Source organism: Triticum urartu, chromosome 5, assembly GCF_003073215.2.
Source record: "Triticum urartu cultivar G1812 chromosome 5, Tu2.1, whole genome shotgun sequence".
NCBI lineage: Eukaryota > Viridiplantae > Streptophyta > Magnoliopsida > Poales > Poaceae > Triticum > Triticum urartu.
In genome coordinates, this window is record NC_053026.1 from 3,863,819 (window position 1) to 3,935,907 (window position 72,089).

Sequence of the window (72,089 nt, forward strand, 5' to 3'; positions counted from 1 at the left end):
AAAAGGCCTCGTGTGTGTTGCAGCCCAACACCCCTCCTTTTTGGCCCAAAACCCACCTAACTCTGCTCCATATTCTAGAGCGTTCGATCACGATCGCGTGGCCGAAAACCGCACCTCATTTGGACTCTCCTAGCTCCCTCTATGCCTATTTAAAGCCCCCCCCCCGATTTTCGGATCTCCTCCTACCTCCGAAACCCTAAAAGTCATCTCCGCGCGGCCGGACGTGTCCGCCCGCCGCCGGACAAAAAATCCCGCCGCCACCGCCGCCACGTGGCAGCCTCCCATTCGCCCGCGCCCGGTCCCCAGATCCCCGCGCCGCCCGGGCCCGGGAAGCCCGCAGCCGGCCCCCGTGGCCCATCTCCTGGGCGCCCGCGCGCTGCCGCCTCTCCCAAAGCCGGCCGCCGCCCTTGCCTCCCTGCACCGCCACCGAGCCGCCGCCGCCTCCCCGCCGGCACACGCGCCGCCCGCCGCCCGCGCCGCCCGCGGCCGCCCCGACCCACCGCCTCGCCGCCGCCGTCGCCCCTCTCCGGCCTCGCCTCGCCCTCGCCGGCCGTCGGCGACCTCGGATCTGCCGGCCGTGAACAGTGCCCGCCGCCGCCTCGGATTGCGCGCCGGTCAAACCCTAGATCTGAGGGTTGTTTTTTTCGAAGTCCTTGATATTTTTAGTCCATATGCTCATGTTCGTAGCTCCGTAACTTTGTATCTGTAGCTCCGATTCATGCATATAGCATATCAAAATGTTCATCTCAGAGAGTACATCATTTCATTCCATTGCTTTTTTTTCATTTGAGTTTATCTTGATGCCCGAAATGCTGTTAGAAGAGGGCTACTTGAGTTAATTGTCAGATCTGCTACTCCGTTTAGGTTTTTGTCATTTTTGCCATGATTAATGTGTGCATGCTATGCCCTGATGCTCTACATGTGTTTTGTTAAGGGTTTTGTCATCTTTACAGAGGTGCAACCCATGTATTTTTGTGATGTGTGTGGTGACTTGTGCAAGCTTGCAAAGTGGTGCACTTGCTAATTCTGTTTTCAGGGACTTAGCAAATCCACAGTCCTTGATCTTTTTATCTCATGTTGTCATATGTTCTTGTTGTTTCCTAGTGATCCATGCCTCTTTTGAGGATGATCAGTAAGGATGTTTTGTTAATATTGTAGTGCTCTATCCATCCATGTCTTTGTTTGCAATTATGGAGCACCCTAGCTTGAGTCAATCGAGCTCTACTTTTGCTACTTTGTGAATCTGGGCAGATTGTCAACTTGTTTGCAATTTTGCCGATGTTGTTGTAGTTGATACGTGCATGCTATGCTATTGTTCTTGCCATGTCTAGCTCGCATTTTGTGCCTTCTTGATGGATGTATGCTTGTCTTGCCATGACTTGCACCGTAGTGAGTGCATCGAGCTCGTAAACATGCCTACTTGAGTTATCTTTCAGCATGTGTCAGTTTTCACTAAGTATGAAAACTGATTATGTTTTTGCTATGTTCACATGCTTGCAATTGTATTTTCTGATCCCTTTTGGCTCATGGTCACTAAGGGACTTTTGTTAAGCTCTTTGAGTAGCTCCATGCCATGCTTTACTTTGCCATGATCAGATCCTGTAGCATGTAGTTTTGTTGCTCCGAAGTGCTGACAGAAGGGTCACTATGCCAACAAGTGCTCCAAGTGATTCAAGAGTATAATCCGAGTATTGAGTATACTCCAGGCAAGGCCAATGTGATTGCTGACGCATTGAGCAGGAAAGCTTACTGCAACAGTCTGGTTCTTAAGCCTTATCAACCCGAGCTTTGTGAAGCCTTCCGCAAACTTAACCTGCAAGTTGTTCCTCAAGGTTTCCTCGCCAACCTTCAAGTCTCTCCTACCTTGGAAGACCAGATTCGCCAAGCCCAGCTTCTTGATGCTATGGTAAAAAAGGTGAAGATTGGGATCGCCAAGAGCCAGTCCAAGTACAAGTGCTACTACCTTGATGACAAGGACACTCTCTTCTTCGAGGATCGTATTATTGTACCCAAAGGTGAACTTCGTAAAGTGATCATGAATGAGGCTCACAATTCTCTCCTCTCCATCCACCCTGGGAGCACGAAGATGTATCAGGACCTCAAGCAAGCTTATTGGTGGACTTGAATGAAGCGTGAGATTGCTCAATTCGTGAATGAATATGATGTCTGCAGAAGAGTGAAGGCAGAACACCAAAGGCCAGCTGGTCTCCTCCAACCTCTTGCCATTCTAGAATGGAAGTTTGACCACATTGAAATGGACTTCGTAACTGGGTTTCCAAAGTCCAAGCGTGGCAATGATGCTATATTCGTTGTCATCGATAAACTCTCCAAAATGGCTCACTTTCTGCCTATCAAAGAGTCAATCACTGCAGCTCAATTGGCGGAACTCTATACCTCTCGTATTGTCTCTCTGCACGGTATTCCACAAGTGATCTCTTCAGACCGTGGCAGCATCTTTACCTCGAAGTTTTGGGATTCTTTTCAGAAGGCCATGGGCACGAACATCCGCTTCAGCACAGCTTTCCATCCTCAAACTAGCGGTCAAGTCGAGCGTGTCAACCAAATTCTTGAAGATATGCTCAGGGCTTGTGTGATCTCCTTCGGCATGAAGTGGGAGGATTGTCTTCCTTATGCTGAATTCTCCTACAACAACAGTTTTCAAACAAGTTCGTGCAAGGCCCCATTTGAAATTCTGTATGGCAGGAAGTGCCGTACCCCTCTCAACTGGTCTGAAACCGGTGAATGCCAGCTTTTGGGTAATGACTTAATCACAGAGGCAGAGGAAATGTGCAAAGTCATTCGTGATAACCTCAAAGCAGCCCAATCCCGTCAGAAGAGTTACTATGATAGTAAGCACCGTGATTTGGCTTTCGAGATCGGAGATCATGTTTACCTCCGCGTCTCTCCTATGAAAGGTACTCGTCGCTTCGGTATCAAAGGGAAGCTTGCCCCCAGATACGTGGGACCTTTCAAGATTGTCAGCAAGAGAGGCGACCTCGCCTATCAACTCGAGCTTCCTTCAAACTTTGCAAATGTTCATGACGTGTTCCATGTCTCTCAGCTTCGAAAGTGCTTCAAGACTCCTGACCGCACCGTCAACTTCGAGGACATTGAGCTCCAAGAAGATCTCTCCTATAGTGAGCACCCAGTTGCTATTCTTGAAGAGACCGAACGAAAGACTCGCAACAAGTCAATCAAATTTCTCAAAGTCAAGTGGTCACACCATTCCGATCGTTAAACTACCTGGGAACGCGAGGATCACCTCCGTTCTGAGTACCCGGCGTTCTTTCAGTCCTAGATCTCGGGACGAGATCCTTTCGTAGTGGTGGAGTGTTGTAACACCCCGGATGTAACTTTCCCAATTTGTACTCCAACTCTTGCCGTCTCCGGCGTTAAGTTATATTTATTTCCTCGGGTTCGGGTTTTGTCTCCGTGTGTTGTTGTCGTTGTCATGCATCTTATATCATGTCATCATGTGCATTGCATTTGCATACGTGTTCGTCTCATGCATTCGAGCTTTTTCCCCGTTGTCCGTTTTGCATTCCGGCGCTTCGTTCTCCTCCGGTGGCCATTTCTAGCTTTCTTTCGTGTGTGGGGATTAAACATTTCCGGAATGGACCGAGACTTGCCAAGCGGCCTTGGTTTACTACCGGTAGACCGCCTGTCAAGTTTCGTACCATTTGGACTTCGTTTGATACTCCAACGGTTAACCGAGGGACCGAAAAGGCCTCGTGTGTGTTGCAGCCCAACACCCCTCCTTTTTGGCCCAAAACCCACCTAACTCTGCTCCATGTTCTAGAGTGTTCGATCACGATCACGTGGCCGAAAACCGCACCTCATTTGGACTTTCCTAGCTCCCTCTATGCCAATTTAAAGGCCCCCCCCCCGATTTTCGGATCTCCTCCTACCTCCGAAACCCTAAAAATCATCTCCGCGCGGCCGGACGTGTCCGCCCGCCGCCGGACGAAAAATCCCGCCGCCACCGCCGCCACGTGGCAGCCTCCCATTCGCCCGCCCCGGGCCCGGGAAGCCCACAACCGGCCCCCGTGGCCCATCTCCCGGGCGCCCGCGCGCCGCCGCCTCTCCTGAAGCCGGCCGCCGCCCTTCCCTCCCTGCGCCGCCACCGAGCCCCTGCCGCCTCCCCGCCGGCACGCGCGCGCCGCCCGCCGCCGGCCGCCCGCGCCGCCCGCGGCCGCCCCGACCCGCCGCCTCACCGCCGCCGCAGGAGCTCGCCGCCGTCGCCCCTCTCCGGCCTCGCCTCGCCCTTGCCGGCCGCCGGCGACCTCGGATCCGCCGACCGTGAACAGTGCCCGCTGCCGCCTCGGATTGCGCGCCGGTTAAACCCTAGATCTAAGGGTTGTTTTTTTCTAAGTCCCTGATATTTTCAGTCCATATGCTCATGTTCGTAGCTCCGTAACTTTGCATCCGTAGCTCCGATTCATGTATATAGCATATCAAAATGTTCATCTTAGAGAGTACATCATTTCGTTCCATTGCATTTTTTTCATTTGAGTTCATCTTGATGCCCGAAATGCTGTTAGAAGAGGGCTACTTGAGTTAATTGTCAGATCTGCTACTCCGTTTAGGTTTTTGTCATTTTTTCCATGATTAATGTGTGCATGCTATGCCCTGATGCTCTACATGTGTTTTGTTAAGGGTTTTGTCATCTTTCCAGAGGTGCAACCCATGTATTTTTTTTGATGTGTGTGGTGACTTGTGCAAGCTTGCAAAATGGTGCACTTGCTAATTCTGTTTTCAAGGACTTAGCAAAACCACCAAGTCCTTGATCTGTTTATCTCATGTTGTCATATGTTCTTGTTGTTTCCTAGTGATCCGTGCCTCTTTTGAGGATGATCAGTAAGGATGTTTTGTTAATATTATAGTGTTCTATCCATCCATGTTTTTGTTTGCAATTATGGAGCACCCTAGCTTGAGTCAATCGAGCTCTACTTTTGCTACTTTGTGAATCTGGGCAGATTGTCAACTTGTTTGCAATTTTGCCGATGTTGTTGTAGTTGATCCGTGCATGCTATGCTATTGTTCTTGCCATGTATATCTTGCATTTTGTGCCTTCTTGATGGATGTATGCTTGTCTTGCCATGACTTGTGCCGTAGTGAGTGCATCGAGCTCGTAAACATGCCTACTTGAGTTATATTTCAGCATGTGTCAGTTTTCACTAAGTATGAAAACTGATTATGTTTTTGCTATGTTCACATGCTTGCAATTGTATTTTCTGATCCCTTTTGGCTCAAGGTCACTAAGGGATTTTTGTTAAGCTCTTTGAGTAGCTCCATGTCATGCTTTACTTTTCCATGATCATATCCTGTAGCATGTAGTTTTGTTGCTCCGAAGAGGGCTACCTGATCTGAAATTCCAGACAAGTGTTGATTTCACTAAGTCTGAGATCTGTTTGCCATATGCATTTTTGCCATGCTTGTTTGAACCTGTTAGTGGATGATTTGGCCGTAGCTCAGTGCTAGACTTTTGTTAAGCATCTTGTGTGCATCCCTGCCATGTATTTTGTTGTCATGTTTGGGTGCTGTACCATGTTCATTCCATTGCATTTAGATGGCTACTTGCTGTAAATCGCAGACTGGTGTCATATTTGAATCGCTTGCCATTTCCAAACCGTAACTTCGATTCCGGTGTTCTTTATATCGTTTTCAAGCGTTTTCATCTCATCTTTCCAGTGGCACACTTAGAATTCCAAGTTGAGGCCAGGTTTATGCATTTCCTGTCATATCTTGCATTTTGCATCCCGCATAGCATACCATCTTTGCATTGTGTTGTTTGAGTTTGCACGTGGTTGATTGTATCCTTTTTGCTTGTTTGTCTTGTTTGAGTAGAGCCGGGAGACGAGTTCGCTAACGAGGAGCCCGTTGAGTTTTCTTTCGAGGATCCAGTCAACTCTGACAACTGTGCAGGCAAGATGACCATACCCTCGAAATCCCTACTATCTCTGCTATGCTAGTTTGCTCGCTCTTTTGCTATGCCATTGCTACGATGTCTACCACTTGCTTGCAAGCCTCCCAAATTGCCATGTCAAACCTCTAACCCACCATGTCCTAGCAAACCTTTGATTGTCTATGTTACCGCTTTTGCTCAGCCCCTCTTATAGCGTTGCTAGTTGCAAGTGAAGATTGGAGGCCGTTCCTTGTTGGGACATTTATTTACTTGTTGGGATAACATTATATTATCTTTCTATCTTAATGCATCTATATACTTGGTAAAGGGTGGAAGGCTCGGCCTCTCGCCTAGTGTTTTGTTCCACTCTTGCCGCCCTAGTTTCCGTCATATCGGTGTTATGTTTCTGGATTTTGCGTTCCTTACGTGGTTGGGTTATAATGGGAACCCCTTGATAGTTCGCCTTGATTAAAGCTTTTCCAGCAATGCCCAACATTGGTTTTACCATTTGCCACCTAGCCTTTTCTTTCCCTTGGGTTCTGCAGACTCAAGGGTCATCTTATTTTAGCCCCCCCCCCCCCGGGCCAGTGCTCCTCTGAGTGTTGGTCCAACTGAGCGATGTCCGGGGCTACCAGGGGCAACCCTGGGCTGGCCTACCCAACGTCTTGCTCATCTGAGTGTGCCCTGAGAACGAGTATGTGCAGCTCCTATCGGGATTTGTCGGCACATTCGGGCGGTGTTGCTGGTCTTGTTTTAACCTGTCGAAGTGTCTTGAGTAACCGAGATACCGAGTCTGATCGGAACGTCTCGGGAGGAGGTCTATTCCTTCGTTGACCGTGAGAGCTTGTCATGGGCTAAGTTGGGACTCCCCTGCAGGGATTTGAACTTTCGAAAGCCGTGCCCGTGGTTATGGGCAGATGGGAATTTGTTAATGTCCGGTTGTAGATAACTTGAACCTTAACTTAATTAAAATGAATCAACTGAGTGTGTTACCGTGATGGCCCCTTCTCGGCGGAGTCCGGGAAGTGGACACGGTGTTGGAGTAATGTTCACGCAGGTTGTTCTCTAATTTCTCGCTCGCGCTTTGCCTCCTCTTCTCGCTCTCTTTTGCGAATAAGTTAGCCACCATACTTGCTAGTCGCTTGCTGCAGCTCCTCATATATTTACCTTGCCTTTACCTATAAGCTTAAATAGTCTTGATCGCGAGGGTGCGAGATTGCTGAGTCCCTGTGGCTCACAGATTACTATTACACCAGATGCAAGGCCTGATGATTCCGCTCCAGGAGACGCGTATGAGCTCAAGTGGGAGTTCGACGAAGACTCACAACGTTACTATGTTTCCTTTCCCGATGATCAGTAGTGGTGCCCAGTTGAGGGTGATTGGGACCGTGTCGCATGTTGGGTTCTCTTTTATTTTGGCGCCGTAGTCGGGCCATGAGTGTTTGGATGATGTAATGTTATTTATGTACTTGATTGACGTGGCGAGTGTAAGCCAACTATGTTATCTCCCTTTTTATTATCATATTATATGGGATGTTGTGAAGATTGCCTAACTTGCGACATATGCCTTCAATGCGATTATGTCTCTAAGTCGTGCCTCGACACGTGGGAGCTATAGTCGCATCGAGGGTGTTACATTATATTCTGGAGACAACTAAATCATTTCATTTAAATATCTAAAAAATAACTATAAAAATCAACAGTTTCAACTAGGTTACTAGATGAAATTAAATTGCTTAGGGCATACAAATGGAATTACCGGAAACTTTTGTAGACTAGCCCGTGCGAACACACGAGTTGACGACTAGTGTTTTTTAATGGCAACTTTAGTTACGAGAGGATGATAACTTTAGTTGTGAAGCATGGCAACTTTCTGTTTTGATGACAAGCTTTATTTTTTTAAATTTGTTTTTTTCGAATGGCGACTTTAGTGTAAAAAATGTGTGGGTGGCATGCCACACGTGTGACAGTTATCGACGTCCTAAAAAAATTGCATGCACCAAGCTTCAGTGGTTTCCACCTCAAAAAACTTGGGACCTCATCGCTCGGTGCCATATTACATTTTTTTTACGGTTCATACCATATTAAACTGTATGAACCAACCAATTCACTTAACACAAGTTATTGTGAAAGATGTGCAGCATATTTGAACAAGCACTAATTCATAGAAAAATGTGCAAGTGAGATGAATGAATGTGTACCCCGTAAAAGAAGAGATGAATGAATGCGTACCAGAGCTTTTTTATTCCTTGTGTATTTTTTACAACGAACCAGGGAAAAAAGAACACGCCTAGCATCCAGATCCAAGGAATAAAGGGACCAAAGGAAAAGCGGAAAAGATAAAAAAAAGGAAAAGACATGTATTAATGATCTCTTGCATGGTAAGGCTGCAGGGGTACGCTGCATTTGCAAATATGCTAGTAGACTGCTAGTAGTAATGCTTAACACACGTTTCCATGACGTCGTAGCAGGCATGCTTGCAAACCGGCGCTCAATCAAACAATATTCTGGGACTCCAGCAGTCCGAATTGACGTCTCAAGCTGTCCGATTACCAACCTTGTGTAAGGTAATTTCCTTTATTTACTCCTAAATCTAATTCTGGTAAAGTAGTACAACAATCCATGACCTAGTTTGCTCTTAACGTTCTTCTATCAGTGAATCAATGAATACTTATGATTGCAGCATAGCATCATTGCTTGAAGCCTTGAATGGTACTATGGTAGTGTTCTTCTTGCATGTTTGTCAACATCTTCAACTTGCATCCGAGAGCTGCACCCCCGCTCTCTCCCTCACTGTAAAAATGTGACACTTGGCATTTTTGGCCCCTTTTTGAATGATAAGATTCAGCTGGGGGAGCCCTCCCCCCGGTGAAATTTCAAAAAAAAAAAACATCTTCAACTTGTACCTGATGTTTAAATTTGGCATGCGTGTTAAACATATCATGGGTGCCGGAAACTGCTCCGACCAAGCAATCAGTGACTTCTCTAAGCACATAGACGGGCAGTTGATGTGAGTGAACGCTCTGCTGGTGGCAAGCACCATCGTGATAGGAGTTATGGTTGGGATCGGTGCCTATGGTCAGCGCTACCGTCACCACCCACTGACCAGCTTCCTCTTCCTTGGTGCCACCACCTTGTTCCTGCCCATCCTCTCCTATGTTGTTTCTACCATCGGTAGTAATCAAGGTGCGGTCGCTGTTTTATCTGATGCACACATAATATCAGGGTGGTGTCAAACAAAAGGTCACATCTCATTTACCTTCATATGGGCTAGTCTTGTTCAGATTGCTAGCGTCAACACCACTGCAACAGTTGCTTGCGATGACAACAAGAAAAGCCGAAACATTGCTCCTCCTGCCGTTAACATCCTAGGAAGGGGAGGATATTATACAACGGAACAATGGTCCCTAAAAAATTTGGACCTTCCATTTGTATTACTGCTTCTTCCATTGTTTGCTCTTCTCGTTGCCAAGCTACTTGTCAAATATTATGCCTGGTACGGGGCAAGAGGGTCATTAGCATTTGGGCACAATCCTCATCTCATTGTTGCATACATGGAGCAAGTAAAAGCCGAGCTAGCAAGCGAGCATTCCCTCCCTCCACTCATAGTTACAGGAGAGGACACAACATTGGTATAGAAGGAGCCTCATGGTTATAGTCTCAAATTTTTGTCCAACCAAGCTGATGGGACAAGGATGGATAACAACAACTTAGTGATCATTGATAAAGTTTGGAGGTTGGAGGATGACATATTTCCGAGGTATTCAACCAAGCACCTAAAAGATGTATGTGTTGAGAATAGCAACTTGTATTATTTAGGAGGCCAAAGCCAACCATATATATACATACATGAGGATGCCAAAAGGCTACAGGAGAATGCCAAGAGACTGAATACAAAAGGCCAAAATACATCACTAACACCCCCCTCAAACTCATGGTGGATCCACAACACTGAGTTTGAAAAGATGAAACCCATGTTGCGCTCTAGTCTGGGCCTTCGTGAAGAAGTCTGCTAGCTGTAACTCAGAAGGCACATACTGAAGAGCAACAACATGATCCTGCACAGCAGCGCGCACATAAGAAGTATCAACGCCAATATGCTTGGTAAGCTCATACTTCACGGGATCCCGTGCAATACTGATAGCACCAGTACTATCTGACAAGATGGTGGTAGGTGTAGTAACAGAAACACCAAAATCCTCCAGTAACCATCTTAACCAAGTCACCTCTGCCGTCAGAAGAGACATAGCTCGCAACTCAGCCTCTGCACTCGAACGGGAAACTGTAGTCTATTTCTTTGTCTTCCAGGCAATGAGAGAACCACCACAAAAAACACAGTAAGCAGAAAGTGAACGGCGATCCGTAGGATCACTAGCCCACGTAGCATCCGAATAGGCCTGGAGCTGTAACGAGCTGGAGCGGGGAAAGAAGAGACGGTGAGAGATCGTGCCACGAAGATATCGTAGAACACGAAGAAGGTGACTATAGTGTACCGAAGTGGGAGAAGAAACAAACTGACTCAAGATATGAACAGGATAGGAGATATCTGGACGAGTGACGGCGAGATAGACAAGACTCCCAACAAGATGACGATAACGTGTCGGATCAGACAAGGGCTCACCATCAGAAGCGCGAAGGTGAACATTGAGCTCCATAGGAGTCTCAACAATGCGCTCATCACTAAGAGCCGCATGAGTAAGAAGATCCTGAATATACTTTTCTTAGGAAATAAAAAAGCCATCAGAGGTGGAGGAAAGCTCAATCCCAAGAAAGTAACGAAGAGGACCAAGATCGGACATAAGAAACTGCTCACTGAGACGGGCCTTGACAAAGGCAATGTACTCAGGGTCATCGCCAGTGATGATCATGTCATCAACATATAGAAGAAGAAGAGTCCGACCACGAGCTGAAAGGTGAACAAACAACGCTGGATCATGAGCACTCGCTGAAAAACTAGCGGCGGTCACCACAGAGGCAAAACACTCAAACCAGGCATGAGGGGCTTGCTTAAGGCCATAGAGAGAGCGTCGAAGACGGCATACCATGCCATTAGGAACAGAATACCCGGGTGGTGGCTGCATATAAACCTCCTCACGCAACTCACCATTAAGAAAGGCATTCTTAACATCAAGCTGAGAGACAGACCAATGGCGAATAGAAGCCACAACAGGAAGTGTGCGGATAGTGGTCATATGGGCTACAGGAGCAAAAGTCTCATCGTAATCACGACCATGCTCCTGCTGAAAGCCACGACCCACAAGACGAGCTTTGTAACGCTCAAGAGAACCATCGGAGCGAGTCTTAACTTTGTAGACCCACTTACAAGTGATGGGACGAACACCGGAAGGAAGAGAAACAAGATCCCACGTGCCGGTGCGCTCAAGAGCAGCAAGCTCCTCTGCCATCGCAAACTGCCATTCAGGATGAACAATAGCATCGCGATAAGAGGTAGGCTCAAGTACAGCTAAAAGACCATATCCACTAGGAGAATAGCGGTCAGGGGGAGGGCAAGGCCGAGCCCGAAGACCATAAGTCGGCTGGGATGAGGAGGACGACGCACCAGAAGTAGATGGCGCGTCAATAGATTTATCCACAACACGTGGACGACGAGTATAATGGAAAGGAAAGGAGGGAAGAGGTGGAATCACTGGAGGTTGGGACGAGGAATGTATCAATGATGAAGGTGGAGAAGGGGAAGGTATCAGTGATGAAGGTGGAGAAGGAGAAGATATCGGTGATGAAGGTGGAGAGTCATGCGATGAGGGAGGAGAGGAAACTGTAGGAGAGGATGGCGTAGGATCTGCAACAGCATGAATATGAATAGGAATACTAGGCACAGAGGGAGGTTTTTCAGGAAACATGAGAAAATAGATATCCTCTTCTGAAAAAGTCGAGGAGGATGGTCACGGGTAGAATGAACGAGACTCATCAAAAGTCACGTCCCGAGAAATACGCATCCGATGACCAACTGGATCCCCAATAGTGATAACCCTTATGCTCATCACTGTAGTCTAGAAAAACACACTCGACTGACTGAGCGGTCAGTTTGGTGCATTCTCATGGGGCCAGGAGAACATAGCAAACACAACCAAACAACCTAAGTGCCGAATAATCGGGAGAATGATCAAAAAGATGCTCAAAAGGAATACCACCCTGCAGAGCAGATGAAGGTTGAATGTTTATGAGATATGTGGCAGTAGAGACAGCCTCAGCCCAAAAATGAGGCGGAAGAGAGGCGGCAATCATCATCGCACGAGCTGTCTCAAGAAGGTGACGATGTTTGCGCTCAGCCACGCCATTTTGAGCATGAGCACCAGGACAAGAGAACTGAGCAATAGTACCCTGCTCGGCAAGAAAACCACGCAACATTTTAGAGATATACTCGCCAGCAGAATCAGCACGGAACACATGGATATGTGTAGAGAACTGAGTGTGAACCATGGCAGCAAAACGCTTATAAATAGTGAGAACCTCACTACGAGAAGACATAAAGTAAAGCTAAGTGTAGCGGGAGAAATCATCTATAAAAATAATATAGTATTGATGACCCCCTTTGAAAGCGAAGGGAGCCGGGCCCCATACATCTGAATGTACTAAATCAAAAGGGCGCTGAGACACTGACTCACTAGTAGGATAAGGTAACTGAATCTGTTTACCCAACCTACAACCCTGACAGTGTAAGGAGACATCTCCTGAGACAGGCCCCAGAAGACCACGACGAACTAAAGATGATAGTCGAGAACCACAAAGGTGACCAAGTCGATGATACCACTGCTGGAAGGAGCTGACAGCTGAAACGGCGAAGGCAGATGTACTGGCGGGTGTGGTGGCAGTGGAAGGAACATGAAGCCAGTCTAACTCCCAAAGTCCCTGAGAATCACGGCGGCGAGGGCCAGCTCCAACCATAGCCTTCGTGTGACGATCTTGGATTGTGCAAGAATCAACATCAAGAATGACACGACAACCAGAATCAGTAAGCTGACTCGCGGAAAATAGATTCATGGTAAGGCGAGGAACATGAGAAACATCTGGAACATAAAAGGAAGAAGTGGAAAGAGTCCCTCGACTAGCCACAGGAAGAGAAGTACCATCTGCTGTAAGAACATTAATAGGAAGATCAAGAGATCTAAGAGAGGACAAGATAGAAGAATCGGAAGACATATAAAATGAAGCTCCAGAATCCAGAACCCATTGGGATGTACCTGACTGTGTAGATGGTGTCCGCTCAGCACTGGAAGCACCAATCATAGAGCCTACAGTACCCGTCGAAGAACCTGAAGCGGCAAGTAGACGCTTAAGCTTCACAATATCCTGCTCAGTCAAGGAGACAGTAGATGACGTCAATGAAGAAGCACGAGTCCCAGAAGAAGAATTGCGCTCCCTGTTACACATATCACGCTTCTTCTTGAAGCAATCAGACTCGGGGTGACCATCCCTGTTGCAGTAGCCGCGATGAGTACAAGGACGAGAGCGACCCTCATGAGAGCGACCCTCACTACTAGGAGTGGGCAGTAGCGATGGGGCATTGGTGCGAGAAATCACTGATGGAGCAGCAGTTCGAGCAGCAAACACAGAGGGAACCTGAAGCAAACCAGCACCACGGAGCCGAGTCTCCTCAGCATGAAGCTCAGCAAGTACCTCAGAAATAGGAACACGACCGCGAGCAAACAACTGAGCACGTCGAGGCTCAAACTCTCCACGGAGCCGTGACAGAAACTCATAGACACGCTGAAACTTCAAGTCGGACCTCACAGTCTGGCAACACGCATAAGTGCCACAAACAGCAGTGCGAAGGTTGTCAAGCTGGCGCCAGATAGCAGAACTTTGAGTGTAGAACTCATCAATAGTGGAGTCTCCCTGCTGAAGAGCATGCTCCTGACGTACCACAGACAAGTAGAGAGCATCACCAGAGGGCTGTTACCGCTGACGAAGACGAGTCCACATCTCAAACACAGTACTGAGGCCCATAAACTCAGATGCAAACTGTGGTAAAACACTGGAAGTAAGGACAGCCGCAACACAAGCATCATCATCACACCACTGAGTATAAGCAGTAAGATCATCACGATAAATGGAAAGAGCATCCGAATAAACCGCGACCTGCTAGTCATAAGCAGCGACCGCATCATCAGCAGCAACCCGGGCTGCAGCCCTATCATCATCAGAAGCATCTGCGCCAAGATCCGGTGGAGGTGGCGGTGGAATAGGAGCCACAGAAGGAACTGGACGCTGAGGACAAGGAACCTCGCCGGAAAGAACTCCCCATAAACGAAGGCCATGCATGTGAATGCGCATAAAGGTAGCAAAATCAGCATAGTTAGCACCATCAAAGATCGGGAGCGGCTACAGGTCAATCGACTGAGCGTACAATGTGGTCAGTCGATTAGTTCCAAAGAAGAAAACAAAAGAACAAAGCAGAAAATTGACTGACCCAAAACTAGGGTCAGTCGATCAGCCCAGGAAACCGAGAAACAAATCCATCAGTGGAAAAACTTCTGTTAGAGCCATCTGCCTTTTTTCCAGCCCGAAACTAAAACGGGCCTGAACCCTCTAAGAAACCAAACCCACAACACTCAAAACAACTGGTCTTCTTCCTTCCTCCTCCTTTCCCGATCAGCAACACAGCCACCGCCATGAATGGAACAAGAAAGATCAGATGCGCTCATGTACTTGTGATGTCTCCATAGATCTTCTTCCTTCCTGCCTCTTTCTCCTCCGATCCCCCAAAATTCTACAACACCAGAACACAAATGGATGAAGTTTCAGATCCAATCCAAAGCTCAGAAATATCTAAAGGAAAAGCAAAAGGAAAAAAGGAAGGAAACTGCAGCATTAGTGACGTCCTACCATTTTATCATCTTTGTGTCATGATGTGTGATGTACAACTTGAATATCATAGTATATTTTTCATGTCAATAATTTTCATGTCTGAATTTGTACTACAGGTAATGGAAGAACACCTACCTAAAGGCAGAGTCCAGAAAAAAACTACTGCATGAATGAAAAAATGTCCATATTACAAAGGTCTAAGCTTGTACTACATCTTGGCTTGTAATAGTTGTACTATGATTTGTTCAACTATAGTCAATGGCAGAACACCGCCCTAAAAGAAGATTAAAAAAATAACATAGAAACTTAATTTGCATATTCATACAACTGGACTTGCACTTGTAGCCAAATAGCAACATGCTAGAACTGTAGTACTGTGGAATTAGCATTCATGCATACTTGCAGAGAGATAACCACACCATTTAAAGCTGGTTCTACTAAAATTGCTAAAGTAGAATTACAAGCATAACACCTCCCTGGAAGCAGAATTTTAGAGATCAATATAGGAACTAAATTTGCAAAGTCAGAGAAATATACTAGCATTCCTTGTTCAAAAGCAAGTACTACTAGCATGGAAACGTAGGGACAGACAAAAAATAATTTAGGATGTACTAGTAGAAGTTTTTTATTCTAAATGCCATGAGTGCAATTTTGTTCAGGATGTAATTTAAATACTGCAAAAATTGTCGCAAAATTATTCTTGTCATGTCATGAACATTTAGTTGTTTACATGATGTTTCATGATGTGACATGTACAACTTGAATTTGTACTACAGCTAAAGGCAGAACACCTCCCTAAAGGCGGAATTCATAAATAGACCTACTGCATGAATGAAATAAATTTGCATAAATCAATGGGCTAAGCGTGTACTTGCTCTGTCGAATAGCAACATCAAAAAGAACTATAGAACAAGCATGCATGCATATTTACAAAAAAACATAAGCATAACATGCATGTTCGCCCTGCTGGTACTATAATTTGTTAAACTACTGTCAATGGCAGAACACCACCATAAATGCAGATTTCAAAAAAACAAAAACATAGAAACTAAACTTGCACATCCATAGAACTAGACTTGCACTTGTTGCAAAATAGCAAAATGCTACAATAAGTATAAAAAATTGCATGTTGAAAATACTAAACTTGCACACATTTTTCAAATGCAACTTTTATTATAACCATAGTGATACATACATGAATTTTTTGTGTTCTTATGGGAAGTAGATACATTTATATCTACAAAAGAAATCAAGCTATATGGAATACAAAGAACCTCATTACATTCATCAATATAACTCAAAAAATGCATGAATTGATCTATATCAACTATTTTAGATCATGCAAGAAAGTCAACCTATAAAAAATTGATTAATACAACTAGAAACAAAAGACAAACTAGACATGAGATTGGGACCAAGCCCTAAAATACACAAAGCTTCATAATAGCCTTGATTACACAAAAGAAATGCAGTGGCTAAGTAAGCACATACAGATAGATTGATATCTACAAGAAAATAAAGGTATAAAGAAATGATTAATAGAACTTACCATCCACCTGAAGCAATCCTCATCAAGCACAACATTAAACACTTCGGGGACTACTTCAGGGACCACAAATGGGGGGCACGGAGCACCCGGAGAACGCCATACGGGGCAAACCATAGCTACACAGGAAAAAAAATAAAAAGCTAAAATAAAAAGGGAAATTTATCTAATTAGCCAACAGGGGATAAGAAAAATTGAACAACCTAGAGTAACTATAAAACATAAAAAAACATTTTAATTATAGTACAGACTATAATGGACATGAAAAAGAAAAATCAAGAATTAATTCCTACTACATCCATATATCTTCAAAAAAGTCAAGAAACTTCCTATAATTCATGATCATGAAACTAAACTTGCATAATCATGAAACTAAACTTCCTATAGAAATTGCATAATTATGAAACTAAACTTGCAAACATTACTCAATAGTAAAAGTGGAATTATACCATACAGATAAACAAAAAATTCATATCTTATAATAGCACATCAGCATGCTATTACTGCAAAGATTCAAGAAACAAAAACGTACATCGCTAAAAAGCTTGAATACTGAACTCATGCATCACTAAGCATTATCACTTAACTATAAAATCAGAGGCATTTGTTATGAACATAACAATCTCAATAGCACAGTGATTACTGCAAATGTTCAAGTAACAAAAAATGCACCACTAAAGAACTTGAAAAACAGTACTAATGCAGTATTAGGCATACACTTAACTGTATATCTGTTATATTAAATTTGCACACACAGTACTAAAGCAGATAAAACTATAAACCTAAAAAGTCTACGTAAATTAATGAAGCAGACTAAAGCAAATATAAAAGGGGAGTTTAACGGCATACATCAGACTATGAAAAGAACAAAAATACTACAAATACAGACATGCTATACAATCATCGGTATACTAACAAGAAGTCTGAACAAACATACCTTTATATACAGAAACCAAAACTACAAAGCATCGGCATACTAAAAAAGCTAAGAAATAAGGATAGTTAAAAACCTAATATCACATAACCTAGAAAATAGCATTAGATTAGCAATATACACACAAAAGATTTGACCTTTCTACCAAAAGATAAACCAAATAACCCTTAACAAACACAAACTAGAGCAAATCGGAAGAAGCCCTAACCAGTCAAAGATTAGAGCAAATCTAAACACTACAAAAACAGCCTAATCGAAGCATGATAGACAAAGAACCCTAAACACACTAATCTGAATAAACCCTAACCAGACAAAAAATAGGGCAAATCTGAAGAATACAAAAACCATGGACGAGTGATGATAAACAAGAACCTTAACCATCTACTCATTCTACAACAAAAACAAAAGAACCTAACCTTGCAAACATTGGAGCAAATCTGAAGAACAGAGAAACACACTACAACAAACCCAAACCATACTACTCTTACTAGCAACAAAATACAATACAGAAAGAAGATTCAAGAAAAAGAAAAATACCTGGGAAAGAGCAGATACACCAACAGCAGATCCCTGAACCATGGAAATCTTCAAGATGCAAATCCTAAAAACACAACAGCAAGAGAAATATAAAAAAGAAGCACCTTAGACTGTTCAGAAACCAGAGCAGATCTAACATGAGCTAAGATGAAGAGACAATAGAGGAGGTACCCTAGCTCTACGGAGGAAGAGCAGAGGACACTGACGGAGACGAGAGACTGAACACTACTAGGGAAAAGCCTACTAGGAGCGAGGGTTTTGGGCCTCTCAGTAGCGCGGGCACCGGCGCTACTAATAAGGCACTATAGCTAACGTATAGCAGTAGCGCCGGTTGTCCCACGCTACTGCTATACATGAATAGCTGTAGCGCTCTTTGGGAAAGGGCGCTACTGATATTATCTGCAGCGCTGTTTGCTGGGACGCGCTACTGACAATGCGGCGCTACTGCTAAATTTCCCCCCTCGCTACTACTAGTTTATTTATTAGTTTTTTTCCTGGATATTTGTTTTGTATTTGTTTTGTATTTGAATAGGCTAAATACAATAATCTTTAGCTTATCATACACATACAAATGTAATCATAGCATATACATACAATTAGTCTCATCAAATCATGTCATCATCATAATCATCATTCAACACAAAGTGGTCTCTCGTCATCATATCAAAAACAGCGATACAAGTCTCGAATGATATGCAAATACATCGCCATCCATCTAAACAATGATATACGCGAGAAGAGCTATCACTTTGAGAACATGAGTTCGTATCCCTCTTTTGCATTAGCGTGAACCTCTAAACTAACTATTGCCTGTCGCTCGGAAACCGGAAGGGCCTAACACTCCGGCCACTTGTCGTATATATACTCCTGGCATAGCACTTCTTCGCCATCTATGATCTATGCACCTGCATCATCACATGAGTCGACGATATGCAACATATATAGTTGAGCAACAGAAAGAGACAGACTTGGCAAAAATAAAAACAACATATCATAAGCATAAATAACAAAGTTCATCGTGCCCCAAAATGCCCTAACTAGAGTGATTTTCGCTAGTCAAGGAGGAGGACGGTTTAATTACATCACAAATAAAGTTTCACCGTGCATAACTCAAAGTTTTGTCATATAGAAAGTATGGACTAAACGGACACATTGTCATATATCGACAATCACTCCAACATGTCGTTCCATCCATCCAAGTCAGGGAGATAGTCCCCGAGCCTAGTGAAAGGCTTCAGGTCGAGACGCTGAGAGGCTATCCATGTTCGGACGTCTTCCCGCGACATTTGTCCTTCTCCGTAGAACATCCCTGTTTTTCTGACGACCTCCTTCATGATGATTTGGGCAAGTTCGCGCTGGATGTTATAGAACTCAGCTCGAAGTCGATGATCCTCGATATCTCCTATGTCCTTTGCCCATTGCAGAATATGGGCATCGCCAGAAGAAGGTGCCATGCGAAGGTTCTGGTGATCCCGTCTGTACTCCAGCATGTGGTGTAGGACATAGAATCCATCATTAAGAGAATCGTCCGGTTGCTGGATGCAGCAGAAGTTGGTCTTATGGCCGAAGGCGACCCTACCGCCCCTCATCTTCTTGTCCCTGACCTCTCCACCCAGTGATTGGTAGTGATACATAGCACTGTCAAGAACATCCTTGATGTGGGTGTAATCCTTTTTGTGAATGTTCTTCAACGTGTCCAAGTAAAGAGCGTGGGAGAATCGGGGGTAGAGGATGATGAGGACGGCGCGCCCGCCGCTGCGCAAAATAAGTCCTCAAATTAATTGGCCTCCACCGTGCAAATGAATGATTGAAATCGAAGGAAGGATAGCAGCGCGGATGACTTACACGGGATGATAAGGCACGAGAATCGCCCCCTTGTCCTTATTGGTGACCATGAAACTGACGATGTAATCCCTCGCGTATTCACGGTGATTTGCGCAGACTCCCAAGAAGCCCTCATGCATGTAGTACGGGTCAGTGACACAGATATGAGATATCTGCTCAACCCCGATGATGTAGTTCATGTGCAAGGCATAAAGGAGGACAAATGTAAAATCCAGCTTCTTCACGTGAAACATGTCGAATATGTAATTGAATCGGAGGAAGAACTTATCCGCGGGGAAGCTGTCGACGTACGACATTTGCCGCGGAACGTTAACCACTTAGACTTTTTTTTGGCATCTTCGGCCTCGCAAGCCTCCTTGAATATTTGGAACTGCTCTTCCGTGATTGTCGGATTATCCTTTACAATCTCGGAGTAGGGTTCCTTCTTGTCGATGATCCTTGCTTTCACTCGATTTTTCCAGGCAGCCAACGCGTCGCTAAACTTGGTCATGGCGTGTTTGTTTATCTTCTTCATTACCGGGTCCTCATCTGGATCTTTATAATCCTTCTCATTCCGGCCCGGGAACAAGAATATCTAGTCAAACTTCTTTAGGAGGGAGCTCCTCATATTTTCTATCTTATGTAGTTTCTCATCGTTGATGGTGGCGGCTGTCCGTACGATGCAGCCTATTTGATTGCCGTAGCATCGACGCACTTCCTCGGGCGCCGTTGGCTCAAAATTGCCGTCGTCCACTTCCGTGACCACCACTCTGAAGGAAATATGCCCTAGAGGCAATAATAAAGTTATTATTTATTTCCTTATATCATGATAAAAGTTTATTATTCATGCTAGAATTGTATTAACCGGAAACATAATACATGTGTGAATACATAGACAAACAGAGTGTCACTAGTATGCCTCTACTTGACTAGCTCGTTAATCAAAGATGGTTATGTTTCCTAACCATGGACAAAGAGTTGTTATTTGATTAACGAGATCACATCATTAGTTGAATGATCTGATTGACATGACCCATTCCATTAGCTTAGCACCCGATCGTTTAGTATGTTGCTATTGCTTTCTTCATGACTTATACATGTTCCTATGACTATGAGATTATGCAACTCCCGTTTGCCAGAGGAACACTTTATGTGCTATCAAACGTCACAACGTAAATGGGTGATTATAAAGGAGCTCTACAGGTGTCTCCAAAGGTACATGTTGGGTTGGCGTATTTCAAGATTAGGATTTGTCACTCCGATTGTCGGAGAGGTATCTCTGGGCCCTCTCGGTAATGCACATCACTTAAGCCTTGCAAGCATTGCAACTAATGAGTTAGTTGTGGGATGATGTATTACAGAACGAGTAAAGAGACTTGCCGGTAATGAGATTGAACTAGGTATAGGATACCGACGATCGAATCTCGGGCAAGTAACATACCGATGACAAAGGGAACAACGTATGTTGTTATGCGGTCTGACCGATAAAAGATCTTCGTAGAATATGTAGGAGCCAATATGAGCATCCAGGTTCCGCTATTGGTTATTGACCGGAGACGTGTCTCGGTCATGTCTACATTGTTCTCGAACCCGTAGGGTCCGCACGCTTAAGGTTACGATGACAGTTATATTATGAGTTTATGCATTTTGATGTACCGAAGGTTGTTCGGAGTCCCGGATGTGATCACGGACATGACGAGGAGTCTCGAAATGGTCGAGACATAAAGATTGATATATTGGAAGCCTATGTTTGGATATCGGAAGTGTTCCGGGTGAAATCGGGATTTTACCGGAGTACCGGGAGGTTACCGGAACCCCCCAGGAGGTATATGGGCCTTAGTGGGCCTTAGTGGAAGAGAGGAGAGGTGGCCAGAGATGGGCCGCTTGCCCCTCCCCCCCTTGGTCCAAATAGGACAAGGAGAGGGGGCCGACCCCCCTTCCTCCTCTCTCTCCTCTTTTCCCCCCTCCGCGAATCCTATTCCAACTAGGAAAGGGGGGAGTCCTACTCCCGGAGGGAGTAGGACTCCTCCTGGCGCGCCCTATGATGGCCGGCCGGCCCCCCTCCCTTGAGCCTTTATATACGGAGGCAGAGGCACCCCCTAGAGACACAAGTTGATCCACGTGATCATATTCTTAGCCGTGTGCGGTGCCCCCTTCCACCATAGTCCTCGATAATATTGTAGCGGTGCTTAGGCGAAGCCCTGCGACAGTAGTACATCAAGATCGTCACCATGCCGTTGTGCTGACGGAACTCTTCCCCGACACTTTGCTGGATCGAAGTCCGGGGATCGTCATCAAGCTGAACGTGTGCTAGAACTCGGAGGTGCCGTAGTTTCGGTGCTTGATCGGTCGGGCCGTGAAGACGTACGACTACATCAACCAAGTTAACGCTTCCGTTGTCAATCTACAAGGGTACGTAGATCACACTCTCCCCCTCTCGTTGCTATGCATCACCATGATCTTGCGTGTGCGTAGGAAATTTTTTGAAATTACTACGAAACCCAACACACTGTAGTAGTCCTGAGTTTGTTAGGAACCCGTTGTCTCTTTGCTTTCGGTTCTACACCGGCTCCGCTCCCCGAGGCAGCGCCGGTCTCAGTCTCAGTGCCGGTCTCGATGCCGGTCTGAGTCTGAGCGCCGGTCTCAGTCTCAGCACCGGTCTACGTGTCGGTCTCAGTCCCCGATGCCACCGGTGGGCCCAGCAATAACATCGGTTGATCATCGGTAAGGCTAAAAAATTCGTCTGCCGCCCGGTAGGCGTCGTCGCAATCACCAGAACCCTGTCCTTCATCGTTGCTAGCCATGTTTCCTATGATTAAATCTAGTCAATTAATTCTAGACCTAATAAAATGAATAATGACATAAAAAAGGCCTATTGTTTTGCAGGAATGTTGACTCCTTCCTGGTGCGGCAAATCACGGGCACTCGATATGTCCTAGTTTGTAGCACAAGTCATGCCGAAATTCACGGAAAATTTCGGAATGAGCTTTGCTAAAAAGTGGACAAATCAAGAACCTGAAATTTGCCGGAAAAGAAATGAATCAACATTCCGGCAAAACATAGGCCACTAAGCATCATTCCCTGCAAACAGTGTCCAAATATACACGAGCAACCACATGTCCAAATTTCACAAGCTAATTCAAAAACAAAGTGTAGAAGAAAATTCATTTAACTACTAATAGAACAAAATTCAGTTAACTTTAGTGCTCTATAATGATGAAAGGAAAAAAAATTCAGTTAACTACTAATTTCATTCATTTAGGTTATTCATTTAACATCACCTAATTAACCTACTATACCAATACTACTAGCAGCACTACTAACCTAATTAACCTAGCAAAACTCTAGTGCCCTAACTGAAAAACATCTAATTAACATCTATTTTTTTTCTCTAAAATACAGAGAGAGATGAGTGAGGGGGAGGGGTGGGGGACTTACAGAGAGGGGAGAGACGGTGGCGGGGAGGTGCTCGATGACGGAGGCAGGGGCGGAGAGGGCGGGCTCGGGCACGGGCAAGGGCGGTCCTGGGCGGGCTCGGGCGGCGGTGAGGTGGAGGGCGCCGACGGTGACATGGAGGGCGGCCTTGGGCGGCGGATGTGAGGCTGACGGCGGCCTCGGGCGGCGGCGGTGAGGCTGAGGGCGGCCTCGGGCGGCGGCGGTGAGGAGACGGCGGCGAGGGCGAGGGACGATTTGGGGAAGAATTGGTGGCCGGGGGGCGGGGTGGGGGGAAACCGTTGTTTAAGTGAAACGTAACGGTAGCGCATTTCCGGAAACGCGCTATAGCTAAGTTAGCTATAGCGCGTTTACTGAAACCTGCTACTGCTATTACTTTCTCCTTTTTTCCCTTTTTTCACTTTATTTTATTTCCGTTAGCAGCAGCGCTTTACACGTAAGGGCGCTGTAGCTAAGGAGATTAGCAGTAGCGATGGGCCATTATACGCGCTACTGCTAGGTTGGGCTAGCCATGTGCGCCCAGTTCAAACGTAGCAGCAGCGCTTTTCGCTAGTACGCGCTACTGCTAAAGTCATAGCAGTAGCGCGGTTTATTTACGCTCGCTGCTACTAAGTAGCAGCGGTGCTTGATTTTGTACAGCGCTACTGGTAAAATTCTGTGTATAGGCTTTTCCCTAGTAGTAGAAGCGGCGAGGGGAAAGTGGCTGGCAGGTTGCTAGAAGCGAGGAGATAAGACAGCAGAGCCGACGCTCGGCATCCCCCACCGGTCTGGGCTGCCAGCCTGTGTAAACGGGCCAAAGATAACGGGCACCCGCGAGGGATAACGAGCCCAAGAGCAGTTTCGACTGACCCAAAACAACATTCAGTCGATTCCACCTGGCCCAACTGCGAAACAGAAAATGCATAAAACATCAAAAATCTAAAAGCAACATCCAACGACCAGAAAATCGACTGAACCTAAATTAAAAAGTCAACTGACTGAAATGTAGCTAAAGTGTCAAAGATCACTGGACAGCGTGGAACGGTGACATAGCCCAATGATGCCGAAGACATGATGCTCCTCTTCTGACTTTTTTTGGTATATAATCAATCCACACAGACGAAAGTCAATCACGCAGAAAACAGTGGCAGCGATCCGACCAGGGAGACAAAAGGCCCACGGCAGAGGTCGAACCTCGAGCAGCATGGGACCTCAATCAGCCGGGCTTCGCGACTGGTGGGTGGAGACGACGACCCGCGTCAGGACCACCAGCTCGGCAGGGAGCCACGAGCGAGGCAAGACGAGCTGTCGGCATTGACGAGCGGAAGGGGCCGGTGGTGGGTAGCAGCCGGAGTCGGAGGGACGCTGGGCGGTCGCGGACGGGGGCGCCGGGCGGCTGAAGCTGGAGGGGCGCCGGCGGCCGCGGACGAAGGGGCGCTGAGCGGCCGAAGACGGAGGGGCGCCGGCGGCCGCGGACGAAGGGGCGCTGGGCGGCCGAAGACGGAGGGGCGCCGGCGAAAGGGGCGCCGGGCGGCCGAAGATGGAGGGTGTCAGGCGGCCGCGGACGGAGGAGCAACGGGCGGCCGGAAGGGCAGCGGTGCTGATGGGGCGAGCAACAGGAGACGACCTTGGAGGAGGAACGAGCGGCTAGATCGATCGGGACCAAGTCCGATGGGATCTAACACCCAGCGCTGAAAACACTGGATTCCACATAGCAGCTGGATGTGAAGCTCCTGTAGCTGGAGATGAACGCAGGCAACAACAGAATCACGGGCCGAAAGAAAACAAAGCAACGGCGGGCATGTAGGAGATTGGATCGGGAGAGAACGAGTTGCGCGTGCGAAAAAATACCTAAAGCTCTAATACCATGTTGAGAATAGCAACTTGTATTATTTAGGAGACCAAAGCCAACCATATATACACATACATGAGGATGTCAAAAGGCTACAGAAGAATGCCAAGAGACTGAATACAAAAGGCCAAAAGACATCACTAGCAGTATGCTCATCGTTTGCGTTGTTCAAGCTGCTAAGATTGATAGAAAACAAAACAATGAATAGTAACCATCTCTCTATTACTGATGATGATGTCCTTACAATTTATATGCCCCGAAGGGATGCATCTGGAACGACATGTTCCTTGCAACAGGCGGGAGAGAGGGACGCGACGGTTAGCACGTACTAACCGCACGTTTGTTACAGAAGGAGATTATCCCATTAATTAAACATGATTAATTCCTAACACTCCCTCTAATCTCCGCATTGACTATATAGAATCATCATCTTGAAAAATGCTCCTCCAAAAACCCTGTGGGAAAAATATGAGGAGGTATACATAATATGCCATCAAAAACTCCTTCCAAAAATCCAGTAGGAAAATAAGGAGAAAACGACATATTAAAATGTTTGTATTATTATTGCCTCATTAAAAACCTTTCATGAGAAACCATTCAGGAAAAAATCATAAAGGAAAATAGTGCAATACAGAAGATCCGAAAATCTCGAACAGGTTAGTGTTCAGGAGTGCGCTCCCCCTGAACCTTGCAAATAACATAGTCATCGCATCACTGGTAGAAAAAGGGCCTGTTGTCCCGGTTCGTAAGGGCCTTTTGTCCCGGTTGCTGAACCGGAATTAAAGGGTCGGTACTAATGCCCTGCCCCTTTAGTCCCGGTTCAATCCAGAACCGGGACTGATGGGCTTCCACGTGGCCTGTGCGCGGAGCCCAGGCAGGAGACCCTTTAGTCCCGGTTGGTGGCACCAACCGGGACCAATAGGCATCCACGCGTCAGCATTTCTGTGGCTGGGTTTTTGTTTTTTTGAAAGGGGGGGTTGGGGGTTTTGGGGGTTTTGGGGGGGTTAATTTAGGTGTTTCATATATTGTGTTCGACGACCCTCGACCCCTCGGCGACCCTAGACCCCCTCTCGACCCCCTCATGTCGAAGTTATCGGGTAGGGGGTATATCGACAACGACATACCCGATACATGCATACATACATAGATATCACATGCATCCATACATATATGAACAAAATTAATATCTACTAATTAACAACCTAAAAATAAAAACTAATACATATAGGAAGAAGAAGAAAAAAGAAGAGAAGAAAGAATAGAGGAGAAGACTTCCTCTTCTTCCTCTCCTCTTCTTCTCCCTCTTCTTCCCCTTCTTCCTCGCCTCTCTCATGAATGTCCGACGTTCTCGACCCCCCCCCCACGTGTCAAAGAAAAAAAAGAAGAAAAAAAAGAGGAGAAGAACAAAGGAATAGAGGAGAAAAGAGAAAATATAATATATATTCTATTTTTCTCTTCTTCTCCTCTATTCCTTTCTTCTTCTCCTCTTCTTTTTCTTCTTTTTTCTTCTTCTTATTTATTTCTCCTCGTCTTCCTCTCCCCTCTCGGCGACCCTAGACCCCCTCTCGACCCTCGACGCCTAGGCGACCGTCGACCCCTCTCTTTTTTTCTTCCTCTTCTTTTTTATCCCCCCTCTCATGTTCGACGACCCTCGACCCCTTGGCCGCCCTCTCGACACACCCACGACCTAAAATGACCTAAAATGAAAATAACCTAAAATTCACTAAAGTTATCGATGACCCTCTCGACACACCCACGAATAAGAAAATATATCATCTTCTTCATCTCCTCTTCTTTGCATATTCACATAGCCACATACACATACATATTCATCTATGAATAAAAAAACATCATAGGTACAATTCATATCGACATTTATACATACATGAAAAAAATTATATGAACATCATGAACAAAAATATCATCGAGCAAAATTATTTTCCATGAACATACATATAGCCACATTCATATAGAACTTTTCCATATATGAACATATATAGATGATTTTCTAAAAATGTAACTTTTGCATATATGAACATATATACATAGAGAAAATACATGCATATATAGCCATATCCATAAACAGAGAGCGGCGGCGGCAATGGGTGGCATCGTCGGCGACGGGGATGGGAAAGGGGGGAGCTCACTGGGGGCGGGCGGCGACGGGGAGAGGAGGCCAGTGACGGGAAGGAGTACGGCGGGCTCGGGGATGCCGGCGATGGGGACGGCGTGCGCGGGGCGGCACGCGGTGACGGGGAGGACGGGCTCGGGGTGGCACACGGCGACGGGGACGGCCACGGGCTCGGGGCGGCACACGGCGATGGGGACGAGGAGGCGGGGCTCGGGGCAGGGCGGACGGCAGCGAGCTCGGGGCAGGGCGGCCGGTGACGGGCAGGAGGGCGCAACGATGATGACATCGACAGGGCGCGGCGACGGCGACGGGGCAGGGCGCAGCGACGGCAGGCACGCGGGGATGGGGCAGGGCGCGGCGACGACGACGAGGAGGACGAGCAGCCTGGCGGCGTCGGCGATGGGGAATGGAGCAGTTGGCGAAAATTTCCTAAGTGTGGACTTATATAGCAGAGCCTTTAGTTCCGGTTCGTGGCAGCAACCGGGACTAAAGGTGGGCATTAGTCCTGGTTGGTGCCACCAACCGGGACCAAAGGCCTTGTGCGGCTGCTGCGTCGAAAGTTTAGTCCCACCTCGCTAGTTGAGAGGGGTGCAGTGGTCTATAAGCACCACTGCCGCACCCCTCTCGAGCTCCTCTCCATTGCAGGCTTACGGGCCTAATTGTCACTGCTATGCCTATGGGCCTACTGGGCCTCCTGCGGGCCTGAATCCTGGCCCTTGGATGGGTTTCTAGTCGTATTCAGGCCATGGGGGCCCAGTAGGTGGCATTTTTTGTTTTTTTGTTGCTTTATTTATTTTCTTTTGTTTTTTGCTTTATTTTTTAATTCTTTATGCTTTTTGTTTGAGAAAAATTATAAACTTTTTGTTAATGCCATTAGTTTTCAAATTTGAAAACACTTTTTTTGTTTTCTTTGTTGCTTTATTTATTTTATTTTGTTTCTACTTACAACAAAATACTTATTGTTGCTATTTTTTCCAGTTTTTTGCTTTGTTTTCTGCATTATTTATTTTCTTTTGTTTTTTGCTTTATTTTTTTATTCTTTTTGCTTTTAGTTTTAGAAAAATCTTTCTGTTAGTGCCATTAGTTTTCAAATTTCAAAACACTTTTTTGTTTTTTTGTTTTCTTTGTTGCTTTATTTATTTTATTTTGTGATTAACTTTACTGTAAAAATAGTTTTTTCCTGTTTTTTAATTTGTTTTTTGCATTATTTATTTTCTTTTGTTTTTTGCTTTAATTTTTAATTCTGTTTGCTTTTAGGTTAGCAAAATTATAAACTTTTTGTTAGTGCCATTAGTTTTAGAAATATTATAAACTTTCTGATAGTGCCATTAGTTTTCAAATTTGAATAGTTAAAATTTGAATTTTTTGAAAATTGTTTGAATCACATTTTGTGATTAACTTACTAAAAAATGAGAATAGATGCGCTTATAGAGAAAATTCAACCTAAATTCCTAGTAAATTTCTATGAATTTCAGAGAAATTCACTATGAATTTAGGTTAAACTTTTCTTTATTAAGGCATCTATTTTCACTTTGAGAGGAGCTCAACAAGGCAGAGAGGGAAGGGCTTATAAACCGGTGTGAGCCCCCTTTGGTTGGCGAGGTGGGACTAAACTCTGCCCGCAACGAGGACTAACCCTTTACTCCCGGTTTGTGGCACAAACCGGGACTAATGGTCATGGGCCATGGGCGAGGAGAAAAATTATAAACTTTCTGTTAGTGCCATTAGTTTTAGAAAGTTGAAAGTTGAAAAATTATAAACTTTCTGTTAGTGCCATTAGTTTTAGAAAGTTGAAAGTTGAAAGTTGGCATGGGCCAGGGACTAATGGTCATGGTATTACGAGGGCCGAACCATAAGACATGAAAGCATTTCAAATGAACTCTGAAAAAGTTGAAAGTTGGCATGGTATCATAATTTCACCCACATAGCATGTGCATGTACAAAACGGACAATGGTAGCATGTTCGTGTGTTACAAAGTTCGCATGGTATCATCATAATAGTTGCGGGAGAAAGTCTTCACTTTTTCTTCGCTTGTGTCATTTGCTTATTGCGCCGTAACCATGGATAATCTTCATTGTTTATCAGGATGCTTGGGTCAGCCTTGACATTGAAGGGAGGAATTTCATGAAACTTTTCATAATCTTCAGACATGTCTGTCGTGCCGTCCACTCCTAGGATGTCCCTTTTTCCTGAAAGAACTATGTGGCGCTTTGGCTCATCGTATGATGTATTCGCTTTCTTATCTTTTCTTTTTCTCGGTTTGGTAGACATGTCCTTCACATAGATAACCTGTGCCACATCATTGGCTAGGACGAACGGTTCGTCAGTGTACCCAAGATTTTTCAGATCCACTATTGTCATTCCGTACTGTGGGTCTAGCAGCACCCCGCCGCCTAACAGATCGACCCATTTGCACTTAAACAAAGGGACCTTAAAATCAGGTCCGTAGTCAAGTTCCCATATGTCCACTATGTAACCATAATATGTGTCCTTTCCGCTCTCGGTTGCTGCATCAAAGCGGACACCGCTGTTTTGGTTGGTGCTCTTTTGATCTTGGGCGATCGTGTAAAATGTATTCCCATTTATCTCATATCCTTTGTAAGTCAATACAGTCAAATATGGTCCCCTAGACAACAAGTACAACTCATCACAAACAGTGTTGTCACCTCTGAGACGTGTTTCCAACCAACTGCTGAAAGTCCTGATGTGTTCACATGTAATCCAGTCGTCGCAGTGCTCTGGGTGTATGGAGCGCAGACTGTTCTTGTGTTCATCGACATACGGGGTCACCAAGGTAGAGTTCTGTAGAACTGTGTAGTGTGCTTGAGACCAGGAATATCCGTCCCTGCATATTATTGAGTCTCTTCCAAGAGTGCCTTTTCCAGTCAGTCTCCCCTCATACCGCGATTTAGGGAGACCTATCTTCTTAAGGCCAGGAATGAAGTCAACACAAAACCCGATAACATCCTCTGTTTGATGGCCCATGGAGATGCTTCCTTCTGGCCTAGCGCGATTACGGACATATTTCTTTAGGACTCCCATGAACCTCTCAAAGGGGAACATATTGTGTAGAAATACGGGCCCCAGGATGACAATCTCGTCGACTAGATGAACTAGGACGTGCGTCATGATATTGAAGAAGGATGGTGGGAACACCAGCTCGAAACTGACAAGACATTGCGCCACATCACTCCTTAGCCTTGGTACGATTTCTGGATCGATCACCTTCTGAGAGATTGCATTGAGGAATGCACATAGCTTCACAATGGCTAATCGGACGTTTTCTGGTAGAAGCCCCCTCAATGCAACCGAAAGCAGTTGCGTCATAATCACGTGGCAGTCATGAGACTTTAGGTTCTGAAACTTTTTCTCTGGCATATTTATTATTCCCTTTATATTCGACGAGAAGCCAGTCATGACCTTCATACTGAGCAGGCATTCAAAGAATATTTCTTTCTCTTCTTTCGTAAGAGCGTAGCTGGCAGGACCTTTATACTGCTTCGGAGGCATGCCGTCTTTTTCGTGCAAACGTTGCAGGTCCTCCCGTGCCTCAGGTGTATCTTTTGTCTTCCCATACACGCCCAAGAAGCCTAGCAGGTTCACGCAAAGGTTCTTCGTCACATGCATCACGTCAATTGAAGAGCGGACCTCTAGGTCTTTCCAGTAGGGTAGGTCCCAAAATATAGATTTCTTCTTCCACATGGGTGCGTGTCCCTCAGCGTCATTCGGAACAGTTAGTCCACCGGGACCCTTTCCAAAGATTACGTAGTGTAAATCATTGACCATATCAAGTACGTGATCACCGGTACGCATGGCGGGCTTCTTCCGGTGATCTGCCTCGCCTTTGAAATGCTTGCCTTTCTTTCGACATTGATGGTTGGTCAGAAGAAATCGACGATGGCCCAGGTACACATTCTTCCTGCATTTGTCCAGATAAATACTTTTAGTGTCATCTAAACAGTGCGTGCATGCGTGGTATCCTTTGTTTGTCTGTCCTAAAAGGTTACTGAGAGCGGGCCAATCGTTGATGGTCACGAACAGCAACGCCTTAAGGTTAAATTCCTCCTGTCTGTGCTCATCCCACGTACGTACACCGTTTCCATTCCACAGCTGTAAAAGTTCTTCAACTAATGGCCTTAGGTACACATCAATTTCGTTGCCGGGTTGCTTAGGGCCTTGGATAAGAACTGGCATCATAATGAACTTTCGCTTCATGCACATCCAAGGAGGAAGGTTATACATACATAGAGTCACGGGCCAGGTGATGTGATTGCTGCTCTGCTCCCCGAAAGGATTAATGCCATCCGTGCTTAAAGCAAACCATACATTCCTTGGGTCCTTTGCAAACTCATCCCAGTACTTTCTCTCGATTTTTCTCCACTGTGACCCGTCAACGGGTGCTCTCAACTTCCCATCTTTCTTTAGGTTCTCACTGTGCCATCGCATCAACTTGGCATGCTCTTCGTTTCTGAACACACGTTTCAACCGTGGTATTATAGGAGCATACCACATCACCTTCGCAGGAACCCTCTTCTTGGGGGGCTCACCATCAACATCACCAGGGTCATCTCGTCTGATCTTATACCGCAATGCACCGCATACCGGGCATCCGTTCAGATCCTTGTATGCACCGCGGTAGAGGATGCAGTCATTAGGGCATGCATGTATCTTCTCCACCTCCAATCCTAGAGGGCATACGACCTTCTTTGCTGCGTATGTACTGTCAGGCAATTCGTTATCCTTTGAAAGCTTCTTCTTCAATATTTTCAGCAGCTTCTCAAATCCTTTGTCAGCCACAGCATTCTCTGCCTCCCACTGCAGCAATTCCAGTACAGTACCGAGCTTTGTGTTGCCATCTTCGCAATTGGGGTATAACCCTTTTTTGTGATCCTCTAACATGCGATCGAACTTCAGCTTCTCCTTTTGACTTTCGCATTGCGTCCTTGCATCGACAATGACCCGGCGGAGATCATCATCATCGGGCACATCGTCTGGTTCCTCTTGATCTTCAGCAGCTTCACCCGTTGCGGCATCATTGGGCACATCGTCTGGTTCCTCTTGATCTTCACCAGCTCCCCCCGTTGCAGCATCACCGTATTCAGGGGGCACATAGTTATCATCGTACTCTTATTCTTCGCTGTCTTCCATCATAACCCCTATTTCTCCGTGCCTTGTCCAAACATTATAGTGTGGCATGAAACCCTTGTAAAGCAGGTGGGAGTGAAGGATTTTCCGGTTAGAGTAAGACCGCATATTCCCACATTCAGTGCATGGACAACACATAAAACCATTCTGCTTGTTTGCCTCAGCCGCATCAAGAAACTCATGCACGCCCTTAATGTACTCGCAAGTGTGTCTGTCACCGTACATCCATTGCCGGTTCATCTGCGTGCATTATATATAATTAAGTGTCCAAATTAATAGAAGTTCATCATCACATTAAAACCAAAGTGCATACATAGTTCTCATCTAACAACATATAGCTCTCCAAAGCATCTAATTAATTAAACCATACATTGAAACTATGTAAAACATTTCAATGCGAAAACAAATGCGATCATAATCGCAACCAAGGTAACAATTGATCCAACGGCATAATGATACCAAGCCTCGGTATGAATGGCATATTTTCTAATCTTTCTAATCTTCAAGCGCATTGCATCCATCTTGATCTTGTGATCATCGACGACATCCGCAACATGCAACTCCAATATCATCTTCTCCTCCTCAATTTTTTTATTTTTTCCTTCAACAAATTGTTTTCTTCTTCAACTAAATTTAACCTCTCGACAATAGGGTCGGTTGGCATTTCCGATTCTCATACATCCTACATAAATAAAATCTATGTCACGTTGGTCGGCATAATTTTCATAAACAATAACTGAACCAATAGTTATAAAGATAATATATATACCACATCCGAATCATAGACAGGACGAGGGCCAACGGGGGCGGATACCAAAACCGTCGCACTATATAAGATGCAATAATAAAAGTAAGAAAATAATACAAGTATCTATGTAAACATACAAGTAAGAATATTTTTCCTTTCAGAAAGAAGATAAGAACAAGAGGCTCACCACGGTGGTGCCGGCGATGAGCTCGGCGCGGGCGATCGACGGCGGTGAAGACGGGGACGGGGCATGACGGACCGCTAAACCTAGACAAATATTATGGAAAATGGAGCTTGGAGGTCGAGCTTGGAGAGGAGAAAGCTTAAGTAGTGTGTCTCGGGCATTCCATCAAACACCTTGTGTGCATAGGAGGTGAGCTAGAGCACCACCAAGCCCTCTCCCCCTCGACCAGAGAAAAACAGAGCACTGGGGTGCTCTGCTCGCGAGCGAGGGGTATATATAGGCACCTCATTGGTCCCGGTTGGTGACATGAGCCGGGACTAAAGGGGAGCCTTTGGTCCCGGTTCAAGCCACCAACCGGGACCAATGGTGGTGGGCCAGGAGCGAGGCCCATTGGTCCCGGTTCATCCCACCAACCGGGACCAAAAGGTCCAGATAAACCGGGACCAATGGCCCACGTGGCCCGGCCGGCCCCCTGGGCTCACGAACCGGGACCAATGCCTACATTGGTCCCGGTTCTGGACTGAACCGGGACTAATGGGCTGACCCGGCCTGGACCAAAGTCGTGTTTTCTACTAGTGCATACCAATTCCATTAACATATTTATGGAATGGACAACTTGGTAAAGACTTTGTGAACATATCACAAAGATCACATATGACTTTGCTTCCAAAATATTTATCTTCCCACTTTTCAACTCATGAGGAAGAAAATACTTTCAGAGTAATATACTTTGCAATATTGCTCTTTATAACCTGTCTGCATCTATGTAATACAAACAACATTATCTTCATGGATAATGGTGGGTGAGCCCTATCAATCAAACCCACCCGAACTTTCAACAAAGTTCATCATTCTGTGAAGCCAAACAGATTCAGACGTTGCTTCATACATTCAGAATGATTAGTGGATGCAGCCACTAAAGTTTTTCTTCTCGACTTCCAAGAGAAGATCGCACCTTCATTCAAGGAGACAAAAACCAGTCTATGATCTAGGATTATGGGGATGAAATATATACCCAACATCACTATATCCAACCATGGTCATATCTTGATTTTTCTTATAGAACAAACCAAGATCTATGGTGTCCAGAAGATATCTAAAAAAATTCTTCACACCAGCCCAATGCCTTTTAAATCAGTGATGCATTGTATCTAGCCAATAAAGTCACTACTAATGACATACCAGGCCTGATGCAGTTTGCTAGATACACCAGTGCTCTCATTGCACCGTGATATGGAAACTCACGTCCGAATATCTCTTCATCACTTTCGTTAGGGCTTAATGGGTCCTTATCTCTAGTAATTCAGAGATCTCAAAACCATAGTTCTTTGATGGATATGACTTATCCATGTTGAACTTTCAACATCCTTTTGGATAAATGTGGACTAATGAACAAGTATTCCCAAAGGAATACACTCAAGTTCCAAACTCATGCAATGTTTGGTCTCAACCAAATCTTGCATCTTACACTCCATCTTAAGATGATATGATTGTATCATGTATCTCTCATGTAGCTCCAATGATACTCAGATCATGAACTTATACAGAAATTGTACAAAATCCCTCTTTGGATTTCTTGATGAACATACATGAACAATCATCAATGTTTGAGTAACCTTCTAATAAAGGAACTCACTTAGTCGGTTCTACCACATCATTACCGACTACATCAAGCCATAAATCACTTTTGAAGCTTTACGCAACACATGTTGTGATTAAACTCGGAATCTCCATTCCCTTAGGAACTATCATAGATATCCGAATTAAGTGACTCATACAACTATGCAGTCACAACATCCATCGGTAGGATATACAAATTCATTATTCACTGCCAGTGATATAAAATATCGGAACATTAATCCACTCATAACAGGAGAATATGGTTCATCATAAACGATGACGGGTTTCTGCGCAAACACCTGTGCTACAAGCCCCGCTTCATGTCTCACCACCTCATTGTTTTCATTCCTTACATGAACAAAACCCATTTGCTCCCTCAGGGAACAAATTCAAAGGAGTGGGTATTACTGATCAGGTCAATACCCCCTCTTCTTGAGAGCGAGTGCCTCCTCAATTGCTGCCTTCCCTTGGACCAATCAGAGCGCCCAAGACACTCATCCATGCATGGACTTAAGTTGTAGATCCAATTCAAGGTCTTTTGCAATTCTCGAGGAGAAATAAATTTCGACATAATGTAGTCTTTATTATATGATTCTTCCAAATCCATATAGATAGTGGATATTTCATGATTACCTTTTTGACTCTTCGTGATTTCCCACAACAATTGAGTCAAGGTCTTCCGATGTCCCAACACCAATATTTGTGTGCACACTCATGCTGGGTCTTGGATGTGTCCAACATCCTTCGGGTGTCCTTCAACCCTTGGTTGAATATCAACATGAAGTTGACATGCATTTACTGTTTGAGGATTCCTCATTCCCCTTGGACGCTTTCATGAAGCCTTGTCCTCTTGTGTCCAGATTCCTCCCCCTCATCGGTGGCCGAGTGGACCTATGGGTCACATCCACTCTCTCTGACACATTCACTATGGGAACATTTTACTTTGTGACACCTATATACTTAGTAAATGCAACTGACAGATTATTTGCGATAATTTGTAAATTGATAATCTTCTGAACCTCCAGTTTAGACTCATTCGTACGTGAACCTAAGGACAAGATGTCTATTCACATCTCATTCTATTTCCTGGCATTCAATGTGGTTATTATCTCCCCCTAATGCCGGAAAAATGTCCTCATCAAAATACAACCAGTGTACCGGGCCATAAACAAGTCCCCTTCTAAGGACTTCAGGTACTTTATGATTGACGGAGAATTGCACCTCACATAGATCCCCATTTTTCAATGAGGGCCCATATATGTACGCTGCGATGGTGAAATCGGTATGTATCCAACACAACCGAATTATCGCAGATGGGAAATACTTACTCATTTCCACATACTAACTGCAACGAGGAGAACATATAATATGCAGTTCGTCGAATTTGTATATGCAGTACATAAAACTGCAATATCCCCAACTAGATGTTGGGAGATTACAATTCTGTAGGAGCAATCTTGCTATCAACTTATCATCTTGACAAGTGATTCCACAAAATCAATCTGGGTATGTACACAAAGTACCAATATGCTCCACAGTTATGCCTCAGTCTAGGTAGCAATCATCAAATGCTCACGAACTAAATTTCACAGCATTATCCATTCCGATGGATTTTATCCCGTGCTCAGGATGATTTGCTCTCAAATTAATGATTTGAGCAATAAGCTTTCTAAAAGCATGGTTCCTTATGGAAGTAAGACACACATTGGACCATCTCACCGATGCATCCAAAAGCACTTATGAAATATGTGAATATTCCATATAACGGTTGAATTGGATCATATATATATATATATATATATATATATATATATATTGTGTTACTATTCATCACCCAGTGTGCATAATACATTATTCTTCACCCGAGCTAATATTACAATCGCTTCATAAATAAATTACGTTTGGAATACAATCGCTCATCCTCTTTCATGAGATAAGATGGCCTTGCGATCAGTTTCCTAGTTTGTGCACATCGTGCATACATAATTCAATGAATTTGGATAATTCACACCGTTAGATTGTGTCCAATTGAACCATCAATAATTTTCTCATCTTCCCAATACCAGGATGACCAAGGCAATCATGCCGTATCTTGAACTTCTCAAGATTCTAGAAAATTATCTTATACGCCAATGCGTATCCAATTTAATGTATGTATAATACAATCCACAATATAGAGAAGCATTTACTCTAGGATTTCATTCAAATCCTTTTTGTTGAGTCATGAGTAGGCTTCCAACCTCACTCATTATATGAGTTTTAACATAGAAACCATTGCGAATATCCTTAAAACTCAACAAGGTACGAGTAGAATCTTGATGCATGAATGCGTCCATGATTATCATATAGTACCCCTACGGAGTGCAATTATGGCTTGACCAGAACCAATAATTACCCCATCACGACCAACAATTGTCATGATGTTTCCACTACTCTTCTCAAGAGTCTGGAAATACTTAATCTCCCTTAGTTTCATGTTAGTAGGCCCAGTTTCTACTAACACATTTTCTTCTCAATTGGATTATTCCAATAGGCTTCTATAGAGAAAGAAACCAATTTCAAGATATGATTGAACTCATATAGAAATACATATACATTGTATATCACTGGTAGCGAAGTCCACTAGCATGTCATCGACATTAAGTAGTGGAACTTCCTTTTGCTAAGCATGCTCTTGGTTCCCACATCCCGAGGTACGTCTAGGAACTTTCAACCATCGGGAAATTATTGCTATGTCCAGTGAAGCAAGCTTCACACTGGTTCCCATGAGCCTTTTGCCCTTGTAATTCATTGCATGTATTTATCCACCAAATGCTTGGAGGTATCACATTTTCTTGCAATCGAACGAGTTATACAGCCACACCTATAGCAACCATCAGAGTTGTTGGCCTTGTCATTCTCCTTGAAATGACTTTTGCCCTTTTTCAGATCCACTCTTACTTTGACTCTCATCACAACTCAAATTTCATTTACCGCTGACGATACTGTTCAGCGCAAATCCTCATAGAAGGATTGAAAGTAAAGAGCATTACATGATGAGATCAACATCCAGAACTGCAATATTGCAGAATCTCAACTACTATTTGATTTGATGCACATAAGAGTTGTATGCTACCATAGACTCCAACTCATGGAGTCGGACAAGCGTCCATTTCCTACGCACTTCAAGCATCATAATCACCACATATTGATCATATTCCTCTTCAAAAGAGCTCTAGAGTACGAGATACTCTATTTTTATAGATCATGGTGCAGTAAAGTGCAATGCAACATACTTTGCTATAGTGACTATAGCTGGAGCCCCTGAGCGGGTGTGGTTCTGTGGGAACTGAGATCCCAGGCCGTCAAGTTAATCTTTACATCGGCCAGATTCGATGATTGGTACCATCAAGGGCAAACTCAGCAAAATTCTCTATTGGATATTTCCCAACATATCCCGCATGAAATCATCATGCACAATTAATTTGCAAGTATCATCAACATGTAGCAACCATCAAATTGCCTAATCAGATATGCTGATATACAAATGTGCTTTAAAATACAGTAACATGCAAGATATTACTGTAAAATAGCTAGAAGCTAAAACAGAAAAGAAAAACAAGAGAAAATAATGGTCCTAGGCCAGAAAACGAACAGGCCAAATCAGTGGCGTCACCCACTCTTTTTTTCTCTCTCTCTTGTTTTTATTCTTTTTGTTTCTTACCCGTACGCTTTCGGTCCAGCCCACCAAACAGTCGTGGCTTAGCAGATTTGAGACGCTATGTTCGTCCGATCAACAGGGCGGGTGGACAGTTCCAGTTGCCACACATAATTCACATTGAGCATCCTCTCGATCCGCTTCGTCGTCATCCCAATCAGCCAATCATGATACTGAGATGATCAAAGTGCTGTCAACTGCAAATCTGAGGGCTACCAAGATGATTAAAGTGCTATAACTTTGCCACCTCTATTAAACTCACATCTCTCGCCCACCCACACCCCTTCATCCTTACTAACATATACGCACCCGCATGCCATAACCTCAAACAAGCCTTTCTTGACGAACTAAAATCAATTAAGGAAGATGACAACACACCTTGGCTAATAGTTGGAGACTTCAACCTTCTCCGGTTCTCTCATGAAAAAAACAATCCAAATTTCCACCAACGAGAGGCCGATGCTTTCAACAACACGATCAATGAGCTAGCGCTTATCGAATTACCCCTGCTAGATAGAAGGTTTACATGGTCCAACAAACGATCGACGCCAACCTTAGAACGACTAGACAGAGCCTTCTTTAACCTTTCCTGGAACACCTGTTTCCCCAACACAATCCTGGCCTCGCTACCGCGCATCGCATCCGATCACGTCCCACTAATCCTACGCATCCAGACCCATGTGCCTAAGCCACGCCATTTTCGTTTCGAGTCCTCCTGGACACAAGCCACTGCCTGTCATCAAATTGTCCAAAAATGTTGGGCCCCCAAACCTCACACAGCACAACGATCAAACTCAGCTGCAACCCTGTCAAACGCCCTGAAAAAAACTCGATGCTCTCTCAAGCACTGGGCTTCAACACGATCCCCAGCCCACTCCCGCGAAGAGGCTTCAAAAAATATTATAAATTTACTTGATCTAAAAGAAGAAGCTAGGCCCCTCTCAAAGGCCGAATTCAGACTGAGATGTGTCGTCACAGAGGCTCTTCATTTAGCTGTAGCTGAAAAAATGAACTTCTGGAAACAACGTGGCAAAGTTCGCGCCGCAATCCACGGCGAGGAAAACACACAATACCTCCATGCTACCGCCTCCCAGCGCCTACGAAAAAACACCATACTTCTCCCCTCGTTAACGGGACAGAGTTCCACTCACATGACCAAAAAGAAACTATTCTTCGGGATCATTTCACTTCCATCCTTGGCTCACCTCCAACCAACACATGCCCATTACAACCACAACATTACTACCCCCACCCGCTACCCCAACTCCTCAACCTAGACACTCCCTTTACGATCGAAGAAATCAAATAGGCTTTTATGCAAATGAACTCCCTCGCTAGCCCTGGTCCAGACGGCTTCGGTCCCAAGTTCTATAAAAAAATACTGGAATCTAGTTAAAACCCACATCTTCTCTTTTATGACCGATTTCCAGAACCTCTCTGCCCAAACCGAATGCTTGAATAGAGCCCACCTAATCTTGCTGCCAAAAAAAGAACTCTCAAATACACCTGACGCCTACCAACTGATCTCTCTTCAGAATTGCCCCATCAAAGCAGTCGCAAAAGTACTCACCAACAGACTCAAACCGTTTGTCCCTCTACTTGTCCGTGGAAACCAGACTGGCTTTATCCCGGGACGATGCATCGCTGACAATTTCGTCTTCGCCGCGGACCTCGTTGGTGCTTGCCATTCACGAAAAGCCCCAACCATGGTCATTAAACTTGACTTCTCCAAAGCTTTTGACTCACTATCTTGGGAATCAATTCTCACCATCCTACGCTGCCGTGGATTCCCACCAAAATTTATAGCCTGGATTCAGGATCTTCTTTCATCTGGAAAAACGGCCGTCATGCTAAATGGTATCCCGGGAAACTGGATAAACTGCAAGAACGGACTTAGACAAGGAGACCTGAAAGTGCGTTATATCGACTAGAGGGGGGGTGAATAGGCGATTTTTATGAAAGTCTTCAAAACGTGAGAGTTGTGAAGACAAACAGTGAAGATCATGCCTATTACTATGCAGCGGAAGTTAGATTACACTAGGTCAGCCATGGTCATGTATTCAATAGAGTGAAAGCGCAATGACAAACAGCTTTAGTGTAATAAGGATCAGGTAGGAAGAAGTTATGAAGCCAAACAGATCATACATTCATGTTGTGAAGACAAAAGATAAAGCAAGCATGCAATGGCTTCACAATGAATAACTGTAAGCGAAAGGAAGTGAAGATGAAACTAGTGACACGTTGAAGACAATGATTTGTTGGACCAGTTCCAGTTGTTGTGACAACTGTACGTCTGGTTGGAGCGGCTAGGTATTTAAACCAAAGGACACACAGTCCCGGACACCCAGTCAAGGACACTTAGTCCAAGACACCCAGTCCTCACCGTTTTCTCCTTGAGCCAAGGTCACACAGACCTCGCCCAATCACTCAGGTAAGTCTTCAAGGTAGACTCCCAAACCTTCACAGACTTCGTTCACTGACAATCCACAATTTCTCTTGGATGCTCAGAACGTGACGCCTAACCGTCTGGAGGATGCACAGTCCTCAAGTGTAATAAGTCTTCAAATCACACAGACACGAAGACTTAAGTGATGCCCAATTTACTCTGGCTCTGGGTGGTTAGGGCTTTTCTCCTCACTGGGAATTTTTCTTTCAAAGGCTTCGAGGTGGGTTGCTCTCAAACGACAAAAGCCGTGCACTGAAATCTGAGCAGCCAACCGTTTAAGGTTGTGGGGGGTGGACTATTAGCCACTTGGCAACCCGACCTGATCTGTCCGAAATGACCCTGGGTCACTAAGGAACTGACACGTGTACCAACGGTCGAATTTTGAACTCACACGGCAACTTTACTTGGGCTACAAGTAAAGCTGACTTGTCTGACTCTGGACAAGATTTTCTCTCAAAGTCTTCGCTCGAAGACATAGGATTTGAATTAGGCATCACTTCAGTCATTCTGACTGGTTCTCTTCGACCCCACTTAACAGTACGGTGGTTCCTGTGACACAGCATGAATGAAATAAAACTACGAAGGATCTAGGTCTTCGAGTTTCAAAAGCTTCATAGGGAGTCTTCTCATGTCATTGTCTTCAATATGAATATCTTCATAAACCACCATTGTCTTCAATGTCTTCGTACATTTTTAGGGGTCATCTCTGGTAGTAAAACCGAATCAATGAGGGACTTCTACCTGTGTTTTCCTGCAATTCTCACAAACACATTAGTCCCTCAACTAGGTTTGTCGTCAATACTCCAAAACCAACTAGGGGTGGCACTAGATGCACTTACAATCTCCCCCTTTTTGGTGATTGATGACAAACTAGTTGAAGTTTTCAACGGGAAACATAATTTGTGAAATTGTAAAAGAATTGTCTTCATAAGTTGCAAGGGCTCCCCCTGAAGATGTGCATATAAGTAATTTGCTTCTTGAATGCAAATGCACATGGCAGGTTGTACTTGTGGAGATCCACTTCAACTTATGACAATCCACTATGCATGTGAAAGTATATGAAGATAATGACATGCATAATGGAAAATGGACGTCTGCAGAATGAGATGAGTGCGGAATTTATCTTCGCAAACCGGAGTGACAAACAGGTAGCAGACGACCATCAAGGCTAAGTGTTACAACTCAATGAAGCAAATGTAGCAAAAAAACGGGAGTTGTAAGCACGAAGCAAAATGGAGCAAAATATGAAGGCACCCGCCCATAGTGACCCGCTTGAAGACTATAACCATCATATGCTTCTCCCCCTTTTGTCAGTGATGACCAAAAAGGTTTGAAGACATAGAGGTTTCTACGCGTTCCCAGGCGTAGCAGGGTCGGTGGAGTTGTTTGGCGGTGGTGCAGACGAGCTTGGTGCAGATTCGACGCGTGTTGAAGAAGGTGGAGATGATGTCGCGTCGTCTTCTTCTTCAATAATCCGGGCAGACACGGTGGCAGCAGAAGAAGAGAACTCTGACTCTTCAAGTGATGGTGTGCTGCGCATCATCGCTCTTCTTGGAGGCGTGGAGTCAAATTTGAAGTGCTCTGTGAAGCCATCCTCATGCAGTTCAGCTTCAGGGCACATCATGGTGAGGCCCTTCCAAGTGCGGCGACAGGTCTCGTGTGTGACAAATGCATTCTTGGTTGCCAGATTTCTGATGCGATTGACGTCTTGCATGATGCTTCTCATCTGCCTCTTGAGCCAGTCGTGATGCCTATCTTGCTTTTGGTGAAGAGCCACAAGAAGCTCTCTGTCATTGAGTGCACGAGCGCGCTTCTTGGGTCTCTTTGCAGCTGTGCTGTTGGTGGCTTCAGTTGATGCAGGGGCACGTGTGGTGCCAGCCATTGGATACACTCGGGAGAGAGCTTCAACACCTTCAATATTTTGAGTGAAGCTCTGGTGTTCTGCATTCTGAAGACTTAGTGGTTGCTTGGCCGGCTCTGAATATATTGCTTCAGCAGAGGTGTCCACATCTGGCAAAAATATCCTATGATTGCGGGCTGAGGGTTGATAGGAGATTGCAGAGTGAAGCTTGATCAGCCTCATAACCCAAGGAGCATAGAACTTTAATCCAAACAGTTCTGAAGCAGACGCTGCAAATTGACGGATGAAGAGATCCTGTGCATTGAAGCATTTGCCATGAAGAATGCAGAAGATGAGAGTCTTCATTGCACCATCAATTGTCGCATATCGAGAGTGTCCCTTTACAGGCCATAGAGTCCGCCTTATGATGATATATTGTTCTGGGCAGGTACTCTAAGTCTTCAACGAAGAACCTAGTTGGATAGGGTGCATTCGGAGGCAGTGGCTTCATCATTGAGAGCATCTGACTCATATCTGGCTCAGGACGCTGAAATATGCTCTCAATTGCTTCAGCATGGAGTTGGCACCCTTCTTCAAAGAATTCGCCAGGAGTGGGAAGGCCGGTAAGCTCAATTAGGTCGAAAGCATTGGCTTCATGATGGATATTGCCTGTCATCCACTCCAGAATCCATGTCTTCGGATCTCTGTTATAGCCTTTGATATGCAAAGTGGCATAGAACTGGAGCAGAAGCTCTTCGTTCCAGTGCTCTTCATCAGTGATAAATGGCAGCAAACCCACTTGCTTGAAGCAATCCAGTGCTTCTTCCAGACCAGGCAGACCAGCAACAGCTTCAACCTCAAGGCGCTTGTGAGGAAAGATGCGGCCTTGGTTGTATAGGAGCATGAATAATAGCTGCGCTGTTGATGGCTCCAGAACCTATCTGATACAATCCGTTCCCTTGAATAAGGGTTCTTGGAGCGGTCGAAAAACGTGTTATCTGCCCTGAAGCCGTTGATGTTGAAGGAACCAGGAGCTGATGCAGGACCTGGGAACCTTGGTAGTCGTGGGATCGGCTTCTGGACCTGGGGCCTGTGCGCAATATGATAGTTGAATTGTGGTCCGGCAGCAGACTCAGGCACAGAATGTTCAGGAGCAGTAGCTTCGGTGTCTTCTGAAGCTGTTGTTGGGGAGGGCTCCACATTTGCTTCGGCGTTGTTTGTGGCAGCCTCAACATTTTCAGCTTCAGGCACGTTCTCCTTGAGAACTGCTTCTTGTTGGTGCGGGGGAGTTGGAGCTTGTGGTATTTCTGCTTGCTCTTCGGCTGATGCAGCCGGAATGTCTTCAGCAGCCTGAGCCCTTGGCCCTTTGCGAAGCCTATGGAGTGTAGGCGCCGGTGGAGTTGCAGTGGGTTGGGGCTCATCTTCCTCCTGTGGGCGATCTGCCCACGACGCATCTTGTGTGATTGGCGTCAATGGACGACCAATACTGATCTGTTCGCTTGTCTCAAGCTGAGGAAGGGCTGCATCACCTTGCACATTGTCTTGGGGACCAATGTCTTCAGCAGCATTGGGGTTGGCTGCTGGAATGTCTTCAGCGTGCGGAGCCTCTATGTAAGCAGGCTCATGCACTGTCAACTGACGGTCTGCGTCAGGATAGCGGACGCAGAGTGGTTCAACTATCAGGGGCTCTGTGGGAGCAGCCCGAGATTTCTTGGTCTTGCGCTTCTTGATGATGGGTTCAGAAGGAGAGGCTTCAGAATGTTTTCTCTTCTTAGCTTTAGCCTCTGCAGTCCGTGTCTTCTTGTGCTGTGAGGCGGTTGATCGACTCTTTGGCTTCGAGCCAGTCGTTGCAGCGGGGAAGACAATCGGAGCATCAGGTTCTGACCTTGGCGCTTCAGGTTCGGGCACAGCCGCCTTCTTTTTCTTCTTCGCGGCCATCCTGGGGTCAATGCCGGGACGCCCAAGTGCCTTGCGCTTTTCTGCCTCATTGTAGGCTTGCACGCAGCGATCAGCCAAAGTCTTCATGCGTTCTCGCGAGCCTTGAGCTTCGGCACGCGTCTTCAGGAAGTTTCTTTCAGCTCGTGCAACATGATCTTGAAGTTTTTCACTTCTTGCACACTGAGCTTGGCCACGTGCTTCTTGAACTGAGCCTTTTCATGATCAATTTTCTGCTTCAGTTCTACAATTCGCTGGGCTATTGCAAGTTCTGAAGCGAATTGCACCTTGAAAGGCAACGCTGAGGCCTATGGGTAGCTGCAGATCATTGAAGCTTATGTCTGGTGTGTCAAACCATTCATCGATGAAGTTGTGGATGATGGCGACATCAAACAGAGGCAGATTGTTGAAGATTTCAGCCTCCTCCTTGCTCTTGATGAGCTGCTCAAGAGCATCATCTCCAAGATCTTCATCGCTTGAGAGATCAATGGCTTCGCAGCGCAGAATGTCAGCAGCTGTGAGCTCTTTGCCTGTGTGTGGCTGAGGCTTCTTGGCTTCTTGGGGCTTGGACACTCGTGATAAGCCTTCTGACTGCACACTGGCTTCAGGAGGTGCAGTTGCTAAAGGCTTCACTCTTGCGATCTTGGGAGAAGCGGCTGGCTTTGAAGCTTTTGGAGCTTTTGGCTTCTTCTGCTTTGGCTTCGGAGCAGCAGGGGCGTCATCTGACTCAGTATCTGCTGGAGGGTCATTCACAGCAGTCCCTTGGACTAGGATGCGAGTGATGAGGCCTGCAAGATTGGCATACGGCCCGATGATATTGGGATCGGCGTTGCGTGTGCCATCTGCCCTTGGTGAGGAGGGACCAGGGTTGAAGTCAAGCCCAAATTTCTTCTTGTTTATCTTCGCTGACTGTTGTGCAAACTGAAAGTTGCGCTTGAAGAGATTATCATCGCGGCACCAGAGAAGTGATGACGGATGTGCCTCAGCTGGCTGTGGTCCTCTCACCATGCATGGATAGAAGCCTTGAGCAATGGCTTCGTCTCTGGACCTGGGTACGAGATTTTTGTATAATACATCTCCCCACGGTCTCTTGATGGCGCACTTCTCCGCATATTCCTGAGTGACGAAGCGGTAGTGGAACCATTGCTCTGCCCAATATCTTCGAATCCATTGGATTCGTGTCTTGCGCTGACCATAGCTTTCTTCAGGATCAGTTTTGTACATCTCTGCCAATTCATCAGGCAGATCTTTGGACGTTTCACCACGTCGCTGTCTGCCTCCCTTCCTTGCTGCTGTTTCTGAAGCCATGAATAACTTGGAAAGGCTTCAGATGTCAAGTCTCAGGTCTACTGGTCAGACAGAACTGGCTTCAGGAGAATTTATGTGATGCTGTAAGAACTCTGCAAATGAATGCAGACTATGAGAACCAAGGGATTCTCCCACGGACATGTACCTGTGATAACATTAGAGATGCGAGGGAAGGGGAAGAGGTCATATGCATTCTCAGAAGATTTTGAAGATAAATCAGTTTAGAAGACATTGACCTCATAGTGCGAAGACATTCACTCATAGATAAGAGTTGGTTCCAGATTTGTACGAATCCCAATAAGTACAAGTGAGGAATCTAACTACTTTGTGAAGCACAAGTGAATATACTAGGCATGTCATGAGATGTAGCGAGATAATTAACTGATGTGAAGAGAAACTCTTATGGCAGAAAGTGACTGAACTATGGGATCAAAAGAGGCTGTAAAAAGAGGTTTTATTTACCACACTTGGAACTGCTAGACGAAGTGAGAGTTGAGGTCGAGCAGTTCGATCCTCCGTGCCCTAACTTGGCGACGGAAGACACCTACGGCGACGGCGGAGAAAGCGATGTCCGCTGTCGGCGTGAAAACGGCGTCGGAGAGGTTGCGCAGTGAAGCGCTTCGTCGCCGCGTCGTCGAGTGCTAACGGTGGCGCTAGGGTTCATGCGAGGGTGGAAGAAGGAGATAATGACCGCAGTGAATCGTATATTTATAGGGATAGAGGCGGCACTGCGCTATTACGCAGGTACCCCTGGCGGTTCGCATTTGAGGCACGCGTGGCCAGTTAGAGGAATTGGGATTTGTTCCACGTCCCACGCACGCCTAAATTGTCGGGCGGTCGTTCCTGCTTCTCCGGATTCTTATGTGGAGGAATGAGCATTAAAAACGGACTTTTATGGTTGTCACTATGTCTTCAGCTGACAAGGACACAGTGAAGACATTTGACAGTTTCAACAGAATGCATATGACTTGGAGAGATAGAGTTTGAGATAGAAAGCATAGAGAGGTTAGGGTCCGATCACATTCACTTAGTTCAAAAGATTCAACCAAGAAGACATAGCTATAAGTGAATGTTGTAGAGGACAGAACATCAGTACATATATATCCATATAATCAACGCAGTGAAGATAATCATGAAGACATATTGAGAATGAAACCAAACCAATTGTGAAGACATTGAGAGGTAACGCCATGAGAGAAACACTTCAAAATGAAACGTTTGGTGGTGGCGTTACCCACCGTATAGGAAGTATTAGACCCAGACACGACGCACAATTATCGTGGCGCTCCGAAGTCAAATTCCACATTAATGTATTCACACTTAGAATGTATGTCTTCATTGTTTGAAGATATACGCTACTTTGTGTGTTGCACATCTAAGTCATCAATATGCTTAAGTGTTAGGATGTGTGCCTGATCACAGGACATTTGAGGATTCCAAGATATTTAGCTCACACCGTAACTTGCAAAATCTCTTCTCATCCAAGGGCTTGGTGAAGATATCTGCCAATTGCTTTTCAGTATTGATGTGTATGATATCAATGTCTTCCTTCACAACATGATCTCTGAGAAAGTGATGACGAATTTCAATGTGTTTTGTCTTCGAGTGCTGAACTGGGTTGTTGGCAATCTTGATGGCGCTTTCGTTGTCGCAGTAAAGTGGCACTTGCTTCAGATGAATGCCATAATCCTTGAGTGTTTGCTTCATCCACAGAAGCTGAGCGCAGCAAGATCCAGCAGCAATGTATTCAGATTCAGCAGTGGAGAGTGATACACAGTTCTGCTTCTTTGAAGACCAACATACAAGTGATCGTCCCAGAAAGTGACATGTGCCTGATGTAGACTTGCGATCAACTTTGTCACCAGCATAATCAGCATCCAAAAATCCAACTAAATCAAACTCTGAGCCCTTTGGATACCATAATCCTAGAGTTGGGGTGTGAGCCAAATATCGAAGAATTCGCTTCACAGCTAAGTGATGCGACTCCTTTGGTGTCACTTGAAATCGAGCACACATGCAAACACTAAGCATGATATTTGGCCTAGATGCACATAAATAAAGCAAAGACCCAATCATGGAGCGGTATACCTTTTGATCGAACTCTTTACCATTGTCGTCGGGACCCAGATGATGCTTGGCTGGCATTGGTGTTGTGAAGCCTTTGCAGTCTTGCATACCGAACTTCTTCAGGCACTCTTTGAGATATTTGAAGACCGAGAAAGAACTTCAGCTCCGGCACGCAGCGATCAGTCAAAGTCTTCATGCGTTCTCGCGAGCCTTGAGCTTCGGCACGCGTCTTCAGGAAGTTTTTTTTCAGCTCGTGCAACATGATCTTAAAGTTTTTAACTTCTTGCACACTGAGCTTGGCCACGTGCTTCTTGAACTGAGCCTTTTCATCATCAATTTTCTGCTTCAATTCTACAATTCGCTGGGCTATTGCAAGTTCTGAAGCGATTGCACTTTGAAAGGCAACGCTGAGGCCTATGGGTAGCTGCAGATCATTGAAGCTTATGTCTGGTGTGTCAAACCATTCATCGATGAAGTTGTGGATGATGGCGACATCAAACAGAGGCAGATTGTTGAAGATTTCAGCCTCCTCCTTGCTCTTAATGAGCTGCTCAAGAGCATCATCTCCAAGATCTTCATCGCTTGAGAGATCAATGGCTTCGCAGCGCAGAATGTCATCTCCCCCCCCCCCCTCCGGTTGATTTTTCAGAAAAAAAGTATGAAGGCTACAGAAACATATCGTATGAGCCTGATGGCTTCATTGTGAAATGCGGCAAGCCAAATTGCTAAACTGCAGATATCCATTGACCTGTGGACGATCGAAAAGACACCATAAACTCATACAGGATTATATTAGCATATAATATGAGGGCTGAACTGAGAATCTCCAAAGAGATAAGGTTCGCTTTCCTTCCCTTTCATCCTGTGCGGTTCCCCTGTTCCTGATTTTCTGCAACTGCAGCCGACGAGAGGTCGATGCCACGCCGGAGGCCCTTTCAGAATCTCGTCCGTTTGCCTCCGGACGCGCGCCTGGTGCCACAGGAAGCCGCGCTTAGTGCCGTCTATTCACAGTCGCCAGCGCCTTGACTCGGAGAGTCGTCGCCGGGACACACGCCGGTATGTGTCGGGGCACGCCACTGTCCCACGCCTCGTCGCCATGATGCCGAGGCCGTGTTGTCGACGTGAGCGCTTTCGAGCAGCCGCGCTGTCCGCGCCCACAGTCGGCAGTGGCTTGGCCTGTTGCCTCGCGGCCTGCAGTCCTCAATGGCGCCTAGCGTCTTGCCGCGCCGCCGTCGTCGGACACACATGCTTTGTGTTTCCCCTTGGTCCATCTGTTGTTGCGGCGTTGTTTTTCTCAGCGGAGAGCGACGTGATAGAAAACAAAACGAATGAATAGTAACCATCTCTCTATTACTGATGATGATGTCCTTACAATTTATGCCCCGAAGGGATGCATCCGGAACGACGTGTTCCTTGCAACAGGCGGGAGAGAGGGACGCGACGGTTAGCACGTACTCCCTCCGTTTTTATTTACTCTGCATATTAAAGTTGACTGAAGTCAAACTTCGTAAAGTTTGACCAAGTTTATAGAAAACAATATAGACATTTATCATAATAAATCTATACGATGTGAAAGTACATTTAATAATAAATCTAATGTTGTTGATTTGTTATTGTATATCTTAATATTTTTGTATATAAACTTGGTCAAAGTTTGTAAAGCTTGACTTCGACCAAAGCTAATATGCGAACTAAATAAAAACGGAAGGAGTACTAACCGCACGTTTGTTACAGAAGGAGATTATCCCATTAATTAAACATGATTAATTCCTAACAAAGATGACGATTTACAAGGCATCCAATTGCTGAGATCGGTTTCACCAACTCCCATAACTTATTGCCACACGTGTTGCTCCAAGATGTTGGCGATGAAAGAGCACTTGGGATGATTGCACATGAGCTTTCTTTCCTTCATGATTATTATTATTCATCTCTCCCGACCTCATATTCAAGCTGTTGGCTGCCCATTTTGAGCTTATCTATTTCACTCCTAACCATGGGTTGGAGCTTATTATATCTATTGAGCATAACCTCTCTGATTTTGCGGTATGGATGGCCACGTCAGGGGCAGATGCACTGTTACATGAATTGCCATCCTTCGTACCAGAAAGAATATGCAAGTATTTTCTTCAGTTCTTCAAACCGGATAGAATATGGAAGTCTTTTCTTCGATATTGTGTACCTCTGTTTTTACTCTCGGCGCTAGTTGTGCTTGCTGAGGTGCGGGAGATTGCTTGTTACATCTGTTCTAACTGGACTAAAGTATCCCTGATCTGCCGCTATGTTAGGCATGCTTCTTCTTGGCAGCAATCACCTTGGAAGAAAAAGTTACTTGGTCTTGTGCTGCGCAGAAAATGCAAGCTGCTAAATCATTGGGTGGGCAAAATGAACCAATGCTCAGTATTGGCGCTCTACCCAACCACAACTCCAGTGGCTCTTCTCCGACGCCTCGTCCCACTGCTTGACAGGAAGAAGGTGCCAACAGCGGTGAAGACCGCAGTCCTCAAGCCACTGAAGAACCCCAATTGGAAGAACCGAAGCAATGGCGTGGCATCCCTGTGCACAAGGCTATATCTGCAGACCGGCAGCAACAACCCCCTATCGGCATCCAATGGCGTCAAAGGTGTAGCTGATACCATGCTCGTGGCCCACATTGCAACAAGCATCATGGAAGTGAGGAGATCAGAGCCGCCGCAGCAGGCTGACTCTGCTCATAAAATCGTTGCCACGCACTTGTCGTGCTATTGCGCTTACTTGGTGATCTACACCCCCGAGCTACTCCCCGACGACAACGAGTGGTGCAAGAGCTTGTACAAGGCCGTCCAGAAGAAAGGCAAGCGCGCAATAGCGGCAGCCGGCGGCGCAAGGGCGGCGGCGTCGAATCCCGAAGCGCTGGTCCAGGCGCTGAACGCCGAGTCTGAAGAGGCGCACTACGTGCTCAAGAATGGCGAGGAGCTCGGCAAGAAGCTGGTGGAGCTGGCGGCGGTGGAAGGCGAAGAGGCGGCCTGGGAGGTCCTCGCTGACTTCTGGTCTGAGATGATCCTCTACGCCGCCCCTTCGGACAACGTCGACGCTCATGCCGAGGCCATTGCGCGGGGCGGCGAGCTGATAACGCTGCTGTGGGCGTTGCTCACCCACCTCGGGGTCGTCAGCCGGCCAGAGGCCGCACCCGCCGCTGCCACGCCTAACAACGCCACTGGTGATGTTTAAATCGTAGTACACGCGTGTTTCAGTTCACTATTTTTCTGTTCTTTCATCTTGATTGGTGTGGTGTGCTACAAAGAAACTGCTGGCGTACTGTTTCTGTTCAGTGCTTTTCGACTTTTTGATTTGATCTTGATTGGTGTGGTGTGTTTCTGTTAGAGAACTACTACTGTACATCGTTCTGTGTGCTACTGTAAGAAACATGAAAGAAACACTGTAACATGTCCTCTTCTCCAAACTGTAACTTCAGACGTCACTAGCATGTCTTTACCCTTTCAAATCCACCAAAATGCGCCGCGAGCTACGCTCCTACATGGTGGCTTCGCCTCTGTAATGAGGAAAATAATTCTACGAGAACAGGTCTCACGCGAGACCCATCTTGATGGATAACATATGACATTTACAAATCACAAAGCACCCCCCACCCCCCACTTAAAATCAGGGGGGAGAAAGATTAGATGCTTTGTGATTTATGAATGCCACGTGTCATCCATCAGGACGGGTCTCACCTGCTAACCGTGAGACCTGGTCTCGTATAATTTTTTTCCCTGTAATGATCCTTGTACTAAAACCTCCTCCTTATTCTTCTTAATGGAAAAGACATGCAATGCTCTTGCATGTACTTGAAAAAAAAAGAGAAGGTCATATAATTTCCTGCGTCCGATGGAACAATTTTGCTGCATGGATTTGTACGTGCTAAATCGATGCTCTTCAATCTCAATGTGAATGAGGGCAGCAGTAGTACAATGTCGAGTCATCTCTCCAGCTACGCATCAGCACTAATCCACGTAATTAACTGAGTTTTCCCAAAACTAATTAATTAACTCTATGATAAATAACAGTCTCTACTCTCTAGCCAAGAGGGCTCTAGCTAGCTAAAGGAGATAAACCAAAACTATGATGGGACCAAGCTAGTCGATCGATGTTGGTCATACGGCGTTGGATGATGACAACTGGACATTGCGGCGTCCGCCATTGCCCTCGACGAAGCGCTTCCAGTACCAATGTGTGGCCCAGATCCGGTCCATCTCCTCGATGGGGATGCCCTTGGTCTCGGGGAGGAAGAAGTAGACGAAGGAGGTCATGAGGAGCTCGCAGGCGCCGAAGAAGTAGAAGAGGCCGAACTTGAGGCGGCAGAGCATCATGAGGAAGATCTGCGCGATGATGAAGGTGAAGGCCATGTTGCAGACCACCACCATGCTCTGCGCCGCCGACCGGATCTCCAACGGGAAGATCTCACTCGGCACCAGCCACCCCAGCGGGCCCCACGACCACGCGAAGGCCGACACGAAGACGCAGATGCAGAACACGACGCCGATGGCGTAGGACCTCGAGATGGTGGCCACGCCGTCTGTGCCGAACTTGATCCAGATCAGCGTCCCAAGCACAAACTGCAAGTCATTCATATAATTAAATCGTGTCATGTCAAGTTCATCAATGAATTGTAGCTACGTGCATGTACGCTACTTGTGTATAAGTGAGTGTACCTGGGCAAGGATCATCTGGCAGCCGCCTTCGAGGAGTAGCTTGCGGCGGCCAAGGCGGTCAACTGTGGCAATGGAGACGAAGGTGGCGAGCATGTTGACGCCACCGCTGATGACGGAGGACATGAGCGAGGCGGTGCCGCCGAAGCCGATGGTCTTGAACAGCACAGGGGCATAGAACATGACGACGTTGATGCCGGTGAGCTGCTGCAGCGTGGGGATGAGGATTGCCATGGCGAGCTGCGGCCGGTACCGGCGCTCGAGGAGCGTCTTCCACGGGTGCTCGATGGCCTTGGAAGCCTTGCTGGCGGCCACGAGGTCGTCATACTCGAGGCCGATGTCGTGGGTGCCCCGGATGCGTCGGAGCATGGCACGCGCTTCCTCCTCCTTGCCGCGGGCGACTAGGGAGTTGGGCGTGTCGGGGAGGAAGAGGGAGCCGCCGGCCATGATGATGGCGGGCACGGCGGCGAGGCCCAGGCTGATGCGCCAGCCCCAGCCGCCGGAGATCTTGGCGGTGAAGTAGTTGATGAGGTTGGCGGCGAGGATCCCGACAGTGATCATGAGCTGGAAGCTGATGTTGAGCATGCCCCGCATCTTGGCCGGCGCCATCTCAGATAGGTATAGTGGAACAGCCTGCACATCCATCAACAACAGACAAACATGCATGCATGTGAACAACATGTAGTATAACGACAGCCATGACAAAATCTACCGGTGTCCACATATACGTATATCAGAGATTTATACTATGTAATGTAATAATGACACTTTTTTTACAATATTATATAAACATAGTTCCTCTTGAAGAATAATAATGCTCCACAACATAACGAAGATAGTTCCGCTTGAATTTTTACGCGTGATCGTAGAAATCTAAACAATGGACCGCCAAAGATTCCAAAACCATGCATACATAAAAAAAAAACACCGACCGGCCAGCGGCCGCAAATGCGTAAAAATGGGACAAAATACTAGCAAACCAAGAATAGGATTATCTCATTGGGCAGGCATGGAGTTATTAAGAATAGGATTTCTGTTCAACAAACTAGATCCATGCACACCAACTTACTAACAAACTAAGTAGCGAGTATCCGGCCAGCATGCACGTCCAAATCTATCCGATCTAATCTACCTGCAAGATAAATAAATTCCTTCCGATCCGATCGACCCATGCATGCATGCAATCCTCTGGCTACTATCATCATCTCGATCAACATATTACGCATCTAATGCAATCCTCTTTATTATTTTCTAAAGAAAAAAAATTCAATCGGGCAACCAACTATCAGATGAGAGATATATGCAAACGAACTAGCAGGACTCAAAATAAAACTAGTCCGTTAATAAAAGAAACTATCGACTTGGCTTGCAAATTACTCGGGCCAATCTGCACGCATGCATGCATGCATGCATGCACGCGTATCTAGCGCTACGCACGTAACGTACGCGCCGATCGAGTCGCCGGAAGAAATAAATCAGTTCGATCGGTCTAGCTAGCTAGTAGTAAACTGTACAATCCGTCGACCTATGAATCAATCGACGAACCATTCTAACTTGAATCGATCACGCACCCACGGATGCACGGACTAGTCTACCTATAACGGACTAACGAAGCAACATTACCTCAACAACAGATCAAGCACGCACGTACCTGGTTGCTGAACCCGACGCCGATGCCGAGGAGGATCCGACCGATGATGAGCATGGCTATGTTCATGGCGAAGCCGTTAAGGACGGCGCCGACGAGGAAGACGACGCCGCCGCCGAGCATGGTGGCTCTGCGGCCGAGCTTCCGGGTGATGATGGACGCGAAGAGGGAGGCGACGAGGGCCGCGAGGTAGAGCGACGAGGTGAAGAGGGTGAGCAGCACGCTGTCGAATTTGCAGTACTGGTTCGTGTCCACCACCTCCTGCTCCTTGGCGTACACCGACGGGAAGAAGCGGATCAAAAATGGATCCATAGACGTCACGCCGCCTAGCACACGATCAAAAGATTGAACTTAGGTTAATCTATACGCCCGTGACATGTGACTGACGGATGGATAGTGGAGTGGAATTGACTTACCCGAAATGCCGATATCGTAGCCGAAGATGAGACCGCCGGACGAGGCAACGAGGCACGCGAGGAAGACGAACACCGTCATATTTCCGGGGTAATTTTTGTCGCCGTCGGATTTCGGCATAGCCCCGCTGATGGCCATAACTTCTCTCTAGAACCTAGCTTCAGATCAGTGGTAATCAAGTCGCACGTCGTTTATTGAAGGGCAGGCTGGTTTGGCTCGTGTATATATATATATATATATAGTTAGGAGTCCTTGGATACTAATCTCAATGGATAAGATGAGGATTATCTTTTTGACGGTAGATAAGATGAGGATTAAATCAGACGGTGGACGGATATACGCACGCACGCATGGTATGGAAAAAAAAACTGCATCGGCTCAACAGCAGTACGTGGCGATCGGGGGGATATATTCAATGAGAAACGGCCACTAAACCGCACCGTTGGGTGTGGCCTGATCGGGAGGATATACCCGACACGAGCAGGCTGCATGCCGATCGAAACACATTTTCATTTTCTTTTGACAATTTAGATGGTTCATATTTTTAAAACCAAAATTGCGTTTTTGAAACTTTTTACATATTTGAACTCATGGCGTCAAGCCCTTTAGAACACGACCAGTCTTGGATACTTTAGAAACACATTTGTTTTTGCAATAGTGAAGAAATTTCTGAATAATGGGTCTGCACTTCGTCAGAAATATGAAAGAACTTTGCTACAAATTTTATCAGGAGGCTTGCATTGCATGCAGACCGAACGTCGTTCCTGGGAGCGATCCATCGATCGAACTAAAGCGTTCGATCTGGGAACCTGTACCGAGCGAACGTCAGATTTGAAGGGTTCCCAGAACGAACGCTTCCCAGCGCGAACCCTTATCTCTGTGCTATTTTGTTTGTCACATGATCCACTACAAAAACCAAAGTACCTACAGAAAAAATAAAATTGCAATGGTCCGCTACCATGGCATATAATAAGATTTTGCAAAAAAAAAATTATGGGCATGTTGTTGTTCCAAAATTATGGAGCTACCATGGCAACACATTATGGTTTTTTCCATGGAGCGACATAATTTAATTTGACATGGCAAGAGAAATTGACTTAACTTGGCAACATATTTGAAGTCACCATGGCAAAATATTGTATGTTCTTTGCAATGGCAATAAATAATTTAATTTGCCATGGAAACAAAATTTGAGTTCACATGGCAACATATTTTAAGTTTCCATGGCAATATATTTTGACTTGCCGCAATTTGACGAAAATGGGTTTCCCTCACTTTATATTATAAAAACAACTGTATCAACATCCATCAACAAGAAAAGTTCCAGGTTCAAGGTTCAACAGCAAAGAAAGAAAAAGAAGAAGATCAACAGGTTCAAAATAAGTCTTGCTGGGGAACAACACAACGCCCCTGAATAAAAGGATGCTAACTAATCCGGATGGGGGCGGAGGAGGCGGTGGAGCGATGGATCCAGCAGTGGAACGAAGGCCTGCGATGATCAAGTCGATGTTGTTTCGACCATGCCGCTTGCTAAGCAGTCTCCATACCTGCAAGAAGCCACAAATTTTGTAGATTGCATCAGTCGCACGTAATGGAATCACAAGCTCAATCACAAGTTTATTGTGAACATTCTATAAGGTCCATGCGAGGGCCCCCATTGCTACCCAAAGGAAAGGGCGCATCGCGCATGTGAAGCTAAGTACCTCCCGGAACATCTCTGGGAAATTGTCATGGCACCAAATGCCTCCCACCACATCCCGAAAACAACTCCACAGGAAAATAGTTGCCGGGCATAAGAAGAATATGTGGTTGAAGTCCTCTGGTACGTCGCATAAGGGGCATAGCCCATCACTAGGGCCGTTGTGTTTAAGCACTTTCGTACCCAAAGGTAGGCGGCCACGAACCCATTTCCAAAGATACGAATCTTCAGCGGCAGTTTGATCTCCCACAATAAGTTTAGTTCCTCCGGTTCGGAAGTGGCCAAAATCGCCTGATATAGGGATTTCGTTGAAAACACGCTGATGAAGCTATGTACCTAGGGTAGGGTCATGGACCTGTCCTACCTACCCTATCCGAGGACATCTCTAGAAGAAATCACCTTTCAATCGACTTGAAGGTGTTCCACTCGACAGACTCGAAGACACTCGACCAAGAAGCAATCACTCGACTAAGATCCAACCACTCGACGACCAGGAGACCTAAAGTCACTCCGCACGCTAACGGTCGGTCATTAAATAGTTTTTTATGGTCATGATAGCACTTTATTACTAGCGTTACCAGTAACGCCTCGCCTTAATGAACATTGAACCCTTGGTAACGTGGGCTGGCCGGGGGCCTGGCGCACTCTATATAAGCCACCCCCCTCCGAGACAAGGGTTCGCACCTCTGTAACTCATACACGCATAATCCAGTCGACCGTCTCCGGGCTCCGAGACGTAGGGCTATTACTTCCTTCGAGAAGGGCCTGAACTCGTAAACCTTGCGTGCTTACAACTTCTCCACAGCTAAGATCCTGCCTCTCCATACGTACCCCCCTACATCACTGTCAGGCTTAGAACCACGACAGTTGGCGCCCACCTTGGGGCCGGTGTTTTAGCGTTTTGTTGGAGGAGTTGCGATCTTTTCCGACCCGAATCATCATGGTTTTCGATGGAGTTTTGGTGGAGGGCCGCGAGATCCGTCTCGGCACGCTCACGTTCATCGCCGACGACTCCGCCTGGCTTCAGGAGGCTCCACTCGACGTGGACGCACTCCCTGTCCGCGGGGCAACGCACTTTCGCGCGTGCGTCCGCGGCGTTCTCCTGCGGCAACCGTCGACCCCTTACCGGTAGGCTCCTGTGCTGTCCTCCCTCCCCGTTTCCCGCCGGCGCAAGCGCTCCGATCGGTCGAGACTTCAGCGGTGGGTGAGACACGCGGTGGCCCGTCAGTCGGCCATCCCTCAAGTCACGGTGATCGAGCCTGACGAATCCCTCTACGGCCTGTTCGATCTGTCGACTAGCTCCGCAGAGACCGCATCCGAGTGCGGCAGCAGCGATTCGGCGGCGGAGGTTCTGATGGCCGATGGACCACCCAGTCCTCCCGGTTTTCCCCGCACCGACGGAGGCACGGGCAGAGGCGACCCGTCGCGTCCCCATGAGGAATATCTTCCCGAGCCTCTCACGTCGCTGCAGAGGGAAGAACTTCGCCGCCGGAACATGGATGCACTGCACACTCCTATCATTGGAGAAACCCCCGAGGCTCACGCTTTGGAGGACGCGCGCCTGGCAAATTTGGCCAAGCGTGCTCGATTGGAAAACCTCCAGCGAGCACTCGACGAGCGGGCGCGACAACGGGTTCCCAAATCCAGTCGACGTCAGCTTTTCTCGCCCCCGCAGGTATATCGAACTCCGATTCAGAATTTAGCAGCTGCAGCCCGCATAGCGGAGTCGATTCAGCCTTCCCAGTCGGAGGCTGGCAGAGGCTTGCTGCAGATCAGAGCATTGCTCCGGGCAGCAGGAGATCAGAATTCCGCTGTTTCTCAGTCGCGGAACAGGATTCACAGCAGATCCGTTGCCGCGGACACAGTCCAGTCGGCTCACAGCCCGAGATCGCCCCCGAAGCGTGAGGGACGAGGGGACCGGCGTGACCAGTATGGGAACCATGAACAGTATGAACACCGAGTCGGTCATGACGGTCGGCGTCGAGTGCCCACGCCTCCCCCGAGGAGCGGGTCGTATGTGCCTCGCCAGCAGGATGACAGGCGCACTCATAGTGGTGGGCGAAGGGTTTCAGTCAACCCCAGAGGGCCAGGCTTTGACGCGAGATCCATTCTCGTCCAAGGTTTGGTCGACCGGAACAGGGCTCACCGAGAAGGTCATGACAGAGATGCCCCTACCAACAGTAGAGTGCATGTATCGGGGCCAGAGTGCTTTAGTCGAGCCATCAGGGCCGCTGTGATTCCTCCCAACTTCAGGTTGGCGACTGGAGTCAGTAAGTTCACTGGCGAGTCCAAGCCCGATACTTGGCTTGAAGATTACCGGGTGGCCATCCAGATCGGCGGTGGCAATGATGAAGTGGCCATGAAGCACCTGCCTCTCATGTTAGAGGGCTCGGTCAGAGCGTGGCTGAACCAGTTGGCGCCTAGCAGCATTTACACTTGGGAGGATATCTCTCGAGTGTTCGTCACCACATTCGAAGGCACGTGCAAGCGACCAGCAGGGCTGACGGAACTGCGGTCTTGTGTACAGAAACCAAATGAAACTTTGAGGGATTACATCCAGAGGTGGATCACGTTACATCACTAGGTGGAGAATGTGCCTGACCACCAAGCGGTTTGTGCTTTCAAGGAGGGCGTCAAGTACAGAGAACTGAGCTTGAAATTCGGTCGAACCGGAGAGATGTCCCTGAATCGGATGATGGAGATTGCCTCCGGAGCGGCAAGCTGAAGTCAGTCGCCCAAGAAACCGGAGGGAATTCCAATCGGAAACAGAAGCGGAAAGCTGAGCCAGCTGCTCCCGGGGAAGCCTTGGCCGTAACTCAGGGAAAGTTTAAAGGGAAACCTAAAGGGCCTTGGAACCCCAAAAAGGTTAAAGACCAGGACGGAAATGATGTGTTGGACTTGCCATGTCTCGTCCACACGAAGAAAGATGAAGAGGGTAATTTCATTTACCCGAAACATACCACTCGACAGTGTCGACTCTTAATCCAACAGTTCCAGGGTAAGCAACCCAAGGGTAAGGAAAAGGAGTCGGATAGAGTCGAGGACAAAGAGGACAGTGACGACGGATACCCTCAAGTCAATTCCACCTTGGTGATTTTTGCTGATGTTGAGAGCAGAAGTCGACTGAAAGTCATCAATCAAGAGGTGAATATGGTTGCTCCGGCGACACCAAGTTATCTGAAATGGTCCCAAACTGCCATCACGTTCGACCAGTCCGATCACCCAACGCATATTGCCACCCCTGGGAGGCAAGCTCTGGTGGTCGACCCAGTGGTTGAAGGCACTCGACTAACCAAAGTCCTAATGGATGGTGGCAGTGGTTTGAACATATTGTATGCAGAGACATTGAAAGGGATGGGCATTCCGATGTCCAGACTCAGCGCCAGCAACATGAGTTTCCATGGAGTCATTCCTGGGAAGAAGGCTGAATCACTCGGCCAGATTGCCCTTGATGTGGTTTTTGGTGATTCCAAGAATTACCGGAAAGAGAAGTTGACATTTGAAGTTGTAGACTTCCAGAGTGCCTATCACGCTATTTTGGGCAGGCCGGCTTATGCACGCTTCATGGCCCGACCGTGTTATGTGTATCTCAAATTGAAGATGCCTGGTCCCAAAGGTGTGATCACCATTACAGGCAATCGGAAGAAAGCAGAAGAGTGTTTTCAGAAAGGCTCAAAGATTGCTGATGCTCAGATGGCAGTGGTCGAGCTGCAAGAGTACCGGAAGACTGCTGATCCGAGTGAGTTACTACGAGCCAAGAAGCCTGCTTCAGAATCAGCTTTTCAGTCGTCCGGTGAAACGAAGCCAGTTCAGATTCACCCGACCGATCCCAATGCTGCTCCGACTCACGTCTCAACGACGCTCGACTCCAAATAGGAAGAAGCGCTCATCCAGTTCCTCCGTGAGAACTGGGACACCTTCGCATGGAAGCCCTCTGACATGCCGGGTGTTCCCAGGGAGCTGGCTGAGCACCGCCTAAGAGTCGACTCAAAAGTAAAACCTGTCAAGGAACATCTCCGACGGTCCGCTGTCCATAAGAGAAAGGCTATTGGCGAAGAGGTAGCTCGGCTTTTAGCGGCGGAGTTTATCCGAGAAATCTACCACTCCGAGTGGCTCGCCAATGTTGTCATGGTTCCCAAGAAGGACAAGTCACTTCGCATGTGCATTGACTTTAAACATATCAATCGGGCCTGCCCGAAAGATCATTTTCCTCTCCCCCGCATCGACCAGATAGTCGACTCGACTGCGGGATGTGAGCGACTGTCTTTTCTAGACGCCTATTCCGGGTACCATCAGATCCGTCTGTATGGACCTGATGAGATTAAAACAGCTTTCATCACCCCATTCGGGTGCTTCTGCTATGTTACCATGCCATTCGGCCTCAAGAATGCCGGAGCCACGTTCATGAGGATGATTCGGAAGTGTTTACTCACCCAAATCACTCGGAATGTGGAGGCATACATGGATGATATTGTGGTTAAGTCACGGAAGGGTTCCGACCTGCTGACTGACCTTGCTGAAACCTTTGCCAACCTCAGGAGGTATGATATCAAGCTCAATCCATCAAAGTGCACATTCGGAGTTCTAGGCGGAAAGCTACTCGGTTTTTTCATTTCCGAACGGGGAATCGACGCCAATCCTGAAAAAATTGGTACTATACTCCGGATGAAGCGTCCTGTGCGTGTGCATGACGTCTAGAAGCTTACAGGTTGCTTGGCTGCTTTGAGTCGATTCATCTCTCGTCTCGGTGAAAAGGCATTGCCTCTTTACCGACTGATGAAGAAGTCTGACAAGTTCGAGTGGACTCCGGAAGCACATGCAGCATTTGCAGAGCTCAAAGCTCTGCTCTCCACCCAGCTGGTGCTTGCTGCCCCAATCAGCAAGGAGCCTTTACTGCTTTACATTGCAGCCATAGGACAAGTTGTCAGTACAGTACTTACGGTCGAGCGGGAAGAAGAAGGAAAGGCCTTCAAAGTTCAGCGCCCAGTATATTATATTTCTGAAGTCTTGACCCCATCGAAGCAAAGATACCCTCATTATCAGAAGCTCGTATATGGGATTTACATGACTACAAAGAAAGTTGTCCACTACTTCTCTGATCATTCCATTACAGTCGTCAGCGACGCTCCGTTGTCAGAGATCTTGCACAACAGAGATGCAACTGGTCGAGTGGCCAAATGGGCGATTGAACTCCTTCCCCTAGATATCAAGTTTGAGGCAAAGAAAGCTATCAAGTCCCAAGCAATTGCAGATTTCGTCGCCGAGTGGATTGAACAGCAACTTCCGACTCAAGTTCACTCGGAGCACTGGACCATGTTCTTCGATGGATCTAAGATGCTGAATGGTTCCGGTGCTGGGGTAGTATTGGTTTCCCCCTGAGGAGATAAGCTCAGATATGTTCTCCAGATTCACTTCAATTCCTCCAATAATGAAGCAGAATATGAAGCACTTTTGTATGGGTTGCGCATGGCCATTTCACTCGGCGTCCGTCGCCTCATGGTCTATGGCGACTCAGATTTGGTGGTTAATCAGGTGATGAAGGAGTGGGACGTCAGAAGTCCAGCTATGACCGGTTATTGTAATGCAGTAAGAAAGTTAGAGAAGAAATTCGAGGGGTTAGAGCTTCATCACATCCCCCGACTGAAAAATCAAGCAGCTGATGATTTGGCAAAGATAGGCTCCAAGAGAGAAGCCATCCCCAGCAATGTGTTTTTGGAACACATCCACTCGCCGTCAGTCCAAGAAGATCCTTTTACAGATGAAGTCCCGCAGCCAAAGAGTGCCACGGATCCGACTGAAGTCGAAATTCCAGCGGTGGTCGACCTAATCATGGAAGTCTTGGCAATCACCCCCGACTGGACGATACCGTACATCGCGTATATCCTAAGGAAGGAACTGCCGGATGACGAGGAAGAGGCTCGACAGATCGTCCGTCGATCCAAGGCCTTCACAGTCATAAAGGGACAGTTGTATAGAGAAAGCGTGACTGGAGTCGGTCAGAAGTGTATAACACCAGAAGAAGGTCAGATAATCCTTGATGAGATCCACTCGGGGACCTGTGGTCACCATGCGTCCTCTCGGAACATTGTGGCTAAAGCATACCGAGCAGGTTTTTACTGGCCAAGAGCAAATGAAATGGCAAAAGAGATAGTCGACAAGTGTGAAGGGTGCCAGTTCTACTCCAACATGTCGCACAAACCCGCATCAGCCCTGAAGACCATTCCACTCGTCTGGTCCTTCGCTGTTTGGGGGTTGGATATGGTTGGTCCATTGAGAACAGGCAGGAGCGGTTTCACACATGTGCTTGTGGCAGTCGACAAGTTTACCAAATGGATTGAAGCCAAGCCTATCAAGAATCTTGATGCTTGCATTGCCATCAGTTTCGTCAGGGAGTTAACATTCAGATATGGGGTCCCGCATAGCATCATCACTGACAATGGGTCAAACTTTGATTCAGACAAGTTCAGAGCTTTTTGCGCCTCTCAAGGCACACGAGTCGACTACGCATCGGTCGTCCACCCCCAGTCGAATGGGCAAGCAGAAAGGGCAAATGGTCTGATTCTCAAAGGACTAAAACCTCGGCTGATGCGTGATCTCAAGCACGCAGCAGGTGCATGGGTCGACGAGCTTCCGTCAGTTCTGTGGGGATTGAGGACCACCCCGAATAGGTCGACTAGAAGAACCCCGTTCTTTCTGGTTTACGGAGCGGAAGCAGTCCTGCCGAGTGATCTACTTCACAATGCACCCCGAGTCGAGCTTTACACTGAAGATGAAGCAGAACAAGCCCGGCAAGACGCAGTCGACCTCCTGGAAGAAGAAAGAGAAATGGCTATGATCCGATCGACCATTTATTAGCAAGACTTACGTCAGTTCCATGCCAGAAATATGAAGAGTCGAGCCTTCCAAGAAGGAGATTTGGTCCTCCGAGTGGATCAACAGAAACCACACAAGCTCGCTCCTAGTTGGGAAGGCCCCTTCATCGTCACCAAAGTCCTCCACAATGGAGCGTATCATCTTTACAATATCGATCGCCAGATCGATGAGCGACGAGCCTGGAATGCGGAGCTACTCCGCCCCTTTTATACCTAAATTCTCACTCGGATGAGATGTAATAAGAAAAACTCCTATAGTTTATTTATCAAAGACAAGAGCGTTATAATTTTCCCAGTGATTATTATTGTTTTTTGTTTGCGTAAGAAATCCCCCAGTGGGTGGCTTAGCTGCGAATCCGCTTCGCCTAAGTTTGTAAAAACAGTTTCCTACCGAGTGGCGAGCCAGCCTCCCACTCGGGGGCTTAGCTGCGAATCCGTTTAGCCTAAGTTTGAAAAAAATCCTACCGAGTGGCGAGCCAGCCTCCCACTTGGGGGCTTAGCTGCGAATCCTTTTCTCCTAAGTTTGAAAAGATCCTACCGAGTGGAGAGCAATCCTCCCACTCGGGGGCTTAGCTGCAGTCCAGCACTCGCCTAAGTTCTCCCACTTAGAGACTTAGCTGCAGTCAGGCACTCGCCTAAGTTTGAAAAAATCCTACCGAGTGGAGAGCAATCCTCCCACTCGGGGGCTTAGCTGCAGTCCAGTACTCGCCTAAGTTCTCCCACTCAAAGACTTAGCTGCAGTCAGGCACTCGCCTAAGTTTGAAAAATCCTACCGAGTGGAGAGCAATCCTCCCACTCGGGGGCTTAGCTGCAGTCCAGTACTCGCTTAAGTTCTCCCACCTAGAGACTTAGCTGCAGTCAGGCACTCGCCTAAGTTTGAAAAAAAACCTAGCGAGTGGAGAGCAATCCTCCCACTCGGGGGCTTAGCTGCAGTCCAGTACTCGCCTAAGTTCTCCCACCTAGAGACTTAGCTGCAGTCAGGCACTCGCCTAAGTTTGAAAAAACCCTACCGAGTGGAGAGCAATCCTCCCACTCGGGGGCTTAGCTGCAGTCCAGTACTCGCCTAAGTTCTCCCAAACACATCTCAATCCTCAAGGACGACGAGGGGCAGGTCGACTGCCACCCTTCTCCTGGAGAGCTTCGCCACAAATACAATGTGCGCTCTGTCCCACTCTGCAGTAACAGGGTGTGGGTCGACCGCCGCCCGCCCCTGGGGAGCTTCGCCACAAATACAAGGCATGGGTTGACTACTTCCCCCTCCTTCGGAGCTGTGCTGCGAATACAGAAAGTTGTCTCGAATAAAGGTTGGGTTCACTCAGCAGGAGATTCATAAAGATATTCAACGGTAAACCAAGTTCAGATAAAATCCTAAAGGTTCTGGATCACGGATCGAGGTACTCGGGCATGCGACCCGAAAAAGTTTAACGGTTACAAAAACCACTCGGCATTCCGAGGAAAATTTAAGGTGGGACATAAGAGTTTGTTCACTCCGCGGGAGGAGGGCTGGCAGGCTCGACGAACTCATCCAGGTCGACGCCGTCGGCTATCCGAGTGGCTGCAGCGATGAAAGTCTCCATAAAGGTTCGGAAGTCATGCTTCTGGGTGTTGGCGACCTTGATTGCTGCCAGCTTGTCTTGTCGCACCTCCTTGCAGTGGACACGAACCAAAGACAGAGCCACATCAGCGCCGCACCGAGCAGAAGACTTCTTCCACTCTTGCACTCGGTCAGGGATTCCGTTAAGACGAGCCATCAGAGACTCGAGATCATTTCGGAGCATAGCCTCTGGCCAAAGTGCCGGGTCGATCCATGACATGGCGACCTTCAGTCGAGCCAAGTAGTCCACAGCACCGTCAATGCGAGACTCCAGTCAGAGCAAATTCATGGCAGCTTCATCTTTCACGGGAGAGTTCATTGGATCCAAACCTGGTTCGATCCGCCCAGTCTCCTCTTCAAAGTTCTGGCAAAACTCTGCATTCATGATCCAAGGATAAGTCAATTTTCATACACTGAGTCGACACAAAAAAAATTAGTCAAAACTAAATGTGCACCTTCAAGCTTGATATACAACTTCTTGGCAAGGCTCCTTAAGTAGCTCTCCAGATCGTCCCTCCTGCGAGCAATGCCTTCCATCTTTTCATTCAGGTTGAGGTTATCCTTCTTCCAGCGTGTACACTCCCTGTTGGCTTCATTCAGAGTGGTCTTCAGCCTGGTATTCTCTTCTTCTAACTGGCCGACCGAAGCCAGCTTCTGTTCAGCCAGAGCGGTCTTGTCGTCAGCCTCCTTACGAGCAGCAGCCAAGTCCTGATCCTTTTTCGCCAGAGCTTCTCTCAGTTTTTCTGCAAAGAAATGATGATTGATTCGGAAATAGCAGAAGGGTACTCAAGCCTAAAACTAACCAGTCGACAAAATAGTCTTACCTGCGGCGCCGTCTCTGGCCTTTTGCAGCTCTGTCCTGGCCAGCTCCAGATCAAGGTTCAGTTGAATCTGCTGCTTCTCCAAGTCAGCAAAGCGAGCTCCAAGATCGCAAGATTTCTGAAGTCAAAGGGGAGAAGTTATTTTACAGCAAAAAACAACAAAGGCAATAAATACTAAGACTACGGTCGACTGCCAGTAGTCCACCATAGCCTCGGGGACTACACCCAGTGGGTGCACTTAGCGTGCCCCCAACGGTTCTGACCCCACTCGACCGGCCCGCCGAAGTCGAGTCCCAAAAACAAGAGAAAGAACTCAGACTACAGTCGACTGCCAGCAGTCCACCGTAGTCTCGGGGACTACACCCAGTGGGTGCACTCAGCGTGCCCCCACCGGTTCTGATCCCACTCGACCAGATCGAGTGGAAGAGACAAACTATACATTCGACAAAATACTAAGACTACATTTGACTGCCAGCAGTCCACCGTAGTCTCGGGGACTACACCCAGTGGGTGCACTCAACGTGCCCCCACTAGTCCAAGAATTCAATCGACGCACCCAGTGGGTGTGTAGATGCAAAGATTTTTGGAAAGACTCTTCAGGTAGCATATCCTAACAGAACAAGCGGCAACCAACTAACCTGAACGTTGCTCTGGAGGGCCGAGCTGGCATCATAGGCGGCTTGGCTGGCGTCCCGCACCGCCTTCATCTTCTCCATCATAATGCCCGCTTGACGAATGGCTTCCCTAGCAGCATTCACCTCGTCCTCCGGGACACGATGGGTCGCAAAAATTGAAGGCGGGTCGACAGGGGCCTGAGCAGTTGATGAAGAAGGCAAAGCACTCGACAGCGGCTCAGCGAAGGTAACAAGACCCCGATTGACGTCGCCAGTGTCCTGAACAACTGGTTCCGCCCTCGGCGTCGTCTGTAGCGCCCCGCTTGCAGGAGCTCGCCTGTTCTTCCTCGTCAAAGGCCTCTCGGGCTCTCCTTCATCATCAGGGAGGTCAATAATGTTGGGAGCTGTGCAAGGTTCAAATTGCCAAAAGCACATCACCCAGTGATGCACGATACAGTTGAATCGACCAAAAAAAGATAGTATGGCAGAAATCATACCCGGATTAGAAGTGACCGCATCCTCCATTGCCTCATCATCATCCCTGTAAGCTGAGGTTCCGGAAGTGGCAGCGCTAACAATTCCAAAGTTCGTCCAGTTAAAACAAGAAAAACAAACAGCGCGAAGCGTCGAGTGAATACAAGGAGAGACACTCACGCGGAGGCGACAGGGATATCGATCTTGATCTTTGGCAGCGCCTTCCGAGTCTTCGGCTCTGCAACTTTGGGGTGCTTTGGCGCCTTCCCAGTCGGGGTTGGTGAAGAGATCCGAGGGCGCTTCGAAGACTGACCAGCCGGAGCAGTTGCCTTGTCGCGAGCACTCGGTCATTCTTGGTCAAGCTTGGATCGCCTCTCCCTGCGAGGAGGCGACTCGACTTCTTCTCCAGCGCTTGAGTCGTCGCTCCCTCTATCCCCTTCACCATCGGAAGCCCCCTTGCCGCTTTCGCCGCCACTCGCCTCGCCTTCCAGAGCTTGCTCTTGCTCCCCGTTGGGCATGGAATACATTTCAATAATGGCCTGAAAGAAAGCAGGGAGAACAAAGTCAGTCGACGCAATACAGACGGCTGCGCGAGTGAACTCAGATTACAAGCAAAAACTCTGAATCAGACCTGCTCGGGTGCGTGGGACTGGTCGAATGGAGGGACTCTCCTGGCTCCCCTGGGATTGTCCTTATTCCCGTTAATGCCAGACAGCCACTTCTCCAGCGTGTCGTCATTGACCTCCTCCGGGTGGATCCGAGTGGAGTCTTCAAGACCCGAATACATCCACATCGGATGGTCTCGGGCTTGGAGAGGCTGGATGCGCCGCTGAAGGAAGACCTCCAAGAGATCCATACCAGTGACCCCGTCGCGAATAAGCTGGACCACTCGGTCGACCAGCACCTGCACGTGCTCCTTCTCCTCCGGGAGCACCTTCAAAGGGGAGGGTTTTTCCACTCGGTCCATGGTAAAAGGAGGGAGGCCAGTCGATTGCCCTGGCGTCGACTGGTCTTTGCAGTAGAACCAAGTCGACTGCCATCCGCGAACTGAATCGGGGAGAATCATGGCCGGAAAGGAGCTTTTTCCCCTCGTCTGGATGCCAAGACCCCCACACATCTGGATCACTTGGGTCCTCTCGTCACTCGGATTAGCCCTTTTCACTGTCTGGGAGCGACAAGTGAAGATATGCTTGAAAAGACCCCAGTGAGGTCGACAACCCAAGAAGTTCTCACACAAGGAAATGAACGTGGCAAGATAAACGATTGAGTTGGGGGTAAAATGGTGGAGTTGAGCCCCAAAGAAGTTCAGAAACCCTCGGAAGAAAGGATGAGGAGGCAAGGAAAACCCACGGTCGACGTGGGTGGCAAGAAGAACGCGCTCACCCTCCCGAGGCTGCGGCTCGGATTCCTTCCCCGGAAGCCGCGCCGCGTCGTAGGGGATCATACCCCCTTCGGACAAGTCGTCAAGGTCGTCTTGGCAGATCCTCGAGTGGATCCAGTCGCCCTGGATCTAGCCCTTCGGCAGGCCAGACCGCGAGGAAGATCCGCCCCGGCTGGTCGCCTTCCCCTTCGACTTCGCCGTCGCCTTCTTGGCCCGCTCCAGAGCCGCTGTCTTCTCCCTCGCCATTGTCGCCGGCGAGGTGCATGCGGTGCGGTGGTGTTAGGGCGAGAGCGAGCGCGGCGGAGGGACGTGAGGGAGAGAAGAGGTAATGGGATGCACTGCTCGGGGGACTCCGGTCCAGGCGCTTTATATCAGGCCGCTCCCGAGTGGCTGACGGGTAGGCCCAGGCGGCCCTGTCAAATCCCGTAACGACCGCACGAGCGATACGTGGGGAAAAAGGTGGCACGGGGATCAAGGCGGCTCCGCTCTATCTCGTCCGATTACTGCAGCATCCCCCGTCCCGCACGCTTCCCAAAATTCGGATCCCACTAAATTCGCGGGCAGCGAATAACTTGTCAGACCAAGGATCTCCTCCACACCATCACTCGGAGCCTTACAAGTAAAGAAACCCACTCGACGAGGAATTAAGAATGGATCAAGGCGACTGGAAAGGAAGTTGCTGCCATCACTCAGGCCCGTTGATCTGAAACTAGATATGCTCACGACATGAAAAACGAGTCGGAGAAGCTCTCAAATCCTTCCCCACTCAAACCTCGATCCATTCAGGGGCTAATGATGAAGCTATGTACCTAGGGTAGGGTCATGGACCTGTCCTACCTACCCTACCCGAGGACATCTCTAGAAGAAATCACCTTTCAATCGACTTGAAGGTGTTCCACTCGACAGACTCGAAGACACTCGACAGACTCGAAGACACTCGACCAAGAAGCAATCACTCGACCAAGATCCAACCACTCGACGGCCAGGAGACCTAAAGTCACTCCGCACGCTAACGGTCGGTCATTAAATAGCTTTTTATGGTCATCATAGCACTTTATTACTAGCGTTACCAGTAACGCCTCGCCTTAATGAACATTGAACCCTTGGTAACGTGGGCTGGCCGGGGGCCTGGCGCACTCTATATAAGCCACCCCCCTTCGAGACAAGGGTTCGCACCTCTGTAACTCATACACGCATAATCCAGTCGACCGCCTCCGGGCTCCGAGACGTAGGGCTATTACTTCCTCCGAGAAGGGCCTGAACTCGTAAACCTTGCGTGCTTACAACTTCTCCACAGCTAAGATCCTACCTCTCCATACGTACCCCCCTACATCACTGTCAGGCTTAGAACCACGACACACGCCATTTGGCTCTAGGTGCCAAGAAATGGTGTCTTGCTCCATGGAAGAGGCACTAGTAGAAAACAGGGCTTTGGTTCGAGCCTGCCAAGCACATTAGTCCCGGTTCAGTCACGGACCAGGACCCATGGGGGGCATACGTCCCGGTTCATGCGCCCAGGGGCCCGGCCGGGCCTCGGGAGGCATTTTCTCGGTTTATGTGGACCCATTTATCCCGGTTCTAGGCACGAACCGGGACCAATGAGCCTCGCTCCTGGCCCACAGTCATTGGTCCCGGTTCGTGCCTAAAATCGGCCTGAGGATCAAGTCCTAGTTTGGCAGAATACTTTGGGACACAAAAGTGGCGTGCTCAGTCCTCAAGACTCAAGTTGGGTGCGGCCGACCAACCTAAGGATCAAAATCTCCTCGGAAACTATATTGCACATAAAATTTTCTGCATTGGACAAGCAATGGAGTAGCCCCCGAGACACTGGTCGGGTGGCAACACCAGATCAGGGGTTCGATGTGCCCCTTTAATATTTGTAAATAATAAGCCGAAGCCCAGTAGCCCCCGATCCTTGATGCGGGCACGGGTGGCCGAATTAAGGATCAATATCCATAGTAAAATCACAAATTATGTGTAATGACTCTATGTATCCAAGTACTTTACGTCATTAATGCTCGGATCCGCATTGTACAAAACTTTGTTGACCGACCATCGACTTCCACCTCCTTGGCTCGTAGCCGAGGAGTGTTTGTCCTACTTTATAAAGCCTTTATGAGGGCAAAGATTTACGACAAACAAGGCAATCTGGCCACACGGTTTTATAAATAAAGGTACGCAGAGAGATATGTTATATTACTGTTTAACAGAAGAAATGTATTCCAAAGAAAATAGTCCCGCTATCGGTTCCTTTCTTTGGGTTGTCATGCTAAGCATGATCATGAAACCTCAGCTCGAATGTAAGAGCAAAATATCGAGGATTTAGTTTGGGAGGCCAGTTAATAGCCCCCGGTAGTGTTCGGCGACAGTCGAGGTCAAGCCGTAAACACTTCGGCCAATGTTATGAATGGCCCGTCATAGTCATCGGATCGCTGACCAGTTTACGCTTATTGTGACAGTCAGTTTTCGGCTTTCTCCACTAAGGTGCTTAACCATGTGAGCTGGAAGCACAATCGCAGTGGTTCTCCCTTTGAACGCCTAGCCGAACAAAACGGAACGTAGGAAGCAAGTGCAGGAGCCGGGCAACCCAACTATTGACCGAAGACACAATTCGAAACCGATGCATATATAGCAATATCTGAGAATGTTTTTGCCGAATCCCTAAAGGTGTCCGGAGTTGCACTGCAAGACTAATGCTGGAAAAGCACAAATAGTTTAAAAGTGCCAAAAAGCTTGGAAAACCAAGAAACGTCAGTAAAAACATGACGTCCGAACAAGATCAAGTGTTCGTTGCCAATCCGAAAATTGGTCTTAGAAAAAAGAAGTGCTTCTGTCGTCCTTTAACATGACACATCCTATCTCAAGACTTCGAGCGGGTCAGCCTACGGCTTCAACCTCCTATCCCGAGGGCGGAGTACTTCTCATTAGGCCAGTTTAGCAAACTAAACTCTAGCGGCTTTGAGAGAGAAATTAGGCTCCCCTGCTAGTGACCGCACACTCGTGTCGAAAAAAGGATTGCTAAATAATAATAAAACTTTGCAACGACTAAGAAGAAGAACACTTATTATAAAACAGCTCAAATAAACTTAAGAGCCCCCAAGTGACTTGGGTAGAAGAATGATTGCATGTACCGAAGTACTTATATCATATATATGTTCAACCGAACTTTAAACGCGTCTTAACCGACCGTCAGCTTCTCCCTCTTCGGTCAAGGACCGAAAAGTGTTATGTACTCCATCGGTCGAGAATATCGACGGTGTTTCCAATAACCAGGCAATCAGGCCATAAGGCTGTAACTGACAAAGCGCGCTCAGGGAACTTATGCTATATTACCGTGAAGTGTAAGAAGCATCTTCGAAGAAAATAGTACCCCCACCGATACCTTTCTTCGGTGCTCATTGTTATTATGAGACTTGTGCAATAGATTTTTTGTACTCATGAGTTCCGTTGTGTGCTAACCATCATTGAAAACTATAAGAGTGCTAGCTTTCGGCTTCACCCAGTCTGAGGTCCGGCTCGGTTGACCCGATCGTGACAATCGCAGAGGTGCTCCCTTTACTCCCTAGCCGAACAATCGGAAACGTAGGGGTAAACACAGGAGCGAGGCAACCCAGCTTGCAAATCGCTTAAGTCAATATGGTGCATATTATGGCGTAATACACGAACAAGGAACGAAGCCGTACAAGTATAATCATATGCAACAGGAAAAAGCTTCATAAAGGAAGACCCCAAGTAAACGGGGTATTTGAATTTATGCGTCACAAACAAAGTTTGGACAAGGAAATTTTTTACAAGTAACTTTTTTCTAAAAAAGTATAATGCTTGGTCGAACCGAGCACAAGTTAGAAATTAAAGCTTTGAGCATGAAAGCGACTTAGCTGGTTAATGTGTTCGGTATTGATG

The 72,089-nt window shown here is 47.0% G+C and overlaps 1 protein-coding gene and 1 pseudogene across 1 annotated transcript; one reads left to right on the forward strand and one right to left on the reverse strand.

Moving 5' to 3' along the window:
* Window positions 1-8,568: 8,568 nt before the first annotated feature.
* Window positions 8,569-51,191, forward strand: LOC125555561 (annotated as a pseudogene).
* A 923-nt stretch (window positions 51,192-52,114) lies between these two features.
* On the reverse strand, window positions 52,115-54,851 carry LOC125555564 (sugar transport protein MST8-like). The gene is made up of 4 exons (XM_048718472.1): window positions 54,734-54,851; window positions 54,321-54,643; window positions 52,673-53,302; window positions 52,115-52,576 (listed from the first exon to the last, which is right to left on the reverse strand). Exons 1-4 carry the CDS (start codon window positions 54,849-54,851, stop codon window positions 52,115-52,117), a joined length of 1,533 nt encoding a protein of 510 aa, XP_048574429.1.
* Between the last annotated feature and the right edge of the window lie 17,238 nt (window positions 54,852-72,089).

Coding starts and splice junctions, on each gene's coding strand:
- LOC125555564 (XM_048718472.1), bottom strand. CDS start 54,851: ATGCCGAAATCCGACGGCGACAAAAATTACCCCGGAAATATGACGGTG. Junction 54,644..54,733: donor CTACGATATCGGCATTTCGG/GTAAGTCAATTC, acceptor ATCGTGTGCTAG/GCGGCGTGACGTCTATGGAT. Junction 53,303..54,320: donor GCGTCGGGTTCAGCAACCAG/GTACGTGCGTGC, acceptor ATGGATGTGCAG/GCTGTTCCACTATACCTATC.